Consider the following 60,000-nt stretch of genomic DNA (forward strand, 5'->3'; position numbering starts at 1 on the left):
CTCATTGAGTGCCGCGCTCCTTTCCAAAGTTTTAGTCAAGTGTACCGGCAAATTAGACCATATTTGACTTTTTATTTTAGAGCCATAGTGTATTCTATATTATTGCCACCAACACATACTGTGGCTCATTTGAAAGGTTTAACTTTATCCTTCAAATGGCCACAAACCGTTTGTTTCTACGTGCCTCCGTTCCTGAGAAAAGTCAAGCTAAACATGGCTGGGTTTCACCAAAATCCCTCCTTTTTTTCTAGAAAAGGAGATAGAGCGTCTTTTATGAAAGCTGCTCTGTTTGTGTCTGTCGCTCTTCTCACACTCGCATTTCTGGATCAAAGGGCTCGTATAAGATAAATATACACAACAATTGTTGTTCTATTCACAAAACCACCATCGGGGGCGGGGGGGGCGCCACTAAACAACAATAACACAGACGCACCGTGCCGTGTCACAGCCTCTCGCCGCGGAACGTGAGGCTCTGCCGGCCACAGCGGCTCGCGAACACCGGTCCCGCCGGTGGTCGCGGTCCGTCTGTGGTACGGGTCGGTGGTGCCGGTCTGCTTTGGCCCAGAGACCATCAGATTTTACCGCGGGAGGACTTTGGGGAGGACACGGTGTTGCTCCAGATGAAGACCGGGCGGGACAGTGGGCTGAGAGCTTCCTGGTTCAGCTCCCAGCTGCTGCAGCCTCGCGGGTGAGAGCGGAGCAGCAGCGGAGCAGCTGCGCTGCATCCACATGCAGAACTCCGTTTGCAGAAGCTGAGTTATGATAAAAAACTTCCAGATCATGAGCTGTCATGTGACTTTGATCGTCATCTATTTCAGTTCTCCTCGTCGTAGAGTCCCCAAATTTACATATAATGTGTATTAAAGTGTCTATTTTCATAATTTAAAAAAAAAGCAAAAAACGAAAAATTTCGTTTTTGGCACTCAACGCATGGGAACGAAAAACGAGAAATTACGTGGTTGGCACTCAATGAGTTAAAAAAAAAAAAAAAAAAAAACTACCTTTATACTGTATGGAGCAATACAAACATCTACCTTTAGACTTTCACAGTATTAATATAGAACCTAAAGCTGCTTTATCATCACTGTAGAAAAAACAAAAAACATTGAAATGTCACTTTATCCAAATGGGACCTTTAAGCTCAACGTTTTGATGTAGTTTTTAATTTTCAAACATGAAAAACAAAGTTAGATGTATGAAACCTCCAACAGCTGGTTTCAGTAGTGATCTATTTGTTGATTGGTGCTGTGAAAGAAAACATTTCTTTGAGAAAGAGATTTCTGAATGTGTACAATTGTGCTGCCACTTCATTTGGAACTTCATTTGGGTGTTCTGGAGATAACGCTAACCATCAAGTTGGACAAATGATGGCTAAATACTGTATGTTAATTTAAAAAAAATCTATGGTAAAATCAAATCAACGCCATTGCTCCTCCGAGCCATGCTGGGATTATCACATTTAACATTACCTATGTTAAATGTGTTAAGTTATACATGACTGAAACATAAACTGGCTGCAGACACCATTCAATACACAGGTTTGGTTATGTTTTGGAGGTTGTTGATAGCCTACAATGCTTACTTCTTCCGTTTGTTAACATATCATTAAGCATGGTAGAAGTGAGAGAGAGAGAGGTGAAAGATAGTACATCTTGGATGAATAAATATGACGACTATGTCATCCACCTATTTTTGATTAGCAAACTGCACAAAACTGCCTTTTATTTCCAAGAACTGCAGTCATATTTATGTATTATTACATTATCGGCACCAGTTATTACATTGTCAAAGGTTTTTTTAATACTAGGCCAATAACGTAATAACCAGCCAATAATGTAATAACTTATTACATTATTGGCAAAAAGTTATTACGTTATTGGCTCAAAAGTTTTATTACATTATTGGCATGTTATTACATTATTGGCTTTATTACATTCAAAATGGCCAAAATTATTACGTTATTGGCTGTTATTACGTTTTTGGTTGCTACAGATGTCTAAATGGTGGGATGTCGGAATGGCAGCATGTAACTGTCTTAAAGCAGAAGTAAGGTGAATGTTTGTGTTAATCTAAGTCTTAAATAGTTATATCTTCCGACAGCAATCACTTCTATAGAGTGTTTGGTCTGAAACACGGGTCTGTCAGTCACTCTGCTCTGCTCTGAGCCCAGGAGAAAACTTTCCTTGTATCCTACAACCTTTATCCAATGAGGAGAGAGAACGGCATAAAGGGGCAGTCCTCTCTGTGTGTGCAGCCAAGGGATGCGCGTGAATGTGGTGACGTAGGGACGAGGGCGGGGACTGCTAACTCCATCTGCTGACAGGAAGTTAGACAAAACCACCGGATCGCTGACTTCTGCTTTAATGTGGGTGTGAGGGACCAACAATCTCTGACCTGACACACCTCATAGTGTGTGTGTGGTATAAAGTTGCAGCTGGACTGAACCCTATAGAAACACATGCAGCAGGCTACTGTGCTTCAGATATTTAGATTCTTCTCCATTAAACCCAACAACACCATCCCAGAGGCCTCTGATCTGATCAACACATTTATTCTGCAGCACGACAATGACCCAAAAATGTATTGACTAGAAGAACATTCTCACCGTACTAGACACAGCAATAATCTTACTTTATATTTACCCTTTACCCGCACATCACACCATCAGTTTACTGTAATATGTCCTATAGAGGTCCTATGTTTTGGAATGGACTACCTCCTTCGCTAAGATCCATTTCTTCCTATCCACTTTTTAAAAAGCAGCTAAAAATACATCTCAACTTCTCTTGAATTTCCCGCTCTCTCCATATCCCACATCCTTACTCTGTCTTTTAATGATTTCAATTAATGAATTTTTTGCACCTTATTTCTATTGTCTGTATTTGTTACTGATCACTTTGTTCTTTATCTCTCCATTTTTTCTCATTTCTGTTCATTTTGCTCATATAACATTGATTATCTATGCACTTTATCTCCTTTTTTTTCTATGTTTATTTGTTAGCCATAGAAATGTGTCTTGTTGTAATTTGTTATAGGGGTGGAACTTATGTACGAGCCAATCGGCTTCGTTCCCTCCGTGCACCATTGAATATAAATGTGTGCTAAATAAATAAACCTAAACCTAAACAGTGAGTCCTGCCGCAGCTGTGTGTCTATGACAAACCTGTACATGAGTCAGTCTGTCTGTTGCTTTCTGTGCTAAGCTAAGCTACGATCACCAGCTATCTTCAATTCCACTTATTGCACCAAGGAGAAATGTTCCTATGTGATGCAACGCTTTTTATCTGTTCCACTTATTCAGCAGCGTCATGCACACCTGCAGGCGTGGCTTTTTGTTTCATGCTTTTCTGCAGATTATCACCGAGGTGGAGAAGGAAACTGATACAAATGAACACGGACGTCAACGGTTCACAGTTATAAATGTTTAACATGACCAGAAACAGAACCTCCCACCTCTCGTGCAATAAGCCTGTAGTAGTGTTCTTTTGTACTTTATATCTCTCATATTTAATGCATTTATTGTCATTCATCGTCCTTGTTGATTAGCGGTTGTGTCTCTACGTATGGCTCATCTCTGCATCTCTGTATCTACTGTACTTGTGTATATTTCATTTTATGAGTCTGTTCCTGTCTTGCTGCAAAACTAATTGCCCCTTGGGACATAAATAATAAAGTTGAAGTTGGAGTTTGAGTTGTTTACCTAGTTTTTTCAAAATGTTTCCAAAGTCAAACGTGTTTTTTTTCTGTCCACAGATAGAAGAATAAGTCCAGGCAGAGATTTAGAGTCAAAGTACATCACAGAGGTAGAATACAGTGTTTGTTTGTTTTTAAACCTGTATAAAAAGCAGATCAGTGTAATCTGAAATACAACAACCTGATTACTGAATAAACTGAACATGCACTGCAAAAACTCAACATCTTTACAAGAATATTTGTCTTATTTCTTGTCAAAATGTCTCATTTCTAGTCAAAACTAAACTCTTTCTACTTAAAATAAGACTCATCACCTAAAAATTAACTTGTTTTTAGATCATTTTCACTTGTTTCAAACAAATTTTCAATTGCAATAAGTAGAAAAATCTGCCAGTGAAAGCAGGTTTTTTGTGCTTGTAATAAGAAAGAAAAACTTGCTCCACTATCAGATTTTTCTACTTATTTCAAGTGAAAATCTGCTTGAAAGAAGTAAAAAGTGTCTAAAAACAAGCTACTTTTTATGTGTATGTTCTTATTTTTAGTATAATTAGATTTGTTTTTGACTAGAAATGACATTTTAACTAGAAATAAGACAAATATTCTTGGTAAGATTTTGAGTTTTTGCAGTGTGACCCGTTTATAATACGTTGTTGTCTCAGAGGAACTACTTTTCTTCCACTGGTTCCTGTCTGTGTGGACTGTAAAAGCAGGATTCTGTGTCTTCATGCTAATTTCTGACAGTAACAGTGAGTGGACTTTGTTATTGATGAAAGAGGAAGTGGAGACAGAGTCCGTTAACTGTCCAGGCTGCTCGCACTGCAGGCATCGTGATAAAATAACAGTAGAATAAAGTTGAATCTCTTTGTTCCTTTCGTATTTCTGTTTTCTCTAGTTCTGTTTTCTGACTCGACCCCAACACCCGGACCGTGTGTCCTTTTTTTAATCTGAGATTTACTCATCTTCATCTAAGTTCCTCTTCTGACATCAGTTCCTCCTCTGTCAGTGTGTCCTCGCTCCTCCGTCCGTCCCACTTCCCTTTCTAAAGCAGAAGCTCGGCCTCGGTGAAGCCTTTAAAAACGCCTCGGTCCCCGCGTCGCCCTCAGTCTGTGGTCGGAGCGACAGCGAACGCCAACACCATGGATCTGAAGGTGGGAGACAGAAACACACTGCAAAAACTCAAAATCTTTCCAAGAATATTTGTCTTATTTCTTGTAAAAATGTCTCATTTCTAGTCAAAACTAATCTCTATAGGACTCGTCACCTAAAAATGAACTTGTTTTTAGATCATTTTCACTTGTTTCAAACTAATTTTCACTTGAAATAAGTAGAAAAATCTGCCAGTGAAAGCAAGTTTTTTGTGCTTGTAATAAGGAAGAAAAACTTGCTCCACTATCAGATTTTTCTACTTATTTCAAGTGAAAATCTGCTTGAAAGAAGTAAAAAGTGTCTAAAAACAAGCTACTTTTAATGTGACGAGTCTTATTTTAAGGATAATGAGTTGGTTTCGACTAGAAATGAGACATTTTGACTAGAAATAAGACAAATATTCTTGGAAAGATTTTGAGTTTTTGCAGTGCACAGGGACATGTTAGAAGATGATGTGTGTTTGTGTGTGTTTGTCAGCTGATTGAAGTTGTTGTTTTGTTTTGTTTTGTGTGTTTGTTGTCCAGGCGTCCACGGTCCAGGGCGGCGTCCTCATCGTCCACCAGCTCCACGAGGGAAAGCACCGGTACGAAGTGGGAAACGTGGTCAAGTACAAAAAGATGACCGGAGAGAAAATGTTTGTCAGGTAAAAAAAAGTCAAAATCATTTATAAAGCAAAAAAATAATCTTCTTCCAAGTTATAATTCAAAAATTATTTAATGAGAGGGAAGGTTGTACAAGATATGACTTAAGAGGAAAACTCACATTGTAACAACAAAGTGTAAGATAGACTCTTAAAAGTATGTGTACACTGCAAAAACTCAAAATCTTACCAAGAATATTTTTCTTATTTCTAGTCAAAATGTCATTTCTAGTCATAACAAATCTCATTATACCTAAAATAAGTATATTTATACATACTGTACAGTTATACGTGAAAAGGTAGCTTGCTTTAAGACAATTTTTTACTTATTTCAAGCCTATTTTCACTTGAAATAAGTAGAAAAATCTGATAGTGGAGCAAGTTTTTCTTTCTTATTACAAGCACAAAAAACTTCCTTTCACTGGCAGATTTTTCTACTTATTTCAAGTGAAAATTAGTTTGAAACAAGTGAAAATGATCTAAAAATAAGTTAATTTTTAGGTGATGAGTCTTATTTAAGTGGAAAGAGATTAGTTTTGGCCAGAAATTAGACATTTTGACAAGAAATAAGACAAATATTCTCGGAAAGATTCAAGAAGTTTTTAAGTCGGAGGGGTTATTCTATGGAATAGTTTAAATGTAAGGTTAAACTCAGTAAAAATGTTAATCAATTTAAAAGGAAGTTTAGAAAAGGAGTGTTTGAAATGTATAAGAGGAGAGATACATGATGTAGACTGATGAGAGCGACCTTGTGTTTTGGTTGTATTATATTAATGTTGTATGTGTGTTGTCTGGGGTTGGGAATATATAAACTTTGCTTCTTCCATCCCCTTTTCAAACCGTGTTTGTTGTTGTTAGTGTTTGTTCCTGTTCGATATATGGTTATATGGTGTCCTGTGGATTTTCTTGTTATGTTGTACGTGAGATATCATTTTGTTTGGTTTGAAATAAATATTATCTAATCTAATCTAAAACATTTTTTTAGTTTTCTCTCTGAATAACACTTTTATTCAAACCTTGGGAAATATTTATTGTGTTGCACTAAAATAAAAATCAAGAATAAGAATCATATGATTTATTTAACCGCGCCCCCAAAAGGAAAGTAAAAATGTTGAAAAAGAATTCATTAACCAACACAAATCCTAAAAAAAAAAAAAAGCTTTTAGGAAATAACAGAAAGGACTTAAAAACAAGAATCTGTAAAAGTTAATTTTAAAAATCTGCCAGTGAAAGCAAGTTTTTTGTGTTTGTTATAAGAAAGAAAAACTTGCTCCACTATCAGATTTTTCTACTTATTTCAAGTGAATCAAGTTTTTCTGTGATGAGTCTTATTAAGTATAATGAGATTTGTTTTGACTAGAAATGACATTTTTGACTGGAAATGAGACAAATATTCTTGGTAAGATTTTGAGTTTTTGCAGTGTGGGACTTTCTGACTTGTGTATTTATATAAAATGAGGCCTGATGGAACCGACCTTTAATGTTGTCGTGTAAAATCTCGTGTAAAAACGTTGCAGGAGAGGAGACAAACTGCTGCAGATCAACGGCGTCGACCTGCAGCTTCTCACACCCGAGGAGTTGGCCCAGATGTTGGCCGACGGGAATCCAATGCTGGTGAGTTCAAGAGCTTCACACACTCATCACAGTTTCTATTTAAAGGGATAGTTCAACATTTTGTCAAATTGTCCCATCACCATAATCCCTATAGTCATAGTAGTAGGTTTGTTACCTTTAATTGTCGGTGCAAGCTATTTTTAGAACGGCGGAGCAGAGCCGTGAGCTGTTCAGAGCTACGCTACGGAGGCTCATTATGGGATTTCTTGGTTTCCCTCATCAAACTCATCAAATACACAATCCAACAACTCCACAACGCTCTGGTGGACAAGTTGTGAGCTGCACATTCACCACGCTATGAGATAATAACACAACGTTACCACACAGAGTTGTTTTAGAGGGAAATTCATGCAAAACCACTGATGCACGTTGCCTTCAGGGACAGTTTTTCATCAACAGTCTCTGTATTTCCCTCTAAAACAACTCGATAACAACGATAATAACAGAACATTACGAAACGGAGCCGTTTTCAAGGTAAATACAGGGTAAATACTGATTCTGCTTGCTGAAAAACTGTCCCTGAAGGCAACGTGCATCAGCGGTTTTGCATGAATTTCCCTCTAAAACAACTCTGTGTGGTAACGTTGTGTTATTATCTCATAGCGTGGTGAATGTGCAGCTCACAACTTGTCCACCAGAGCGTTGTGGAGTTGTTGGATTGTGTATTTGATGAGTTTAATGAGGGAAACCAAGAAATCCCATAATGAGCCTCCGTAGCTCTGAGCAGCTCTAAGCTCTCGTTCTAAAAATAGCTTGTACCGACAATTAAAGGTAACAAACCTACTGCTATGACTATAGGGATTATGGCAATGGGCCAATTTGCCAAAAATGTTGAACTATCCCTTTAAGACTCTATTTTAATTCACTGTGTCAGTCTGAGTAGCTGATTGATTAAAACAGTCAGTTCCCTGTAGTTGTGTTGTTTTGTTGTCATTATAATGTCATATATAACATACACCAAAGGGAGGTCTCTTACTTACATACATGTGTATTTTATGTCATTTTAGTGTTGTGTTATATCTTTGACAGTTGTGTGACAGTTGTAGTATAATTTTATTGTTATAGTGTAAAGAACTTTGGTGTTAGATCTGGAGGTTTAAAGTGTATTTATATGAAATGCTGTGACATCACAGAGGAAGTACACTGCAAAAACTCAAAATCTTACAAAGAATATTTGTCTTATTTCTAGTCAAAATGTCATTTCTTGTCAAAACAAATCTACTGTAATTCTACTTAATATATAATATAATAAAATAAGACTCATCACATAAAAAGCAGCTTGTTTTTGACACTTTTCTACCTTTTTCAAGCAGATTTTCACTTGAAATAAGTAGAAAAATCTGATAGTGGAGCAAGTTTTTCTTCCTTATTACAAACACAAAAAACCTGCTTTCACTGGCAGATTTTTCTACTTATTTCAATTGAAAATTAGTTTGAAACAAGTGAAAATGATCTAAAAACAAGTAAATTTTTAGGTGATGAGTCTTATTTTAAGTGGAAGTAGATTAGTTTTGACTAAAATTGAGACATTTTGACAAGAAATAAGACAAATATTCTTGGAAAGATGTTGAGTTTTTGCAATGGATGCACTTTGTCCAAATGTTTCACTGGTTCTGGACAAACTTCACCAAACTCAGTCTGAGCCGACACACTGACCCTATTGTTTGTCTTCTTCTTGTTGTTCTTCTTGTTCTTCTCGTCTCTTCAGAAGGTGCACAAGGCGAGCAGGATGAAGGAGCCCTACGAGCCGCCGTCACCAGGCGAGGACACGCTGCATCCGGTCTCCAAAGAGTCCACGAGTCTCAGCTTCAGCATGGAGATGCAGCGGGAGGAGGAGGAGGGAGAAGGAGAGGGAGAGGGAGGAGGAGAAGGAGAAGGAGAGGGAGGAGGAGAAGGAGGAGGAGGAGAGGATGAAGGTCTGCTAGAGGACGTGTGTAAAGGAGAACAGGACGTGGATGGAGAGGATAAAGATCTGCTGGTCGTCACCATGAAGAAGACCAGCGTGTCGGTGGTGAGGGGGAGAGCCTGCAGCCCCAACAGCCCCTGTCAGGGCTGCAACGGCGTGGGATGCATGTACAACGACGTCGTCATGGTGACCGAGTCCAGCACCGTGACGCTCGGTGAGAAAGTTCACCTCCTCTTTTCTGCTAATTTTTAATTCATTCATATGTTATGTCAAACCTCAACAGGCCGACGGTCTTTACACTGCAAAAACTCAAACTCTTACCAAGAATATTTGTCCTATTTCTAGTCAAAATGTCATTCCTAGTCAAAACAAAACTAATTATACCTAAAATAAGACTCATCACATAAAAAGTAGCTTGTTTTTAGACACCTTTTACTTCTTTCAAGCATATATTCACTTTAAATAAGTAGAAAAATCTGATAGTGGATCAAGTTTTTCTTTCTTATTATAAGGACAAAAAGCTTGCTTTCACTGGCAGATTTTTCTACTTAGGCTATTTCAAGTGAAAATTAGTTTGAAACAAGTGAAAATGATCTAAAAGCAAGTGCATTTTTAGATGGTGAGTGGAAAGAGATTAGTTTTGACTAGAAATGAGACATTTTGACAAGAAATAAGACAAATATTCTTGGAAAGATTTTGAGGTTTTGCAGTGTATTAATGTCAATGTATTTTATAGATACAGTCAGTTTTAAGTGAAATATCTTTATACTTCATTTCAACTTTTACCCCAAAGTAAAAGCATCAACGGCTGATAAAGTGTATAATCATATAAACAACGAGTCCACGAAGCGCTCCTTTGTTTGAAGATTTTTTAAACTGTATAATCAGCTGAATGTACTTCATATCCTCTGATCTCTGCTTCCAGTTGCTTCAGTGAAACCGTCTGTTTGTTTGGAGAAGTTTTCTGTTTTTGGTGGAACTGAGACATTTGAAACGAAGGATCAGAAACTTGGCAAAAAGTCAACAAAGTTTCACCTGCAGCAAAACGACACTTTTTAACTCTCACAATCGACTCCTTCTTCTGACAACTCAGTTCAGTTCAGACAGTCAAGTCAAGCTTCAGGCTGAAGAAAGGCAGAGCTACGCAAACACAGAAACAAAAAGCCAAGACTCGGTCATCTGGTCAAAAGACACAGAAGCTATCAGAGAATTTCAAAATAAAATAGGAAATGCCTGACCCAGCAGCAGCACACTGCACAAAATCAAAATCTTACCAAGAACATTTGTCTTATTTCTAGTCAAAATGTCATTTCTAGTCAAAATAAATCTCATTCTACTTAAAATAAGACTCATCACATTAAAAAGCAGCTTGTTTTTAGACACTTTTTACTTTTTTCAAGCAGATTTTCACTTGAAATAAGTAGAAAAATCTGACAGTGGAGCAAGTTTTTCTTTCTTATTACAAGCACAAAAAACTTGCTTTCACTGGCAGATTTTTCTACTTATTTCAAGTGAAAATTAGTTTGAAACAAGTGAAAATTATAATTATTAGTGAATTTTTAGGTGATGAGTCTTATTTTCAGTGGAAAGAGATTAGTTTTGACTAGAAATGAGACATTTTGACAAGAAACAAGACAAAAATTTTTGGAAAGATTTTGAGTTTTTGCAGTGCAGCAGCAGCTTTGGTGTTACCAGTATGAATGAGCTCCATCATGACCCCCTGTGTCTCCTTCAGTTTCCAGAGGAAGCACGTACAAGAAGACGAAGGTGGAGCAGGTGAACGTCTCGGTGGAGCACGTGGCCTCTCACCAGTACCTGAGGAGTCTGTGCTCACAGAAATCCCTCTACGCCTCGCCCAACCCCGGTCAGTGAGTCGGTCTGAGCTGCACACTGCAAAAACTCAAAATCTTTCCAAGAATATTTGTCTTATTTCTTGTCAAAATGTCTAAATTTTAGTCAAAACTAATCCCTTTCCACTTAAAATAAGACTCATCACCTAAAAATCAACTTGTTTTAGATAATTTTCACTTGTTTCAAACTAATTTTCAATTGTAATAAGTAGAAAAATCTGCCAGTGAAAGCAAGTTTTTTATGCTTGTAATAAGAAAGAAAAACTTGCTCCACTGTCAGATTTTTCTACCTATTTAAAGTGGAAAATTAGCTTGAAAGAAGTAAAAGGTGTCTAAAAACAAGCTTGAGTCTTATTTTAAGTAATTAGATTTATTTTGATTAGAAATAAGACAAATATTCTTGGTAAGATTTTGAATTTTTGCAGTGCAGCCGCTTCACCTCCTTCAGTGAAACAGTTATTGACAGATTGATCTCAGATTGATTCCTGCGTTTTGATCATTTATCTAGTGTGTGTGTGTGTGTGTGTGTGTCTCCAGAGAACATCACCATCTACCACTACAAGTCCACCATCATTGGGAGGTCATTCAAAGGAGTTCCTGTGGTGCTGAACTTCACCAACTCCAACTGCTTCCTCAGGTGCTGCTGTGAAGACGGGAGGGTCTTCCTACGGGTGGAGGTAACAACTAGCTACAACTACAACAATAATACTACTACTACTAATAATAAACTTTATTCATAGAGTTAAACGAATATACCAAGTGTTTAACAGAGAAAATTAGAATAACGGTTAAAACAATAATGATAAAACACACAGGATGAAAAATTAGAAAGACAATTAAAGACAAACAGGGAAATGACAAAACCTGCAACTCAGCTAAAACCAGTAACGAAGGAAATATGTTTTAAAGGGATACGCCAACATTTTTTTTCTGTGTCTTGCCTCACTCCCGAGTCCATGACCAGCAGATAGACACCATCCTTTTGACTGTGTGTGCAGTAACAAGGGAGATAGAGCCGTATCGCCCGTAATTAGCTTAGCTCAAACACTGGAAGTGTATAGGTAGTGTTAGCCTGCCTCTACCTAAAGTCGCTAATTAGCTTAGCTCAAACACTGGAAGTGTATAGGTAGTGTTAGCCTGCCTCCACCTAAAGTAGCTAATTAGCTTAGCTCAAACACTGGAAGTGTATGGGTAGTGTTAGCCTGCCTCCACCTAAAGTTGCTAATTAGCTTAGCTCAAACACTGGAAGTGTATAGGTAGTGTTAGCCTGCCTCCACCTAAAGTAGCTAATTAGCTTAGCTCAAACACTGGAAGTGTATGGGTAGTGTTAGCCTGCCTCCACCTAAAGTCGCTAATTAGCTTAGCTCAAACACTGGAAGTGTATAGGCAAAGACGGTTTATAAACCAAGACCTTTAATGACGAGTCAGCTTCCTGTATGATGTCACTAGGCTTCTGCACGGCCACGCCCCTTTAGAGAGACCAGAGGCAGCCAGGAGTGTATTGATTCCTATGGGACAATTTAATGTGAACACCGATTATGGTCGGGTCTTTCTCCCCACGGTCACTGAAGCAAATTTTGGACTCATTTTTCACAAGCCACATCTCTTCTGAACAGTTTGACACCAAAATGGTAATTTTCATACGGAGAGATCCGGAGAAAATCCACTTTGTTCCAGACCTGTCTCTGTCTCTACGACACACTCTCACGAGATTTGGCACCGATCTCCTAGGCAACGCCAAACAAACCGCCGCGATTTAAATTATTTTTGCCATGCTAAATATTACTGTTAGTAGTGTAAATATTTAATGTTATCATAAGAAAATATAAATACCTCACTTTCATCTACCTACAAATTGTATAAATCCACACACACGTTCACAGACGAGTTGGTGACGGTTGGCCACGCCCATTTAGAGAGACAGGAAGTGTATACCATTTCATATCATTGGAGCAGCCGCTCATGGAGTATCTTTCCATTTATTGAATATCTTTGGTATAGGTAGTGTTAGCCTGCCTCCACCTAAAGTAGCTAATTAGCTTAGCTCAAACACTGGAAGTGTATGGGTAGTGTTAGCCTGCCTCCACCTAAAGTAGCTAATTAGCTTAGCTCAAACACTGGAAGTGTATGGGTAGTGTTAGCCTGCCTCCACCTAAAGTAGCTAATTAGCTTAGCTCAAACACTGGAAGTGTATGGGTAGTGTTAGCCTGCCTCCACCTAAAGTCATCAGAGAAACTCTTCAGCAACTCTAAAGGGAAACCGGCGGGCCGATCTTCGTCTCAGAGCTGACAAAACTCTCCGGTAAGGCATCTTGAGCGGTCAAATGCCGCTAACGGGACGAGATCGGTCAAAACGGAGGGTTCAAGCAAAGACGGTTTATTTTGGTTCAAGCTAGCTACATCGAGGGTAGGTTAGCTTCCTATTTCAAAGTAAAAGCACTAATTCTATCGTCATGGTTTTCTGTATGTAAAGGGCAACGGGTGTTTTATTTTGTGAAAGTAACCAGAAGTGCGTTGGTCACAACGGCTAGCTTGAATAGCGCCAAATTCGTCCCAACAAAATTGTAAACAGCTGGTATTTAGACAAATTAACGACACACTGCTGATCTAAACGGCTACTTTCTCACCTAAACATGTTTGAAATGTGGATAAAGTGAAATATTTACAGAGTTTAGAGCTAAAATGAAATCAGCTTCTGACTGCTGATTTCAGCTCGGGTAGGAGGCAGGCTAACACTACCCATACACTTCCAGTGTTTGAGCTAAGCTAATTAGCGACTTTAGGTGGAGGCAGGCTAACACTACCTATACACTTCTAGTGTTTGAGCTAAGCTAATTAGCGACTTTAGGTGGAGGCAGGCTAACACTACCCATACACTTCCAGTGTTTGAGCTAAGCTAATTAGCGACTTTAGGTGGAGGCAGGCTAACACTACCTATACACTTCTAGTGTTTGAGCTAAGCTAATTAGCGACTTTAGGTGGAGGCAGGCTAACACTACCCATACACTTCCAGTGTTTGAGCTAAGCTAATTAGTGACTTTAGGTGGAGGCAGGCTAACACTACCTATACACTTCCAGTGTTTGGGCTAAGCTAATTACGGGCGATACGGCTCTATCTCCCTTGTTACTGCACGCACAGTGGAAAGGATGGTGTCCGCCTCTGACTGTGTTTCTGTTGTCGTGGTTGCAGACGTGTGAGAAGCAGAGGCTGAAGCAGATCTCCAAGGACGACAAGAGCACGCTCTCCTTCGTCTTCTACATGAAGAAAGCCCAGGCCCGTCACATGACGTTTGAGTCGGCGCTGCACCGCGGCTGGTTCATCCAGATCCTCAACACCACTCAGACCGAGGTGAGGATCGAGCAGCCGGAGCAGCAGGACGAGCACTCCTTCCTCTTCGTCATCCAGAAGTGACCGAGTCGCTTTAACGCACAAAAAACATTTTCCTGTGAGTTTTATTTGGGACTTGGAGGCGACGGCGCTGAACTGAAGGAAAAACACCAAAGCTTCTTCGGAGATCGAAGGTCGAATTCTGCTATTGCAGAAGTGCGTAGATATGTATCATACAACTATGTCTAAACATTTGTGTGTGTGTTTTTATGAACCTTTTGTTACATTTATCTATTTATTTGACACTTTCTGATGAACATTATTATGGGATGTGAGCAAAGTTGTGATATAAATCATGTCCATGAATCCAGTTAACACAAACTTTAATATGAAACTTGTAATTACTGCCTTTGATTGCATAACGTCAACACGTACAGATGTGATACTGATGTGTAAATGCAGCAAAAATGTACATTAACATGTTATAAACCATAAATGAAACTGTTAGTTTAATATAACTTAGCACTGACTACATGTAGCAGATTAATACTTTGTTTTCCGTCTTTTTATTTTCCTGCTTGTGAAATTAATAAAGAAGCAAAGGTGTTAAATATTATATAATAAATGAAATGAAAAAACATGAACAACAACATACTTTTGATGAACCATCATTAATTTGAGTCGTACAACACTGATAATTTCTGAATATCTACAACATATTTATTACAATATACAACTACTTTCTGGTTAATATTAAACATTGTGTGTGTAAAAAATATATTGTGATTATTTAAACTATACCAAATTTTACACTTAATGGAAACATGTGACTTTTCTCTGCTACTGAAAGTCGCTTGTTTCCTGTGTTTATAAAACAGGAAGTGATGAGTTAGGGTTAGTTACTTTTTTTCTATATTTGTACAAACAGATTTTCATGTTCAATGCTGGTTTTGTAGCTGCAGGAAAAACATATAGCACCTTTAAATTTGTGTTATCCTTGGTTGTTATTGCATATATCCTATTATATTTTTTTCTTAATGCAGACATTTATGAAATGCAACTTACAGTAAAGTATTATATTTTCATTTGTATTTTTGCACTTTATTCAATTTATATTAAAAGCCATTTAAAAGACATTAGATACACTATATATGAACTACATGGTAAGAAAAAAAAGTTCACTATTTCTATAAAAAATCTTAATAATAATAATTAATTGCACGTATTGATGCATCAAACTAGAACAGCACAATAACCTCCAGTGTATGTTGAGCTGAGCTCCTCATAAAACCTCATGTGTAGAGAAATACTACGTGTATTTTTACAGGAATATTCATCACTGTACAATAAGGGTAAAAATGAATAATTTTACACATTTACACATTTAGTGGTGTTGATGTTTTGCTCTTATAATATCTGATGACACTGACGACTCCTTCCCTCTGGTTCCTCTGGATCAGAAGCCGGTGTGTTCGTCGTCGCTGTCCTCGAAGGCTTTGTTGGTCTGTGCTTCGATGGACAGATCGTACGGATTCTCCCCAACTGGCTTCTTTGCTTTCCTACAAACACAGAGAGGAAGAGAAATTGTCTCACATATACAGTATATACTATATATATAATCGTCATAGTATCTGCAGGAGAGGAGGCTCAACCTCATCCTCAACACTGCTTTCTTGTGGCGTCCCTCAGGGCTCTATCCTTGGACCAATCTGTTTTGTGTGTGTTTACTTCCCCTTGGCCTGTCCCAGTTCTCCCCCTAGCCCTAAATATTTGCCCTAACCCTATATTTTGCACGTTCACGTGTAGGGGTAGGGTGTCCCATTACTCCAGGGAGCAAAGGGGAGTGCGATTTTGCCCTCAAAATGTAGTGAGATCCGATGCGGGCTTAAAACGAAGTGGAAGATGAAATTACCCGTTGTCACGATCGATCACCGTTTAGACACATCTGAAATGCTTGAAGAAACATTACTATTTCTCTGTGTGTGTGTGTTTTGTGTCGCTATGTGTGGTATTTATTGGGGGAATCGCGGCAAAGCTAACGGCAGCAGCAAAGCTAACGGTGGTAGCATCAGGACGTCAGCTGTTAAAACCCTCCCGTTGTGGGACACGACATGAAACTACTCCAGTTAGCTCAGTCATGTTGGAACTCAGATATCCGCTGGAGAAAATATTTTTTGAGTCACTGAGTTATTAAAGTTAAACAGGTAGCTAACCATTAGCCCGGCTAATCTATGATAACCATGACTAATTACAAAAATTGTTTGGACTGAGATAAACAAACACAGCCAACGCAACAGGCAACACAACAACGGAACTGCCGGCATTTTTCCTGAATGAAACTAGTAGCACGCTCCACCGGTAGAATTGTAAACATGTGACGTATGTTATCACGTTCGCTACGTTCACTACACTAGTGGTGTCCCATTTCCATAGGGAAAGATTTTCTGCCACTTTCCCTCAACGAGGGGAATTTACGGTTGAGAGCACTCAAAACCAAGTGGAAGTTTTAAGGGGGGGAAATGGGACAGGGCCTTAATCTCATGACTGATGTTTATTCTTTCAACCTCACCTGTGAGCCTCCAGCCTCTCCTCCTCCATCTCCTCCATCTCCTCCTCCTCTACCTCCTCCAGCCTCTTCTCCTCCATCTCCTCCAGCAGGGGGGTAAGTCCAAGTAATTTGACATACTTGAGCAATTTATTTAAAAAATAAAGCTACTTTTCCTGGTAATGAGTACTTACTTTTATAATGTAATAACTCAGTTACTTTTGGGGTAAAGTAATGTGAAACAAACCCCCAGCTTTGCTTTTATTTTATGCTCTTATTGTTGTCCATTCATTTAATTGCTTCTAAGCCAGGAACACACCGGGTCTCGTCGGACAGTGTGGAGTGTTCATCTGTGTCGGAAGCTGTCGGTCTCGTCGGACAGCGTTGGGTCTCGTCGGGTCTCGTCGGGCCCGATTCATTATTATTTATTAACCCTTATTTATACAGGCAAAATCTCATTGAGACCCAGGGTCTCATTTACAAGAGAGACCTGTTCCGGGTCGGCAGCAGCAGCAAAACACAAAGTTACAGACTAACGGAACATACAGGAGACACAACACAGAGCACAAACATTAAAGTAGTTAGTGCAAACTACAAAGTGCAAGAAAAATAGGACTGGTTAAAGGGACAACGAGGAGTTTTGGAAAAGCGAAGTGTTTCCACACTACATTTATGAGCCTCCGCACCGTGAAATTCTTTGACCGGCGCAAGACAGACTCATGTTTTCATTCATCAAGAATTAAAGTCAGAGGTTGGAAGACGATCACATACCGTCCTAGTTCCCACCATAAACGGAGATTCGGCGGCGTTATTCTCATGACTCGCCACGAAACCGAAAGTAAAGAAACGCTGGTCGGCTCGCCCAGCATTTCCACCACCACTAATAATAACAAAATAACCATAGAGACAAAACCATAGATTTATCTAAAATGGAGCCATTAACAAGTGGTATCGTAGATTCATCCACATTAATATGAGACTTTTTTACAACCAAATAGAAACTCCTCGTTGACCCTTTAAGTACATGTGCAGACCCCCACAGACTGTCTCATCAGCCTTCCTATAAGCTCAGTCGGGACCCGTCAGCCGTCGGGAGAGTAGACTATATGGCGATTCTGATTGGCGGTGCCCTAAGCGAATCAGCGCGGTGTGTGGGAGGGGCGGAAGTGACCACAGTAAACAAACGGTGTCCTAGCCTGGCCTACAGTAAAAATGGCACATAAAATAGAAAGAGGAGTAAAGCAATATATTAAGCGGCAATATATATTTAAGCATCAAAGATGTTCAATCAAACCCACATAGTTTGAAACAACGTTCAAAACACACACAGCCAGTGTCACAACTAAGCATATAAAGTCCGCTAGCTTAATGCTAACGTATAATGTAAAACACCATAGACAGAAATTAGCATCGCTATCGCCATTTCACGGCAACCGACAGCTGCTAAAAACTGTTTTTCTGGATTTTAGCGCTGTCAACACGTCACAGTTTAATCCAGAGTCTGTGGTCAGTTTATAACGCTAGGAAATTTGCTCCAATGTTTGTTTTGGGAGAAGTGCAGAGTCTGTGTGAGCCCCGACCGGGGACCAGGGCAGCGACTGTCACAAGGGCAGCAGCCGCTCTGCTGAGCTGATCTGCCAGGGCCGATCTCCGTCCTCATCCCGGGGGGATCCCGCATGCTTTTAGAGGTTTACCGCTGGCTGGTTAAATTGTTTTTAGGAGATTAATGTTGGTCTCATTGATGAAATTGAACAACTGTGGCAGTGGCATTAGTTTGTTTGAATGAAAAGTGAGCAGGGCTGCCTCTGAGCTACGTACCGAAATCACTACATTTACGTAAACAAATAAATGTTTTACAATGAACCGATCAGTCTAATACATTTTATTTTGTTAAGTCAACATGGTTACTGTACATGGCAAAGATTATTACCACTTTATGGCTTAAAATTGGTCTGTATTTCTATGGGAGTCCTATCACCACTCTGTTATATCAATCGCTCTGGTCGGCAGTAGTCGGGGCGGCGTGTTTCAATGCTTCCTTTCTCCCGACTGTGGCCGACGAGAGGCGACAGACTCGTCGGACAAGAGGCCGTCGGCGGTGTGTGGGGGCCTTTACAGTATATGCTGTGTTTTTATATTTGACTTAATGTTGATTTTAATTTATTTCACCTCTGTTGAAAAGCACTTGGTTGTTTTTAAATGTGCTCTGTTAATATAAACGGATTGGATTGGAAGATGGCGGTGATGATGTTGATGATGATGATGACTCACTGTTTGCGCTCTCTGATACCGGACACGACCAGGTAGACTCCCATCAGCACCACGAGGCCCATGACCACTCCGAACACGACGAGCCACACCTCCACCGGCTGCTCCACGGGCGGCGCCAGAGTCACCGGGACGCCCACGAACTCCAGCGTCCCGTCGTCCAGCTGGAAGGCGTCGTTGATACGACCGCGACTCAACCTGAGATCAGTGAGGAAACAGGTAAACGTTATCACTGACACAGCAGGAAACAACTCAACATCAATGCTGCTAACTTCATTTTAGGATTATTTCCTCCACGCCCCTTGAGAAGAGTTTTTCCATTATTACCCAGAAATAAACATAGAAATTAACATTTTTTTTACCATGTCACAAATCTTCCAAACATATTTTATTATCCGAAATGGGTAACACTTTACTTGAATAGGTATTCATAAGATTGACATAAAACTGTCATAACCATGACATAACAGCTGTCATAAACATCAATGAATACTTATGACAGCTGTCGTTAAGTGTCATTGGGTAAGTTATGTCACTTTTGATGCAAAGTTGACATTATTTGAGATGTCCTTGTTATGAGAACTTGAAATAATTTATAAAGTTTGGCCATTAGGTCTGCTATGACAGTTTAAATTGTCTTTATGTCAAGTTGTCAGAACAAAAACATCTCAAACAATGTCAACTTTGCATTAAAAGTGTCATAACTTACCGAATGACACTTAACGACAGCTGTCATAAGTATTCATTGATGTTTATGACAGCTGTTATGTCATGGTTATGACAGTGTTATCTCAATCTTATGAATACCTATTCAAGTAAAGTGTTACCAAGAAATGTTATTCATGAGCTGCTTCTGCCTCAGGAACAAACTCTGTCCTTAAACATTCTTTACGTATTAATAATATAGACTGATATGATCTTGTACTGTATAGTGTTGGTCAGAAGCTGCAAAATCTGGCACAGATTCAAAATACAACGTCTTCTGTATCGAGGATCTTTGTGTTGAACGTGTTCATTGTCTCAGTTTATCGCAGAGAACGACAGTTTTACAGCTGTTTGGTCATAAACCGAAGAAATGAACAAAGAGTTTTAACCTTGAGTTCAGTGCAAAGAGCAAAGTTGAGTCATGAACAAAGTTATTAGGATTCAATTATTGCATAAAAGTAATTAATATGACTAACTCGTCCTTAATAAGTAAACTAAAGACATTTCTTTGCAAGTTTTTATTTAGCTTTAGGCACATTGAGTCCGCGCCTGTCATATGAAATGTGCTGCAGCTATATAAATAAAATTACTTATTTATTTAACTCTGTAGGCTATAACAGATTAAAGGGATAGTATCATTTTTTTTAGAGTGGGGTTGTATGATCTCCAAATAGCCCCTAAGTACTTTAATTGCAGTAGAAGACTCTCTGCACTCCTCCCGTTAGCAACGCCAGCCCATAATAGCCCTGCCCAGAGATTTACAACATACAGTGTTGTGAACAGACCCAAAGAAACGGCCTATTTTCACGGCCTAAAAGAGGTTTTACCTGAAAAAAAATACACAGTTCCATTGTTCACTATAATATAATTTTTTCCAGCCCTTCAAAGTGCAGGAAAAACACAGTTTTTATTTGGACCTAACCAACTCACGTATCCCTCCGCTCAGGGTTAGCGCCCACCGATCAGCAAATCTCTGGGCAGGGCTATTATGGGCTGGCGTTGCTAACGGGAGGAGTGCAGAGAGTCTTCTACTGCAATTAAAGTACTTAGGGGCTATTTGTAGATCATACAACCCCACTTTTAAAAAATGCTACTATCCCTTTAAATCAATAACAAGCTTCAGTGTTTGGGATATTGTGTAGCAGTGGATTTGTGTGGTTCTTACTTGATGGCGTCCTCCAGGTCGCTCTTTGGGATGTAGGTAGTGTTATCCTTTGGGTAGGTGCAGACGATGTAGAAGGAGACTCTGGGAGATTCGTCATAGGCGTGGACGTCTTCTGCCCTGCAGGAGAAAACAGCAACAAAATCACGTCAGAAAAAAAGCAAAGGTGATGAGTATTTTCCTGTTTTGATGTTGATGCAGTGGACACTGACGTGAATTCGAGGGTCTGGTTCTTCTGGCTGTAGAACTGCCTCAGAGCGTACGCCACGCTGGCCCTGAACAGGTACAGCTCGTTCTTGTTCCACTCATACTGAAAAACATCGACATATATTAATATTCAGTATCAAACAAGCTGCAGTTCAGATAATACTGTAGTTACACTGTAAAAACTCAATCTTTCCAAGAATATTTATCTCATTTCTTGTCAAAATGTTTCAATTTTAGTCAAAACTAATCTCTTTCCTCTTAAAATAAGACTTGTCACTTAAAAATTAACTTGTTTTTAGACAGTTTTCACTTGTTTCAAACAAATTTTCAATTGAAATAAATAGAAAAATCTGCCAGTGAAAGCAAGTTTTTTGTGCTTGTAATAAGAAAGAAAAACTTTTTCTACTTATTTCAAGTGGAAATATGCTTGAAAAAAGTAAAAAAGTGTCTAAAAAACAAGCTACTTTTTATGTGATGAGTCTTATTTTAAGATTTGTTTTGACTAGAAATCACATTTTAACTAGAAATAAGACAAATATTCTTGGTAAGATTTTGAGTTTTTGCAGTGTAACCATAATAGTAACATCTGTAACACTCACAGCGTTGTCGCCCATCGCCGCCTTCAGGCTCAGTCTCACTTTGATGGCATACTTTGAATCTGTAAATGAATCACATCATTTGATTGTGTAAAATATTTGATATAAAAACGTCAGTGACTTCAAACTGTGTAGGTTTTTTCCACTCCCTTAAAAAAAATAAAAAGTCCTCAGGGAAATTTTGACAGAAACCGCAAAGTTTTCCTGAGTCACAGTTGTTGCGTAATAACGGGAGAGTTGTCGTTTGTCCTGTCGCAGATTACACAGCGCTCAGCTGACTGTCTTTAGTTTGGATTTAAAAAGCAACACTGCAAAAACTCAACATCTTTCCAAGAATATTTGTCTTATTTCTTGTCAAAATGTCTCAATTTTAGTCAAAACTAATCTCTTTCCACTTAAAATAAGGTTCATCACCTTAAAAATTAACTTGTTTTTTGACAGTTTTCACTTGTTTCAAACTAATTTTCAATTGAAATAAGTTGAAAAATCTGCCAGTCAAAGCAAAATCTTTTTGTGCTTGTAATAAGAAAGAAAAACTTGCTCCACTATCAGATTTTTCAACTTATTTCAAGTGAAAAATGTTTTGAAAAAAGTAACAAAGTGTCTAAAAACAAGCTACTTTTTAAATGTAATGAGTCTTATTTTAAGTATAATTAGATTTGTTTTGACTAGAAATGACATTTTGACTAGAAATAAGACAAATATTCTTGGTAAGATTTTGAGTTTTTGCAGTGAAGACAACATGAGGAGATCAGCTCTAGAGGGTTAACGCAGCACAGTGACTGTAAACAGGAGGAAACAGCTGACCCATAAAAACACAACAATATTCAATAAATCATTAATCTTAGTGATAATAACTCACGTGGGCCTATGTCTGTCCTCCAGCCGACTTTCCTGTTGTTCTTCTGGTTGTCCTCCCTCAGCCAGTCGTGGAGCTTTTGGAAATAGTCGAGCAGCGGTCGAGCGTTCATGTTGGTCTGGCCGGCGATGGTGTCCAGAGCCCGAGTCCAGGACTGGGACCGGCCCAGCTCCAACATGTTCCTGTTCAAAACATCCACGACAATGACGAGGATGAAGATGGTTTCATAAGAATAACAAGAATAAGAATAAGAATAAGAATGACTTTATTAATCCTCACACTGCAAAAACTCAAAATCTTAGCAAGAATATTTGTCTTATCTCTAGTCAAAATGTCATTTCTAGTCAAAACAAATCTAATTATACATAAAATAAGACTCATCACATTAAAAAGTAGCTTGTTTTTGGACATTTTTAAAAAAACTTCTTTCAAGCATATCTTCACTTGAAATAAGTAGAAAAATCTGACAGTGGAGCAAGTTTTTCTTTCTTATTACAAGCACAAAAAACTTGCCTTCACTGGCAGATTTTTCTACTTATTTCAAGTGAAAATGATCTGAAAACAAGTTAAATTTTAGGTGATGAGTCTTATTTAAAGTGGAAAGAGATTAATTTTGACTAGAAATGAGACATTTTGACAAGAAATAAGACAGATATTATTGGAAAGATTTTGAGTTTTTGCAGTGCAAAGGGAAATTCATTTGCCTTTCTGCTCATCTATCGTTTGCAGAAGAATTTAAAAAAAAAAAAAAAAGGAAAAAGAATTGAAACAGATTCATGTGGGAGGAACATGAACGTTCATACATACTATGTATTATGTAATAACAAAAACAAGGAAACAGAGGAACAGGAAGTTTTTCTCACCTCAGTTTGGTTCCTGCTTCTTTTGAGCCTGTGATGTCACACGTCGCCAACGACCCCGTGTGATTGGCTGCGTCGCACAGAGCTTTCTGGAACTGGAACTGGTAGATGGTTCTCGTGAAGTACCTGCAACACACACACACACAGGTTGGTTGGACTGTTTTACACTAAGCGCCTCTCACATACAACACTGTAACAAATTTACTGCAGTTTCTACAGTAAAATAATTTGTTGTTCTGTCATTTTACACTGTTTGACTGTGTTGATCCCTGGAGGGAAGTTCTTCTGATACAGATATGTATATAGAAAATGAAAAAATAATGAAAATGTAATATACATCAGAGTTAAAAGGAACAAAGATAGATTTTTAAAAGAAATTTCAAATAAAATAGAAAATAGAAACAAATAAACATCATGGGACTAAAACAATCACAGTAGCTGACTTCTGCTTATTAGCTGTGTTCTGTTGAGTTTTATAGTTAAATACTGTAATAATAATACTGAGGTAGTGTAGTACGACGGAGTATTAGGGCCACATTGAGAAAAAAAAAAACAGACTTCGAGAAAAGTCATAAATTTACAAGAAGAAAGTCGTACATTTCCTACGAGAAAAAGTCGTAAATCTACGAGAATAAAGTCGTAAATTTACGAGAATACATTTGTACATTTCCTACGAGAAAAAGTCGGAAGTTTACGAGAATAAAGTCTCAAATTTCCTACGAGAAAAAAGTCATAACATTACAAGAATAAAGTCGTAAATTTATGACTTTATTCTCGAAGTTTGTGATCTTTTTATTTGTCAATGTGGCCCTAATACTCCGTCGTAATGTAGTGTCCCCCGTGTGGCAGTTTTTATAGAGTGAAAGTGAAAATCATCTGTAAAATAGTTGCATGAATGTGTCCAGTTTATACAGTGATGATGTGTTAGATTAAGAAAAGTGAAGGAAAAAAACATTTACAACCAAAATATTAACAGACTTTTTTTTACAGTGCAAAAATAAAAGAAACTACAACACTTTAACACAAGAGCAGATTATTTTTAACCCACAGTTGCACCTTGATCTGGATCAATACACTGGATCAATGCACCTTTATGATAGTGTTGAATTGAAGTCTGAAGACATCCCATAATAAGCGGCTGCAGCCTCACTGTACCTGATGAAGGAGTAGTCTCCAGACACGTGGAACAGAGCGGGGGGGTCGCAGTAGGTCTCGTCCCTGGGCATCGGCTCGAACACGCCCACCAGCTCCCTCCTGTTACCATGGAGACAGAGACTCAGTGATGCTGCTGCTGCACGTTTATCTACAGTTCGTTTGTTTGAGCAGAGATGGACAGAGGACTCGACTCCAGTACTTGAGTAAGAGTACAAATACTACTGGTCAAAATTTACTCCGTTACAAGTAAAAGTAGCTCAGTCAACATGTTACTCCAGTAAGAGTAAAAAAGTAGCTACTTGCTTTTAAAGGTACTTAAGTATCCAAAAGTACATGCTTTTAAATTTACTTTAAAGCAGAAGTAAGAGTCAGAGTAAATGTCTTATTCTTCACATCAATGAATGACTCTAATAGTTTGTAAATGAATGTAAGGAGCTTTTAACTCTTGTTAGTGAGAATGAACTCTTTGCTGCTCAGCTGCACTGATGTGCTGCTTTTAGGGGTTAGGGTTTCCTTCACAGACAAACACAGCTTGTGTCCAATAGGATTTTAGAAAAAGACCTGAAAGTAACCAGTACTTTTCAGCCTTAACTTGAGTAAAAGTAAAAATATTTGTCTTGGAAATGTATTCAAGAGTAATAAGTACCAAAGAAATCTAATACTCAAGTAAAGTACAAATCCTCTGGATATGTACTTAAAGGACAATTCCAGGCAAATTCAACTGGGGGCTGTATTTTCCTATCATTTTAGGTCTAAAAGAAGGAATCTGAAGATTTTCAGTTTAATGTCTCCTGTTTTGCGGTAGTTGTGTCTGTCCCCGCATCGCCACGGCAGCAATGAATGGGAGTGGATGTAAGTTCTGCTGTTTAGGCTGTTTCCAGCCCTCAAAGCCACAGACAGCGTCAGATGGAGACTCAAACATGCAGCCAGAAGTTTATTTACTTCAAGCAAGCCGACATGTTTGTAAAACTAGATCTAATTCAAAGTCTCCCAGAGTCTCGCGCGAGACCCAGTTGCCGTGCTCGGTGTGTTCAGGTGCAGTGGGAAAAGCTACCGTTTGTGTCATAAACACAGGAATATCAACTCTTTACTTGCTTCAAGTGTACATTTTTTTCCACAGACAGCGTCAGGTGGCGACTCAAACATGCGCCGAGAAGTTTCTTTTACTTGAAGCAAGTAAAGAGTTGATATTCCTGTGTTTATGACACAAACGGTAGCTTTTCCCACTGCACCTGAACACACCGAGCACGGCAACTGGGTCTCGCGCGAGACTCCGGGAGACTTTGAATTAGATCGACTTTTACAAACATGTCGGCTTGCTTGAAGTAAATAAACTTCTGGGTGCATGTTTGAGTCTCCATCTGACGCTGTCTGTGGCTTTGAGGGATGGAAACAGCCTAAACAGCAGAACTTACATCCACTCCCATTCATTGCTGCCGTGGCGACGCAGGGACAGACACAACTACCGCAAAACAGGAGACATTAAACTGAACATCTTCAGATTCCTTCTTTTAGACCTAAAATGATAGGAAAATACACCCCCGAGTTGAATTTGCCTGGAATTGTCCTTTAAGTAGCTACAGTACTCAAGTAACTTTACTCCATTACTTCTCCACCACTGTGTGTGAACGAGGTGGCCGTCCTGCTCTTACTTCATCTCCCACCACTGCTTCATCCACTCGTCCTTGGTGATGTTCCCAGCGAACACCTGCCACCTCCACTCCTCCAGCATGTAGGTGAACGGCAGCGTGGCCACGATGGTCAGCGCCTGCTTCAGCAGGAAGTTGATCTCCGTATCTAAGCAACAACAACAACAACAACAACAACAAATAATCAACATTACACTGCAAAAACTCAAAATCTTTCCAAGACTATTTGTCTTATTTCTTGTCAAAATATCTCATTTCTTTCCATTTAAAATAAGACTCATCACCTAAAAAATTACTTGTTTTTAGATCATTTTCACTTGTTTCAAACAAATTTTCACTTGAAATAAATAGAAAAATCTGCCAGTGAAAGCAAGTTTTTTGTGCTTGTAACAAGGAAGAAAAATTTGCTCCACTATCAGATTTTTCTACTTATTTCAAGTGAAAATCTGCTTGAAAGAAGTAAAAAGTGTCTAAAAACAAGCTGCTTTTTAATGTGATGAGTCTTATTTGAAGTAGATTGAGATTTGTTTTGACTAGAAATGACATTTTGACTAGAAATAGGACAAATATTCTTGGAAAGATTTTGAGTTTTTGCAGTGTGCAGAAGGTTTCTGTCACTAATGAACCATTATTCTTTTTATTAATAAACCTACAGATTTTAGCAGCATGAAGTCATGTTTTGCAGAACTAACACTCCTGTGGGTTTTTACCGTTGTCGTATTTGAAGTCGTCGGCCAGCAGCCCGAGGCTCTGCAGGTGTTTGGGCGTGGCGGCGGACAGCGACATGATCTCGCCCACGGCCTCGTGGAAACCCTCGTTGGCGCCGTCCCTCAGCGGGTAGGACAGGTTGCGATACGCCATCTGGTACTGGTTGTGTCCCATCTCGTGGTGCACGGTGAGGAAGTTGTCCATGTTGACCTCGGTGCACATTTTGATCCTGAAGAACACATGGCAGAGAGGAGGAGAGAGAGAAGTGTTGCTGTCAGCAGGTACACGATGTGATACGGGTGTGTCGAGGTGGCCGAGGAGATACCGTATCTGATCAACTGTACCAATAAAAAGCCTCGAATCTGATGAGTCAACGTGACTCTGAAGTTTAATAAAAATGAATTCAGTCCGAGGACTCAGTCTGGAGATCGGTGGAGTTTCATGGTTTCATACTGTACGTGGAAAGTTTCATTCAGTCATTTTAACCCTCTGGACTTTTACTTTCTTTCTTTTTTTTTTACAATTTTATCTGTGTTAATGCAGATTGAATAACATTTCTCAGGGGTCTGGGTTTTTCAATTTTCAATTTTACACTTCAGCTCTTTAAATATACCAATAATATACTGTAAACTACTGTACTGTACTCCAGTTGTACACGGTGGCTCCATCGAGGCCAATTAAAACTATATATTCTGAATTCCTTGTTGTTTACAGTATTAAATCATACAATTCAGGCCAAATGTCCTTCATTCCAAACTCAACACTTGTTTCTACAAAATGATACAGTATATCATCTGCCCATTTTTGGCCAAACGAGCAATTTCATGTAATATTCTTAGTTGCATTGGTGGCTCACTGCACTGCAATGGAGCAATTGAATGACATAATGTTGATGTAGATGTGTTATCATAAAAACAATAATAATGATAATAATACAGAAAATTGTCTCTTTTTGAGGTCGTTTCGGAGCACTGTGAAAAAAATAAAAAAATGAATGGATATTTTACATTTTTATGACAAGAAGTGATGTTAGGTTTAATAAAAATGAATTCAGTCCGAGGACTTGAGGAGGCCGGTGGAGTTACATGGTTTCATATGTGGAAAGTTTCATTCAGTCATTTTAACCCTCTGGACTTTTACTTTCTTTCTTTTTTTTACCATTTTATCTGTGTTAATGCAGATTGAATAACATTTCTCAGGGGTCTGGGTTTTTCAATTTTCAATTTTACACTTCATCTCTTTAAATATACCAATAATATACTGTAAACCTCCAGTTGTACACGTTGGCTCCATCGAGGCCAATTAAAACTATATATTTTGAATTCCTTGTAATTACCAGTATTAAATCATACAATTCAGACCAAATGTCCTTCATTCAAAACCCAACACTTCTAAATTGTACTTTTCAATGTTTTCTACAAAATGATATATCATCTGCCCATTTTTGGCCAAACGAGCAATTTCATGTAATATTCTTAGTCTCCAATAGGGGGCGTACGATGGCTCACTGCACTGCAATGGCACAACTGAATGACATAATGTTGATGTAGGTGTGTTATCATGAAAATAATAATAATAATGATGATACTATAGAAAATGGTCTCTTTTTGAGGTCGTTTCGGAGCATTGTGCAAACAAACTGGCATTTGGAGGGTTAAAAAATTAAAAAATTAATGGATATTTTACATTTTTATGACCAGAAGTGATGTTAGGTAAAAACTTTATGCAGTAAAATCACCAAATAACATAGGAATTCTAGTGAGTGTGAACGAAGCCAGAGGATTAACCCAAACCTGACTTCTGGATTTGGACAAACTTTACGACTGCAGACACTAAAACCCTCTGATTAATATTTGACAGCATTAAGACCTTGTTGTTTATCTTTATCAGCAGGACAGAATGACTCAGAGATTAATGAGCAGTAGCGTTGTTCCAGCACGTTCTGATTTATGGCTCCCGTTGTACTGATCTAGGGTCAGATTACTTGCATGTGCTCAGCAGGAAAACACACGCAGCAACTCAAACAGCTGCAAAAGTCAAAGAGACAAAGAGCAGCTCGGGTTTAAGTTTTAAAGTTTTTCCTGTTAATCAGTCTTTGTGCAATAAATCTAATAAAAAGGTTATCATGAATATTAGTATGTGGAGGATTTATTGTCCTCATGACAAGTCAAAGGCCAATAACCTTACACTACACTGCAAAAACTCTAAATCTTACCAAGAATATTTGTCTTATTTCTAGTCAAAATGTCATTTCTGGTCAAAACAAATGTCATTATACCTAAAATAAGTATATTTATACACATAACATGATTGTTGTGCGTGTGCCTGGAGTATTTATCTGTCTATTTTTATATTGTGTATTTGCTTTTTTATTGTTGTGTGCTGCTGGGACAAACAAATTTCCCTCCTTCGGGATTAATAAAGTTAATTCAATTCAATTCAAATTCAAAAAGTAGCTAGTTTTTAGACACTTATTATTTATTTCAAGTATATTTTCACTTGAAATAAGTAGAAAAATCTGATAGTGGAGCAAGTTTTTCTTTCTTATTACAAGCACAAAAAACTTGCTGGCAGATTTTTCTACTTATTTCAAGTGAAAATTAGTTTGAAACAAGTGAAAATGATCTAAAAACAAGTTAATTTTTAGGTGATGAGTCTTATTTAAAGTGGAAAGAGTTTAGTTTTGACTAGAAATGAGACATTTTGACAAGAAATAAGACAAATATTCTTGGAAAGATTTTGAGTTTTTGCAGTGTATAACAATCGGACTTCTTCATACTGATAATAAATATAAATGAGCATAATGTGATAGTGAACGTGAGTTGTGTTGTTTTACCTGAAGTCCTCTCTGTTGCCCATGTCCCAGGCCGTGGGGTGACACACCACCTTCCGTCCGTCGTCGGGCTTCACCAACATGGAGTCGTTCCAGAAGTTGGGGAACATCTCGTAGAGGCCGACGGACATGAAGAACTTCTCTGCTTCTTCAAAAAAATGACGCTCGGTCCAGCCCTGAAGGTTGAAGTTCCACAAGTTTCACATTTCAGTTCCAGGTTTAAAGTGTTTGGTAACACTTTACTTGAATAGGTATTCATAAGATTGACATAACACTGTCATAACCATGACATAACAGCTGTCATAAACATCAATGAATACTTCTGACAGCTGTGGTTAAGTGTCATTCGGTAAGTTATGTCACTTTTGATGCAAAGTTGACATTATTTGAGATGTTTTTGTTCTGACAACTTGACATAATTTTGACAAAGTTTGGCAATTAGGTCTGCTATGACAGTTTAAATTGTCTTTATGTCAAGTTGTCAGAACAAAAACATCTCAAACAATGTCAACTTTGCATCAAAAGTGACATAACTTACCGAATCACACTTAACCACAGCTGTCACACTGCAAAAACTCAAAATCTTTCCAAGAATATTTGTCTTATTTCTTGTCAAAATGTCTAATTTCTAGTCAAAACTAATCTCTTTCCACTTAAAATAACTTGTTTTTAGATCATTTTCACTTGTTTCAAACAAATTTTCACTTGAAATAAGTACTGTAGAAAAATCTGCCAGTGAAAGCAAGTTTTCTGTGCTCGTAATAAGAAAGAAAAACTTGCTCCATTGTCAGATTTTTCTACTTATTCCAAGTGAAAATCTGCTTGAAAGAGGTAAAAAGTGTCTAAAAACAAGCACATTTTTATGTGACAAGTCTTATTTTGAGTATAATTTGATTTGTTTGGACTAGAAATGACATTTTGACTAGAAATAAGACAAATATTCTTGGTAAGATTTTGAGTTTTTGCAGTGCATAAGTATTCATTGATGTTTATGTCATGGTTATGACAGTTTTATGTCAATCTTATGAATACCTATTCAAGTAAAGTGTTACCAAGTGTTTTTTTTTTATGTTTCATTTGTCTCATGTGTTAGTTAGTTCATATTATAAAACAGAACCACGCTGAACGGTTTCTACCTGCTCCACCATCGTTTTGGTGACATCGATGTCTGGTTTGTCGGGGTAGGGGACGGACAGAGGGTACAGGTTGGTCCAGAATCGGCCCCACATGTCACCTGATCAATCACAACAACAGGGTTTTATTTTCCACTCACATGTTTTTACAAAATCTAAAGGAGGATATCACACATTGTGTTGCACTGGTTTTGCCCCTGTAACAGTCTGTACCTGTGTTGTGGCCTTTAAACAACCAAATTACTAAATGATATTTACCCCGAGGTCAGAAACACATCTTTACCATATTTTAATATTTCTATAATCTGAACAATTTTACATCTTAAAAGTTCATATTTAACTGTAATATGATCAAAGTTGTAGTGATGAGATGTCGACAGCAGAGGGAGACAAAGTTCAACTTCAACAAGCTTTAAAGTTTACAGTAAGAACATGTATATTTCATAACTACAGGACTTTAAATGCTATGTAAGAACATATTCTAATATAATTTATGATGATGTTAAACTACTCTTTCAGACTGGTGTGAATTAGATTTGGATTATGTGATGAGACTTTTCTCATTAAGTGATTCTCTCTGTTTTTACTCTCTATTTTATGTATATGTGTCTATGTATATTTGGTCTTTAACCTTTAATGAAAACCATTTTATTGAATAACCTGGAAGTGAGAGAAGGTTTAGATCCAGATAGAGTAGCAGGATCAGTGATATCAGCCGTGTTAATTATTAATGGTTCAGATTGATGCATGTGATCGATAATAAACCTGGTCCACGCACCGAGCAGGTGAGCAGGCAGCGGTCCTTCTGGATCGATGTGTCCTGGATAAACCTCCATGAGTTTGGCTCTGACGTAGGCGTGTAGCTCCTTGTACAACGGCATGATCTGAGGGGAAAACACAATAAACACAATAAACCTCAGCTTTAATCACTGACTTTATGGTTGTTTCTGAACTTTTAAAGCTTCCGACTGAGAGTGTTTTACTGCAACACACAGGAATTATACATTAGAGATTCAGATAACAAAGATGTGCAGTTTATTTCTAGTAGGAAATAAAGGAAATCAATGAGAAACAGTCTGAGAATGTTGGATTGAACTAATGTATATAGAGTAATCAGTATGTGTTGCAATTGTTTGAATCTGGTAATAGTTAAAACATTGTTTTTATCATTTCTTCTTTTAAATATCAGTCGTCCAGTCTCAGTCCTCAGCTCAGAGTGAGAGAGAAGTGATGAATGAAGGTTAAATAGTTTCCAAAGGGAAGTGAGAGCGTTCAGCTAAAGCCATGCAGGTTGTGTTTTAGTAATAACATTTCTTATGTTTTTATATTTCAATAAACTTTATTGTCATTATACGGCACACACTGTGCAATGCCATTTGCTGTGACTTTCTCTTAAGGGAAAGAATAAAAAAGATAGAATAGAATAAACTGAATAAAACATATCCTCAAATTATATTAAAACATATGAGTAAATGATTTCATTATGTGTTGATTCCATTGCTGTGTGAATGTGTTATATGTGTGATGTTATGGGATGTGTTATAGGTCAGTATTATTGTATAGAAGTATTGTCTATTTGTCTTTGCAGCCATCGAGGCGTTTATGTTGCAGCTGACAAATTTCCCGCAGTGGGACAATAAAGTATATTATTGTGTTGTATTTTATTGTCTTGTAAAAACAGCAGTGATGTGTAAATACATTCAAGTCTTTGGTGCAGTTAGAGAAGTGAGTGTTGAGAGTTTTTTAAATGAGCCAAAGACAAGAGGAGAGGAGAGAGAAGAAGCTTCAGACGAACCTCTGTGTAAACGGAGCGGACGTCGTCCATCAGCTGGTCCCTCGTGTACTTGTACTTGTCGTCATCGATCGTCTCGTAGTTGTATCTCCAGTAGGAGCCGTAGTCTTCAAACCCTGAGAGCAACACAGACTCAGTCAGTTCACTCTTACAGCAGGTTCAGTGACAAATAATGAGAACTTCAGAAATATCTTTAAAAAAAACTGCTTTAAGCATCAGATTTTGTATTTGTGTTGGTTTTATGTCATTTGCACCATTTTTTAACAAAAGTCAGACTGAAGCCCCTGAAAATGTCAAATGGTGAAACCACGAAAGAATGATGAATATTAAAAAGTTGATCCACCTACACATGAGTTTAAGTGAACTCATAAAAAATATACTTTCTTCTGAAAACATTAAATTTAAATAGATTTTTTTGCTGTATTATTTCTATATTCAATGCATTTTGCCAACACTGAGCAGGACATACAGCATCTTAAAAACAAAAAGCTTTCCTTCTAAATAATGCGAGAAATTATGTAAAAATTTGTTAAGATAGTGTTGTTTTGTAAAAGTGAATTATGTTTATTCCACATTTGAGTCCAGATGTATTTTTCCTGTACTGTATATATAGTGAGATTTCACGTCACCGACCCTTTTACTGCGGTTTAAGTGTTTTCAATCAGCTGTGTGTTAACAAGAAGTTACTGAAGGGATCCGATCAGTCAATCCACATGCTACAGGACGACATCTGAACACTTTATTACGGCCGACTGTTTACGTCTTAAAACACATTTTCTCATGTTGATGAAATAAACTTTTTTCTTCTCACCGTTGAGTTTGGAAGCTTCGTTCTTCAGGTCGACGTAGTCTTCGTACAGCGGCCTCATCCTCTTCCCCGTCTCCCTCCTCCAGCCTTCCCACACGTGCAGCCGCTCGGCGTAGTTCTTGCTGGACGACATCACGCGTTCCAGACCTGCAGACACATGAAGGCGTCAGAGACAGAGACAGTATGGCAACAAGCCATTTTAACATTTAAAAGCCAGACTGGATATGTGTTGTAGATATCTGTAATTCAGTTTTGCCTCGTTGAAAAGAATATTTAAGATATCTGCAACTACATTCTTCCTATCCACAATTGTCATTTCGGATCCACAACTACGTTCTTCCTAGGACAAATGACGTCACTTTTGCCATTCATGTGTATGGGGTTTGTCGTTACAGATATCTACAGTTCAGTTGCAGATATCCACTATGTGAATTACAGATATCTGTAACTGAATTACGACTAGTACTAATTCCAGTTTGAGATATCTACAATTTGATTCTGACTAGTCATAATTCCAGTTCAAGATATCTTTAATTCACCTCAATTAAAGATATCTACATGTCCCTTTTCAGATATCTGTAATTAAGTTTTGACTAGTCGAAATGACGTTGTAGATATCTCAAACTGGAATTAGTACTAGTCGTAATTCAGTTACAGATATCTGTAATTCACATAGTGGATATCTGCAACTGAATTGTCTGTAATGACAAACCCCATACACATGAATGGCAAAAGTGACGTCATTTGTCCTAGGAAGAACGTAGTTGCGGATCTAAAATGTTCTTTTTGACTAGGAAAAACTGAATTACAGATATCTTGAATAAAAAATCCAACTATTCAAAACTTAGTTACGACTAGTCAGAAAGACGTTGTTGATATCTACAATGTTAATTCCGGAGAGTCAAACTTAGCTTTTAAATGTTAAATCCGCTTGCCATAGACAGAGACGGATGTGAGCCAAGATAAATGTTTATTTTGGTTTAGTTTATATTTAAAATAGTGAAGTTGAACGTTATGCAGGCGGTGGAAGCCATAAGAGGCTGATCCTGTATGTAAAAACAACAATGGTTGTCTCCAGAGTCAGAAAAGAAATGATAATACAGAAATTCACTGCATAAAAAAAGCAATTTACATAAAAAAAATGAAAGATAATGATTTACTGAAATAAATATTTGTGGTTTCATCAACTGTGGAATGAAATATCATAAAATAAAAACGCTGGGATGTCGTTCTGAACTTTTACTTCAATATTGTTATCAAGTATTTCTTTACATTTCACATTACAATCATTATGATCCTTTAAAAAAAGATCTTTATAAATAAAACAGCCCAACATGATGTAAATTTGATGAAATATTTGAAACTATAATGCAGCTTACATAATATTCTTACGTTTCTACTTTTTCAGGCCTCTCCTGAAGACGTGTGAGATGATTAAAACAAAGTTCTTCCTCATGAACCTGTATTTATTTATTTATTTATTTATTTGTGTATTTATTGGACATATCTGGACTTACTTTTTATTGTTTTATTATTTATTAGATGGTTTTACCTCTTTGGACTTTGAGAAGTTTAAAGTTTAAGTTTAAATGATCAGACAAATGTTGTGAAGATTGTATTTCAACACAATATTTCATGCACAAACGTGTAGTGGAGTAGAAGTTTAAATGGAAATACTCAAGTAAAAGGACCTGATGAAGTCAGTTTCAGTCTGAGTTTAAAGTTAAAAAGAGGAAACACTAAAGTTAACACAGGATCTTGTAAAAAACCGTTGTTCTAAAACCTGTTTTCCTTTCCTCCGTTTCCTTGTTAATTATAAACTGCTTTATCTGCTGTCGTCACGTGTTTCCTATTTATCTCCCTTGCACATTTCCCTTTGGAGCATCCTGGCAGAAGAATTTCCTTCGGGATGAATACAGTTATATCTATCTATCTATCTATCTATCTATCTATCTATCTATCTATCTATCTATCTATCTATCTATCTATCTATCTATCTATCTATCTATCTATCTATCTATCTATCTATCTATCTATCTATCTATCTATCTATCTATTATCACGATATTTATGTGAATCGATTTTTTCTTCCACCCCTACTATCTATCTATCTATCTATCTATCTATCTATCGGCTCCTCGTGAACAGATCGTACCTGGCTCCAAAGTCTGACAGTTGTCGGGGTCGTCCATCAGACACACGGTGGCTGTGCTGTAGATGGTGCTCATCTCACTCATGACTTTACTCAGCTGCAGGAACGACACGAGGAGAGTGGAAGAAGTATAGTGAGTCGTTGAGAAGGTGCAGCTTTTATAAACATTGATAAAATGTGCTTTAGATGCAACATGCACTGCAAAAACTCAATATCTTACCAAGAATATTTGTCTGATTTCTAGTCAAAACAAATCTCATTCTACTTAAAATGAGACTCATCACATAAAAAGTAGCTTGTTTTTAGACACTTTTTACTTCTTTCAAGCAGATTTTCACTTGAAATAAGTAGAAAAATCTGATAGTGGAGCAAGTTTTTCTTTCTTATTACAAGCACAAAGAACTTGCTTTCACTTTTTCACTTTTTCTACTTATTTCAAGTGAAAATTTGTTAGAAACAAGTGAAAATGAGATAAAAACAAGTAAATTTTTAGGTGATGAGTCTTATTTTAAGTGGAAAGAGATTAGTTTTGACTAGAAATGAGACATTTTGACAAGAAATAAGACAAATATTCTCTGGGAGATTTAGAGTTTTTGCAGTGTGGTGGTCTTACATGTGCAGCCTTGTCCGCGGACAGAGCTCCAGCTCCTTTGTCCTGCAGGGAGATGAGCTGCAGTTTGATTTCTGGATTCTTGATCTGGTCGATGGGGTATTTCCGGGACTCGTCCGACATCCTGGTGTAGAAATCGCCCCAAACTTTCCCCTCTGCCGACTGCAGATGAAACAAACAGACAAACAGATGAAGTAAATCGGTCATTTCAGTCACAACAAATCTGTTCTTTATTTATTTTTATTTTATGTTTATTTAAGGAGGACAATGCACATTAATGGACATAGTCCTCCTGGCAAGGTGCTAAAAAACACAAGGACATGACAACAGAATTCATAAAACAGGAAAAAAACACACATGTATCCAACAGAAACCAACAGACAAAAAAACTACAAAGGAAGACAATTAACATGACACTACTATGACAAAAGAAAAAACAAAAAAAGACTGTTTATGGATGGATAAGATGGATGAGGATGCAACAATGCAAAGACCAGGACAGGGTTTCTTGATGGAGTTGTGCTAGAATGGGTTGAGAACACAACGAAACCAAAATATAGTACAGTGTGATAGTGATAAAGTGCTACAGTGCTCAATAAACGCTATAAAGTTACTGGTTCAGGATCTACGCACCAGTTTGTCCGAGTTCTCCTGGGTGATGTTGGTGTTGTAGGCCCACGAAGCCAGAGAGTACTGGTACATAAGCCTGGTGGCATCCTCGTCGAACTTCTTCAGAAACGCCTCGGCCTGACTCTCCACGTCGGCCTGAGCAGAAACGGTGACGCCGGTGAGGGCGAGCAGCGCCACGAGGAACCTGAGAGACATGTTGACAACGACACACAACACCGACTGGACTGAGAGAAGGACGGACAACGGGCTCGGTTTTTACAGTTTCTACGAGCCGCTGCGCTGCCTTGGCCTTTGGACGGCAGAGCCATAACCGATGGGAGGGTCCGGCTTTACAGATAGAAGAGGCAACGTCACCCAGTCGCAGTTATTACACTCTGATTATCAAAAAGACAAAGGTTTACACTAAGGTTCACCACCAGTCAACATATCAATCCTTTACAGTTTTTCTCAATCGCTTTGGTGCTTTTCTCACATCACTATTACGTAACATTTGCACAACAGTTAGTGCAGTAGGTTGCGGTAACACACTACAGTACAGTAAAGCTGTGAGTCTAAATGTAAAATGTAAAATAAGTATGTAAAAAAAATGCTTGTCCCACTGTAGCTTACTGTAATGCCTGACACAATGACAGCAGTGCAGATTGTTTAATGCTGAATTACTGTCCAATACTACACATACTGTACCTGTTCTCCCTTACAGTAAATGTTTGAATAATTTACTTTACAGTGGTTCTCCCAACATTTAAAATTAGTTTGACAGATTTTGAAAACTAGTTCAACAATTTTGTATGTACTGACTCAAGCAATGAAATGAGGACTATTAGTTTTATAGGGAAGGACTATTCAGCATTGATAAGTATAGTTCATTTTGACTGACAGGACATAAGCAAATGATAATGTTGTAAAACAGCAGAGAATTGTATGAAATGTCCAAAAGCATTTGCAATTTGTTCAGAGGAAGGAGAAACTGCTACTATGATGTGGACAAATGACTACATGTTGTGGAGGTTGAACTAATAGTTATGAGAACTTTCATTCTGATCTGAGAAAAGCACCGAAGCGACTGAAAAAAACTGTAAAACAAAAAAAAAGTAAATAGAATCAATGAAACAAGATCAAACTATTAGAAAACGGTAAGATAAATGTGAGTGTCAAGAAAAGATAATAAAGCTGTTGTTTTTTACATGTAAAGGTGCAAAACTTGTGATAAAATACCATGATGGAAGATTAGGCAAGTCAAGGCAAAAAAAAAAGTCTCTACACAGCATCATAACAACATCCTCTGATCTTAGACCCTCAGCCAGGACAGAGATGTTGTTACAGACAAGAAAACTGTTTATAACAGAAGTTGCAAAACATTAGATTTCACTTCTTTGCTCATTGAAACTCATTCATTGTTATTTATACAGTAGTAAACTGCTGTTTTTCCTTTTACACCAACAGATTCTGATCTCTGACAACTCATTAGTCTTGAAGGAGTTCCCAGAGTTTCACCTTCACTCAATCGATCAATCAGGCTTTATTAGTACAGCACGTTTCATGCCCACGGCAGCTCAAAGTGCTTCACGTGATAAAAACAAGGAACATAGGGAGGAACAACACATATTGGGAGACACACATACATTCACATACACATCGAGGAAACGCTATCTTACACTCAGACTCAGTCATTTGCAATGTGGAAAACACTATAAAATGAAGTAAAATAGACAGGTGTAGTAGGATAAAATAGAATAAAAAAGATAATAATAAATAAATAATAAAATAAATTAAATTGAATGTTTTATAATGATAAAAATAATAAGAATCAGTTAAAAGCCAGGCTAAAAAGGTAGGTCTTCAGTTTGCTCAGACTCGTCCCAAACCACCTGAGCTGACAGAGAAAACACTTTGGTTGAACTCCTTCAACGCTGTTGGAAAACAAAAACCGTTCCAGGTGACGACCTCATGAAGCTGAGAGAAGCTGCCATCAAAGCAAAAGGTGTAAAAATCTAACATATAAAACATATTCTGCTTTGTTTAACACTGTTTTTGTGTTTACTACATAACTCCATACGTTTTCCTTCACAGTTTTGATGTCTTCAGTTTGAATTCAAATGTAGAAAGTGATAAAAATAAAGAAAACACATTGAATAAGAAGAAAACTTGCTGTTTCCTGCTGTGTGAATAACAATGGATGAGCTTCAATGAGCAAAGTGAAATCTAATCTTCCATCGTGGTATTTTACTAAAAGTTTTGCACCTTTACATGAAAAAAAACTAAATCTTATTATGAGCAATTTATTTTTAATCTTTTCTTGAAACTCACATTTATCTGCTCTTTCTCTAATTGTTTAATCCTGTTTCAGTGATTTTATTTTTATTTTATTTTTTGAAAGGTTGTGATATATTATGTAAATGAGGTTGTTACTGCCTGCCACTATATAATCTATAAGGGAAACTAGAAAACCAACAGAAGATAACCGTATCTAAATATAGTACTTGATGAGCCTCTGAACTTCTTATCTCGTTGCGAAGGATTTCCGAGCAACACACAAGATGCAAAGTCACGCAGCGCAGCGCTGATAAGAAATCAGCTGAGCAGGAAAGGTTTATTATTTTTATTCAGGTTTATTACCGTCCATCAGCCAGAGATTAGCCTGTACCCACTCCTGCTCTGACACAAGCCGATCAATAATCTACTGAAACATCAATAAAATAAGAGAACATAAAAGGAAATGTATCTGAATTGTCTTTGGATCAGCAGCAACAGTCATAAAAACTTCAGCACAGCGTGTTTTCACTCGCATCGTTTCCTCAAACTCATGTGTTTATTGGTGCTTCATCCTCACCTTCATCTTCATCATCATGTTTCCATCACAGCTGCTCATTCAGCTGCTTCACATCCATGAACATCCCTTTGATGCAACAGCGCCCTCCTGTGGAAATATAAGGAATAAAACTATCAGTCATTAAAGGAGAAGTTCCCTTTTTTTCCTACAAATCACTCTTTACTGTTAAAACAATAATTACAGGCTCATATTTACAATTCTCTTACATTATTCTCTGCACTAATTGTCGCTCTAGTTCACTTCCTAAAACCTTCCTATGTGCAAAGGATGTTTCATTGATGACTCTAATTAAATTAAATGAGTCTTATCCAAACTAATTGACCACATTCTCTCTTTTAATCACAACATTTCAATAATAAGCCTTCACTTGTTGCTAGTTCTCTCTATCTATCTCTATATATACAGTATGATGCTATTTTTGAGCAGCGATGTAAACTTCACCTGATGAAGGTGTGAGGACTGAAACATTGTGAGAAGAAAATAGTAGAATGGCAGTGTTTTTGTTTTTGTTTTACGGTCTAAAATGACAATGACTTTTTTTTTTTTTAAAGCTTGACTAAATCATGTCCAAAAATAAATGTAAATATTACATAAATGTAGTGGAGTGAGTCAGAGGTGAAATTCTGCCTTGGAAATGCATTAATGTGTGAAAATGAAGTAGCATCAAAACTCAAATAAAGAACAGGTACTTTAAAGGTGTACTTCAGCAGAGTACTTGAGTAAATGTACTCCACATCTCTGAGTAGATGAGGTATTTTTACATCGTCACTTTGGTTTAAAACCAGGACGCTGAGGAAAACGATCCAGAGCGACCAGTAAACAGAAACTAAAACATCTTGACCGGTCAGGCGCCCATCAGGCCTGGTGTGTTTAGGTTTAGGAGGTGCTGCGTGATGTTTCTGCTCCGTGTCCTCGGCTCAGTGTTTTTTAAATGATCTCTGTTGTGTGTTTTATTTGCTGCACACATGCACTGAGGCCCCTGACAGGTTCCTGTCAATCTGCAGCGCCTCAAATCTGCTGCAACAGCAAGTGCACCGCCGACACGTCTATATAGAGCCTCAGCCTGGAGGCTATAGGCTAATCACCGTGAATGAATGAGACAACAGCAGGCTTAGCGTTCTGGAAACTGACATTCAGCAAAAAAAAAAAAAAAAAATACAAGTGTACACTGGACATGGCTCAGCTACAGTAAAGGTCCCTGATGAGTTTACAGTCAAGAGCCATAATGATTATATCCTATAGGCTTCTCTCTGTCGCCTGGTTTGTCTTCAAATGTGTAAAGGAAACAGGTCATATGATCAGAGTGAACCGACACGTTTTACTTTGTCATTTTCATTTGAAACCAACATTTTGTCAAACTGGCCCATTGCCATAATCCCTATAGCAATAGGTTCGTTACCTTTCATTGTCGGTGCAAGCTATTTTTTAGAACGGTGGAGCAGAGCCGTGAGCTGCTCAGAGCTACGCTACGGAGGCTCATTATGGGATTTCTTGGTTTCCCTCATCAAACTCATCAAATACACAATCCAACAACTCCACAACGCTCTGGTGGACAAGTTGTGAGCTGCACATTCACCACGCTATGAGATAATAACACAACGTTACCACACAGAGTTGTTTTAGAGGGAAATACAGAGACTGTTTGATGAAAAACTGTCCCTGAAGGCAACGCGCATCAGCGGTTTTGCATGACTATCCCTTTAATCACCACTCTGCAATACGATTATCATCACCCACCACTTGTGTCTCAATACGATATTATTGTGATATTGAAAAATATGGCAACATGCTGCGATATATTTGCTTTTTTCAACTGCAAATGAAAACTTTGTTGACCTGTGTTTTTCTGACTCTAACTGGAGGCTTTTTGCCCCTAATATTTTAAAGAGTGCAGTAAATTTTTCATCTCCCTGCACATGTGCTACCAGTAAATTTCCCTTTTTGTTTTTTTAAACACTGATGAAAGTGGAAGAGGCAACTCAAAGAATCTGATATCTGTCATCACAGCTGTCTGGACTGGTCAGTGTGTGTGAAGAGTAACTAAATGTTAACGGACGCCCGTTAAGGCTCGTTAAAGCAGAAGTAAGTGGTCCGGTCGTTTTGGCTAATGCTGCGTTCCAGGCAGGCTTTTGAAATCGTAAATTACAGCTTCAAGTCACAACTTACGACTTTGTAGCGTTCCAGACAACCCACTTGTGTTTTTCCGACCTGTTTTACCGGTGAAAGTCACTATAACGGCCACTCGTAACTTCTGACCCGTGAACTCGTACCAGATCGAACTGGTACGACTTCACGGTCGGAAAAATACGAGTTTCCTTGAACGCACCATAACAGTCCTCGTCGCTACGTCGCCACATTCACGGCGTCCCTTGGCTGCACCAAAGACGGTTTATAAACCAAGACCTTTCATGACGAGTCAGCTTCCTGTATGATGTCACTAGGCTTCTGCACGGCCACGCCCCTTTAGAGAGACCAGAGGCAGCATGGAGTGTATTGATTCCTATGGGACAATTTAATGTGAACACCGATTATGATCGGGCCTTTCTCCCCACGGTCACTGAAGCAAATTTTGGACTCATTTTTCACAAGCCACATCTCTTCTGAACAGTTTGACACCAAAATGGTAATTTTCAGACGGAGAGATCCGGAGAAAATCCACTTTGTTCCAGACCTGTCTCTGTCTCTACGACACACTCTCGCGAGATTTGGCACCGATCTCCTAGGCAACGTCAAACAAATGGCCGCGAACTCCCGTGAAAATGATTTAAATTATTTTTGGCATGCTAAATATTACTGTTAGTAGTGTAAATATTTAATGTTATCATAAGAAAATATAAATATCTCACTTTCATCTACCTACAAATTGTATAAATCCACACACACGTTCACAGACGAGGTGGGGTGACGGTTGGCCACGCCCACTTAGAGAGACAGGAAGTGTATACCATTTCATATCATTGGAGCAGCCGCTCATGGAGTATCTTTCCATTTATTGAATATCTTTGGCTGCACACACAGCCCTGCATGCCGTTCTCTCTCCTCATTGGATAAAAACTGTAGGATACGATAAATGTTTTCTCCTGGGCTCAGAGCAGAGCAGAGTGACTGACAGACCCGTGTTTCAGACCAAACACTCTATGTAAGTGATTGCTGTCGGAAGATACAACTATTTAAGACTTATATTAACACAAATATATCACTTACTTCTGCTTTAACTGATTACCGTTTTAACCGTCGGTTGAAAAAACATTCAGAAAATGTATAATTTGTGCATCCATAATCCAGAGGTCATTCACTACATCATAAGCTACCATTTATAACCCTTCTCCGCATAAACAGGTCACTGAAAAACATTAAAAAAAGAAAAAAAGAAAAAAAAAATACATTAAAAAAACACCGGCTGAAACTACCAGGCTAACGGTTAGCCGTTGTTAGCACGGTCTGCTTTGTAGTTCGCATGATATAACGTTACGTTACACATGAAAAATTACACTATGACAGCATTTCCATATATATCTAACAATACTATGTATACGGCTGACTTATTGTGACAACAAATAGTAAAAAGTGGATTATTACAGGAGCTTTCTACTTACTGTTTACAGCTATGGTTTACAGCCGGGGCAGCAGCCATCTTTGAATGTCAACTCGGGGGACTTCCGAGTACAACTGGAACGCACCATGACGACCTGTAACCATGGCAGCAACGAGCAGACAGCACAGAAGGGACAACACGGCTGAGTTTACGCAGTTTGACAACAACGACGACTGGTTTCATTTCGGTGGGCGCCACTATCAGTTTGAGACCGAGTTCACTGAAGACTAAGCTGAAGGAAATGGAGGAGAAAAGTCAAAGAGCGAGAGCTGCGGTGGAGACTATGTGCTGGAAATGGAGGTGAAAAGTGAAAGAGGGAGAGCTGCGGTGGCGTCTATGTGCTGGACCTGGGGGAATCAAGTGGTCAGTGTGGTGGTCACTGCCTGTCGGTGGCCGCTGAAACCATAGAGGCTGAAACCAGATGTTTGTGCTGCCAGTCGGCCTTGGACGTGTGTTGTCAGTACCTGGACTCTATGTTGGACGTGGAAAGTTGCTGCATAGCGTATAACTGGAGCAGAGTGGGTGAGTTGTTTTGGTCTCTTTTCAATAGAAACCAGGCTAAGCTAACAGATGTTTGATGCCTCGTAAATATTATGGGCTGGGACCCCTTTTGTTACTGTTGATGACGCTTGGTGCTGTTCTGAGCATTATTTGTGGCTGTAAGTGGCTTTTTGGTCGGTTGTGCGTGGATAAATAGCTGTTTGTTACGGTGCGGTCTTTGCTGAAGTTGCTACTACAACTAGAGAAGCTAGCGGTTAGCAGACTTCAGGCCAATAGTTGGGTTTCCATCCAAGTTGTATCGAATTTAAAAGCGGATTTTGTGAAAATGCCATAAGAAAAGGTGGATGGAAACGCAACTAATGTCACAAGCTGTATCGATTTTTACCACATTGTTTACAATCATGTCGATTTTTACCACATTGTTTACAATCATGTCCCTTTGTGTCTTTGTGTCCTGAAGATGCTGTGACACATTTTGCCTTTATATTATGAAAAATATAATGCTTGTACTGTGATTTAGATGTTTGTTTGTTTTTGTTTTTTATTACTTTCTTTTTAATTTTCGTTTTGGGACAAATAACAAGTTCATCAAAGAAGTAACACAAACACACAGCCTTCTGCTGTCACATATCACAACATAGCCTACAACACAAGATAATACAACATAACAATAAAAAACCAAAAAGACAAACATATGTAAAGGACAAAAAAAAAAAAAATTATATTGATTCAGATGTTGACCTTGATCATATTTTTATTGATGAATTGTGATGAATTGTGCAGCTTCATTATGCATATGCACACTATGTGCAGGTCTGGGGTCTGCAGCAGACCAAACAAAACATTTAATCCTTTCAATTCTGGATTATTCAGGGTGCTAGAGTTGTTGTGATGATTCATCATTAGGTCTTAAAAACACCTTAGTTGAAGGTGTTGAAGGTGTTGGAGGTGTTGGGTCTCCTCCTGTGATGTTTTATCCAAGGAAGGAGCACTGATCCTGGACCAGTGTCTGATGATGAATCATGTGCAACAGTTTGATGTTGAACCTGGACATCCTTTAGTGTCACTGTGTCACAGAGAGGAGGAGGAAGAAGAGGAGGAGGTCTGTCAGCGTTTCCTCCTCCTGATGCTACTGACCCATGTCATGTCAGGTATCACTGTAAAGCTCTTTATCTTATGAAACATTGTTGTTTCCTCTGTATCTGCAACCAATTGTAAAAGTACGATTTACACAGTGTTGTTTTTGGCAGGCATTTTAGATTTAGTCTTAGTCTTTTTGATTTGATTTGATCAACTTTATTAATTCCAGAGGGCAATTCTGTTCAGCAGTCCACCAAGAACAATACAAGCTCATCCACAACAACACAACAATACAAACTCAACAATACAGACTCATCCACATTCGTACCTACAGTACATACATACGCACAGGTGCCAGTTTGTGTTTACAATGTCAGTGGAAGCAAAAGATGTCCACCTTTGTCTCCCGTTTGGCCTTCCAGTGTGTAAAAAAAAATCAAAAATCAAAATAAATAAATCAAAAAATCAAAAAACATTAGGCTACAAGTCTTTAAAGTTTTCTCAGAAAGAGTTTTTCAGACTCAGACTCTGAGCTAGAAATCTCCACTTCAGCAGCACTTACAGACACCAAACCTTCCACTTTGATCCCTTTCTATATTCTGAAGGTTTTTACAGAGGGGATTGTTGATATATCATTCACAGCCTCATTTATACAACGTTTTATTCCAAAAAAACAGGGAGGAATTAGATTTTTTTTTTAGGGCAGTATTTTCTCATTTACAGAGTGATAAAAAGAGATATCCAAAATCTTCCTCTGTAAAAACTTCTGACTCTAATATGTCAACAAAATAAAACAAGGATTTTGGGACACTGATGTCCAGGTCTCTTCCTGTCCTCAGGTGTCCACAGCTCCGGGTTTTGGTTTTACCTCGGTCTCCTCCTTCCTGTCTCATCCTCTGCTCAGAGCTCGATCAGGCCACAGACTCTGAGGCTGCGACCGAAATCCACAACAACACGACCGGAAACAAGAGAGCGGGTTAAGAAAATAAAAGTTTCCATGGGTGTGAAGGATCATCTGTGGAGTTAAGCCACAGCCACATGGAGATGTTCTATATTTTATTCTCTTAGGTTTTATCGCTGCCCCTCCCTCCGCTGCAGGTCTCGGGGTCTTATTTATATATTATTGTGAAAACTACATTATATATATATATTATTTTTTCAAAATATTTTTTGTTGAAAAATACAATAAGATACTTCCAATTACAGGGATACAGTTATCCTTTCATCACTTCTAAACGCCCTGACGAAGACCGTCTGGTTGAAACCGGTCGGCGTCTCATATTTTAATAAGAGATATGCCCTAATTAAAATAAAGGCTTTCTAAAGAAAATTCCTTGGCTCGTCGGAGTGCCTGAAGTAAGCTTTTTTGCTTTTGCTCTTTTTACTTTGGACTTTTCAACTTCATGAGCACCTGAACAAACTGCCTGGAGTCTACCCCTCACCTGTGAGCACTCGGTATCCTTTTATTTTATTTTTTTTATACATATATATGCATATGTAAACAGTCACATATACACATACACAAACGAAGATGAACAAAAACACACTCAGATAAAATTGTAGAGGAAAAATAATTAAATTAAATTACAGAGTGCAGTGTAAAAAAACAAACACTAAAAAAAATCATCACGACCGACATAGCCTACTGGTTATTTATGCAATATAAAATGTACAACAATAGGCAGAAATTCAATCAGGTAGCCTAGTAGTTACAAAGAGAGACAACTGTACCAGTGTCTCCAGAACAGAGATTGATACCTGATGGAACTACAGTTGATGTGGGTCAGACTGTTGATTCTCTGGTTTTCTGAGGCATCAAGCCCACACATAAATCTATACATCAGGTTTCTGAGTACAGCAATTAAAGGTGTTGACACGTGCATTTACAAACATTTCACTCGCACTTAACCATCGAGGTCTTTTAAAGATTCTTAATGCATCATTATACGCAACCTGTAACTTTATCATGCTTGCTTTCTTGTAGTTAAAGCAGAAGTAAGCGATCCGGTGGTTTTGGCTATTTTATGCCGTTCTCTCTCCTCATTGGATAAAGCTTGTAGGATACAAGGAAAGTTTTCTCCTGGGCTCAGAGCAGAGCAGAGTGACTGACAGACCCGTGTTTCAGACCAAACACTCTATAGAAGTGATTGCTGTCGGAAGATATAACTATTTAAGACTTAGATTAACACAGATATTCCGCTTACTTCTGCTTTAAATTAAATTACAGAGTACAGTGTAAAAAAAACTAAAACTAAAAAAAAAAATCATCACGACCAACATAGCTACTGGTTATTTATGCAATAGCCTATAAAATGTACAACAACAGGCAGAAATTCAATCAGTGAGTAGGCTACCTCTAAATTAGTGAAATAGGAAATAATAAAGGGTTTGGGGGTGTTTTATTTTGAAAGGGCAGCGCCGTGCTTCCTGCTGGTCGCGGCTGCTTTGACGCAGCAGCAGCAGCAGCAGCAGCAGCAGCTTCATCCATGATCACAGCAGAGACTCAACACGCATCCATCCATCCGTCCTCACGCCGCTGCCGCCGCTGACCTGAGCCGAGCTGCCTGCCTGCCTGTGTGTGTGTGTGTGTGTGTGTCCTCCTGCATGTGTGTGCATGCATGTGTGTGCGTGTGTGTGAGCGGGAGTGTGAGTGACCCCCCTCCCCTCCTCCTCCTCCTCCCTTACCCCCCCCACCACCACCACCCCCCTCCAGAAAGCAGCAGCAGCAGCAGCAGCAGCAGGATGGAGGAGCTCAAGGAGAAGCGGGGAACTTTGGATTGACGCCCGCGGGATGTAGCAGCAGCAGCGGCCTCAACCTCCTCTTCCTCTTCCTCTCCATCATCACCACCACCGCCGTCGTCGGGTTTCTCGTGGATTTACACATTTGGATGTTGTCTGTTTCTCTTCTTCCTCCTCTTCTTCCTCCTCTTCCTCTTCTTCCTCCTCTTCTTCTTCATCATCATCGAGGCAGTGGGATTTTACCTTTACACTTGGCTTATTATTATTATTTCAACAACAACTCGTGTTATTTGCGGCGAGCAGCAGCAATAATAATACTCCTAATACTAAGATGCCGTTCGCCAAGCGGATTGTGGAGCCGCAGCTGCTGTGCCGGCACCAGACCCCCGGCGACGAGGGTCTGCTGCTGCTGGAGGAGGAGGACCTGTGTGCCATCAGCAACGTGGTCCTGTCGCGGACGCTGCGGCAGCTCTCGGACCTGGCGCGGCACGCCTGCTCCCTGTTCCAGGAGCTGGAGAACGACATCGGCAGCACCAACCAGCGCGTCTGGCTGCTGCACAGCCGCTTAGGCCACATCCAGCACAGCGCCGGAGCCCTGGACCCCAAGAAGGAGGCAGTGCGTAAGTACAGAGAGAGAGAGACTAGAGAGACTAGAGACCCCCATCACTGTCTGCAGCAAAGAAAATATAGATATGTAGCCTACTATATATCCAGATAGCTACACTTGGGTTAGGAAAAAATATATATATGTATGTAGGCTACTATATATATACACACACATGGGCACGGCGAAGCTTCAGCCGTCCAGACCATAGGATACATGTGTGTGTGTGTGTGTGTGTGTGTGTGTGAGGCAGTGCGTAAGTACAGAGAGAGCGAGAGAGAGAGAGACCCCCACCACACACACACACACACACCACCACCGTCTGCAGCTCAACCCCCCCGCAAAGAAAATATATATATATCTAGCTATAGCCTATATATATACACATGGGCACGGCGAGGCTTCAGCCGTCCAGACCATAGGATACATGTGTGTGTGTGTGTGTGTGTGTGTGTGTGTGTGTGTGTGTGAAGCCTCGAAGGGCGCCCACCTCTACATTATTTTCACCCCCCCCCCCCCCCCCCCCCTCTCTACATTGAAATGTGTCACACGGCTGCGTTTGCACATCGGAGCATCGAGCAGCGTCCATGCAGGCGCAGCGTGTTGATGAGGATGATGATGATGATGAAGAAGCTCGTTCATTTGGCGGTTCAGACTGTGTGTGTGTGTGTGTGTGTGTGTGTGTGTGTGTGTGTGTGTGTGTGTGTGTGTGTGTGTGTGTGTTGCCGCTGCATTGAGCATCGCAGCATCTCGTTACTGCGGCGGGTAGCGAGCGAGCGAGCGGCGCGCGGGCGGCGGCGGCGGCAACACCTGAAGCTCGCGGAGGAAGAGGAGGAGGAGGCCGCGTGCGTTTCATTTCACATCAAGTTCAGGGTCGCGTGTCTTTAAACGGTGGTTTCACGTGCGTGTGACTGTGTGTGTGTGTGTGTGTTTACGCGTCTGTGTGTGTGTGTTGGGGTTTTCACAGGCGACTCCCCGTGCGCCAAACCCACCCTCTCTCTCTCTCTCTCTCTCTCTCTCTCTCTCTCTACCCCCCCTTTCCTTCTCTCTCCTCTCCTCTCCTCTCCTCTCCTCTCCTCTCCTCTCCTCTCTCCTCCTCTTCTCCTCTCCTCCTCTTCCCTCTCCTCTCCTCCTCTTTCCTCCTCCCCTCTTTCCTCTCCTCCTCTTTCCTCTTCTCCTCTCCTCCTCTCTCTCCTCCTCTCTCCTCTTTCCTCTCTTCTCCTCTCCTCTCCTCCTCTTTCCTCCTCTCTCCTCTTCTCCTCTCCTCTTTCCTCCTCTCTCCTCTCCTCCTCTTTCCTCCTCTCTCCTCTCCTCCTCTTTCCTCCTCTCTCCTCCCCTCTCCTCCTCTTTCCTCTCCTCTCCTCTCCTCCTCTTTCCTTCTCTCCTCTTTCCTCTCCTCCTCTTTTCTCCCCTCTTCTCCTCTTTCCTTCTCTCTCCTCCTCTCTCCTCTTTCCTTCTCTCTCCTCTCCTCCTCTTTCCTTCTCTCTCCTCTCCTCCTCTTTCCTCCTCTCTCCTCTCCTCCTCTTCTCCTCTCCTCTTTCCTTCTCTCTCCTCTCCTCCTCTTTCCTCCTCTCTCCTCTTCTCCTCTCCTCTCTCCTCCTCTTCTCCTCTCCTCTTTCCTCCTCTTCTTCTCTCCTCTCCTCTCCTCCTCTTTCCTCCTCTTCTCCTCTCCTCCTCTTTCCTCTTTCCTCCTCTCTCCTCCTCTCCTCTCCTCCTCTCTTCTCCTCCTCTTCCCCCCCTCTCCCTCCACATGCAGCGGCACCAACACAGCATCAATAATGAATCCAGATGTCCGTGTTTCCGTGTTGCAGCCTCAACACGATCAGACCAGGACGAGATGTTCAGGTGTCGCTGGCCATGGCTGCATGGGCTGCACGCGGCGGCCGCGGCCCTGAACGCACCATCACATCAGATTATAAATAACTACCGTACTCATATAATATAAAATAAAATAAAATCCTGTTGAGAGTAAAGCAGCAACAGCAGCTTCGTATTATTTATGTCCTCTGCAGTCCCGACACCGGCACCGGTACCGAGCTCAGTGCTGTGGATGTGGATGAATGAGGCTCTGGTGTCGAAGAATGTGTGTGTCTATGTGTGTGTGTGTGTCTAAGTGTGTGTGTGTGTGTGTGGGGGGGGGTCTCTTGGATTTAAATAGTGTGAGAAAGTGTGCATCGTGTTGTCTAATACACACACACACACACACACAACAGTATAGGCTACCTTGACATCACACCATGCTGAACTCCTCGAACCTGTCTCTGTGTGTGTGTGTGTGTGTGTGTGTGTGTGTGTTTCACCTGTTGTGTTCAGAAAAAGCCTGAAATATTGATCTGTAGAGTGGATGAGTGGTGAGTGTGTATCTCTCTCTGCAGCCGGTCAACACACACACACACACACACACACAGAGAGAGAGAGAAGATAAGCAGGACTTCACACAGACTGAGCTTCTTCTTTCACGGTCCGACAACATCACAGTGATCATCATGTGATCAATTAAGACTCGTTATAACTGAGCACCTGAGTCTGGATCCATACGGAGGCTCAGCAGATCAACTCAGAGGGTTCCCCTGGAATAAAACCAGATAAAACCAGATGCATCAAGTTTAGTTTTCAGATTTGTCTCTGCTTTTCACGTCTCTGTTTTCAAACTCAACTCATTCTGTCCCTGGATCAAACTGATCGATACTGTAGATTGTTGATCTAACTTTAGCATGTTGCTACGGCTACGTATCCATCACAATCGCCTTTTTAAAAACATGAAGTCACAGTCTTTACGATGACACCGAGTCGACTGTAGGAGCTGGATTCACCTCATGACCCTCAGACACTGTGACCAACACTGTAGCTGCGTCTCAATTAGGGACGGGAAACCATTTCCCAATATTCAAAATAAAAATTCATTAAAGCCCCAGTGTGTAACTTATTTGGGTTTTTATTATCAAAAATCAAACCTGTCTTTCTTAAATCCGTATTTGACTGAAGGTGAATCACAGCTGCATCCAAAGTAAAGCTTTCTGGTTCCTTAGAATGAGTTGTTACAAGTCGTTACAAATACAGAAGTGGGCGACGCACCGAACCGAGGCGGCCATGTTGCATCGTGACCGTAGGTAACCACGGAAACGGCCTGTTAAAACTGTCACCACTGTGTAGTGTGAGGAAGGACGGAGGCACCGGTGTTGCATTCAGGTGCAGTCAGGCAGACGGCCGTCGGCAAACCAACCGGATGTCATTTTACTCCACCAGAGAAAGACGGTAAAACAATACCACATCACCATGACAACATGTTGTCACTTGTTTACATGTATCATCGGATGTATGAATGTGTGTGAATGATTAGTTTCCAAAGCCTGTCTGTGAACAAGGCTGTATGAATGTGTGTGTGAAAGGGTGAATGCGACATTTACATAGACGCTTGTTTATCCTGTTACATGCAGCATCTGTTGTCTGTCTGACGTCTGCCCCATTTCACCTGAATGCAACATCAAGAATAAGTTCCGATATACAACCGCACCGCTAGATGGGGGGGATTCCTACACATTATACCTTTAAATTATTTTTAAAAATCGAATAGTTGATGAGACTATCGTCTTGTCTAGAAAAACATGTAAAAGTTCCCTTGGTGCATGAAAACACAACTGCAGCCATCAGAAAGTTCGTGTGGAACTATTTAAAATACAAAACAAATGAAACTGAGCTACAGCGCAAATCTCTGATGAGAAGTGGAACCAGGGAATATTATTCATGTGGTTTTACTCCGGGAGAGGAGACTTCAGCCCTGTTGAGATGTTCTCTCCTTCCAGGATTTTTTTTAAGGAGTGGCGGACTAACGGCACCTTCGAACTCACTAATTTTAAAAACACACCGGCAACAGCGACCACTGATCTGTACTGAGACTGTTGTTGTTCTGTCACCTGAGTTAAATGATGCTGTGGAAAAACACGCTGTGGTCCGTCATCAAGGTGCAAAGAGTAGATACTAAGCAAGACAGTTATCTGTAGTTTACCTTAGTAGCTACTCGCGAGTATCCGACCCAGTGCAGGACTCTGCTGTGAAGGTGGAAACATACGGCGGTGCTGTATTTGCGACAATAAAAAGACATCTGAAGGAGCGGCGGCTAGGATTTAGGAATGGCAGCCCGCCACTCCTAAATGAATGTAGAGGAAACACTGGACTTCATTGAACGGTGCCGCTGTGATGAGAAGTGGTGCTGTATTCCCTGGTACTGCGGGATTATTGAATAGTTCTTTAGCTTGAAATGCCCATCCTTAGTCTCAGTTCAGTCGATTTGAAGGCGTCACAACAAGGCTAGTCCTCTAGATCCGGCCTTCTCTCACCTGTTGTAGGAGGACACATCATCCTTCCTGCCTCCTAGTGCTGCACCGGATCACAGCTGATCCGTGATCTGTTCAGGGATCGCTCTCCACGGATCGGCACGCAACTGGTCCGTGAATCGGCAATTTAAAAAAACCTCTGCTGGTATATTATTTAAAGCTGCAGCTCTACGTCGCGTTTGTTTTATCAACATGTTTCCTTTTCTGGAGGCGTGGTGGTGGCCGGCTGATCAGAGCTCTGCTGAGCCGAGGAGCCGAGGAGCTGTTGGAACTTGTGTCAAAAAGCTGCCAAAAGCCATGTTCGGACGCTATCACACTGCAAAAACTCAAAATCTTTCCAAGAATATTTGTCTTATTTCTTGTCAAAATGTCTCATTTCTAGTCAAAACAAATCCCTTTCCACTTAAAATAAGACTCATCACCTAAAAATCAACTTGTTTTTAGATCATTTTCACTTGTTTCAAACACATTTTCACTTGAAATAAGTAGAAAAATCTGCCAGTGAAAGCAAGTTTTTTGTGCTTGTAATAAGGAAGAAAAACTTGCTCCACTATCAGATTATTAAGTGACAATCTGCTTGAAAGAAGTAAAAAGTGTCTAAAAACAAGCTGTTTTTTAATGTGATGAGTCTTATTCTAAGTATAATGAGATTTGTTTCGACTAGAAATGACATTTTGACTAAAAATAAGACAAATATTCTTGGTAAGATATTAGATTTTTTGCAGTGCAGATAATGTTTCAGAAGGCTGGACCGTCACATTTACCAACGGTTGAGGGGGGGGCCTCCTCCGAAGCCGTTGCCTCCCTAGATGGATGGTAGTAGTGTGTAGTACTAGTAGTAGTAGTAGTAGTAGTAGTCGTGTCTTTAACAGAGGGGACAGAGTTTCTAGACGTGCCTGTGCCTCCATTCATTGTTTAGATGTGAATCTGGGATCTTTATTCTGTGTTTGGTGTTTGAAGTGTTTCATTCAAAATCACTGACAAACCTGAGAAAATAAATAAATAGTGGTCTGGCCTTGTGGGACTGCAGGCTGGACTCCTCTGCAGGCCCGACTTGGACGTCCACCAAAAGTTTTGCTATTTTTATTCAGTTTTCAAAAAAGCACTATTATCTTCTCTCTCCGTCTCCCAAAAGGCAACAATAACCCAGAGGAGCTGAATATCTCTGTGTACACACACACACACACACACACACACACACACACACACACAGACACAGATTCAGTATCAGTGACAATAGAGTTTCCTCATCCGACTGCAGCCAGCATGGTGCTAACTTGGAGCGGTGGCGAGCGTGGCAGTCGGCGGCGGCGGAGCTCAGATGGTCCAGACCGTCTGAGTCTGTCACAGTCCCACTCAACCATATGTTGTGTGGGACGTTCATCAATGGAGAAGAAGTCGGTCACATGTTGGTGAGCATCAGCAGGAGCTACATGTACCTACAGACAAATCACAACATCCACTAGAGTTTCAATCCATCGGCCGTTTCTCAGCGGACGACTGTTTGAATCTCAACCAGAGATCGTTTGCATTTTATAGCACAACACAACACTGCCAAAACAAGTTCTCTGGAGATAAAAACCCAGTGGGTTTTGCACGATTATTGGCACCAATAATAATTATTGGCCAAAAAATGATCAGCCAAAAATACAAAGATAGGTCTGATAATGAAATGTTTTGGCTGATTACTAAAGGCAGTTATGATAAACATTGATTTAGCTCATTTTCAGTCCATTTTCCCCTGAGTTGACTGGAAACAATAATAACGGATGTTTTTAATAGAGTCATAACTGTCGGTTTCATTAGTTTGTTAAGTCAGAGGCGGAGCGATAATGTTAAATTCATCTTTACTCACTCCATCTTAGCCTTTCTTAACCTCAGGTGTGAATATAAACTATTAAAAATGTTATCGGCTATCAGTTATTGGTGGAAAAGTTATTGTGCGTCCCTAATTCCCAGATATAGACAAACAACAAAACTGTTTCAACACACATTTACATGCAGTCTAAACTATACAGTAAATGTATTTAATTTTTTTTTTTAATTTAACCTTTATTTAACCAGATAAAAGCCCATTGAGATCAGGATCTCTTTCGCAAGGGTGACCTGGCCAAAAATGGTCAGCAGCACGCGGTACAGCAGCAATACATGTCAACACAGAAATGCAAAGAATAACAATTAGAAAATATACAGAGTTTTACAACTTCAGATACAACAATTGGAACAACAAAATAAATAATTTAAGATTTGAAGCACAGGCACTGCTGGGTGAATTTCTGCTGCCTATCTTTCAAAATAGAGCGAAAGGCTCCAAGTGGGATTAGTTTAGCGAGTTTCAGCTCTTTCTGTAAAGTGTTCCATGCCGAAGGGGCGGCGGAGCTGAATGCTCTTTTCCCAAATTCAGTCCTTACCCGGGGAACAGATAAAACAAGGGTTGAACAAGAGCGCAAAACATAACTATGCTTGTTTTCTTGCTGTAATATGCACAAATACGAAGGCATCAAGCTAAAAGAGCCTTATAAATTAAGGTCAACCAATGTACATATCTGCGTGCACTAAGGGGGGGGCAGATTTGATTTTGAGTACAGCTCACAATGATGGGTGAGACGACTACACCCTGTGACAAATCTCAATGCCGTATGAAAAACAGTGTCTAGAGGCTGGAGACATTTAGATGACACGTTCAAATAAAGTACATCACCGTAGTCAAGAATAGGCAAGAAGGTTGTTGTCACTAATTTTTTTTTAACCTTGAGGGAGAAACAGGTTCTATTTCTGAACAAAAACCCAAGTTTCACCCTAAGATTAGTGACCAGCTTGTTTAAGTGGGCTTTAATAGAGCTCCTGGTCTAAGGTAAAGCCCAGATACTTATAGTTCAAGACCCGCTCTATAGGTTTTCCTTTGTTTGTTAAGATATTTGTAATATTCTGTGGTTAGCACCTTTGCAAGAGAGAACACCATGATCTTTGTTTTATCTGTGTTTAAAACCAATTTAAGATAATCTAAACGCGACTGGATGACACTAAAAGCAACTTGCAAATACTCAAGTGCCTGAGTGGAGAGAGGTTGAACAGCAATAAACAAATGGTATTCGTCTGCATACAAATGATACATTGAATTTGACAAGTTATTACACAGAATATTGATATAAATTGAGAAACAAAATGGGTCCCAACACAGAACCTTGGGGGCACCCCTTTGGTGATGTCCAAAAAAGAGGAGGTAGATCCAGCTACCTGAAACACATTGTGTTCTATTAGATAAGTAGTTGGAAAACCAGGCAGCTGCATGCTTTTGATAAAACCAATGTGATGTAGAGTTTGTATCAGCAGGTTGTGGTCTAACTGTATCGAATGCTTTGGATAAATCGATAAACAGAGCAACACAGTATTTTTTGCTGTCCATTGCCTCAATCAAATCATTAAAACCTTCAGCGTAGCTGTAGTAGTGCTCTGTGCCGTTTTCTAAAACCAGACTGGAGAGGAGATAAAATATTATTTGATTCTAAAAAATCTTTTAGTTGGTCACTGATATCCTCTCAAACAATTTAGCTAAAATACACAATTTAGAAATTGGTCTATAATTGTTGACATTTGTGGGTTCACCCCCTTTTAACAGGGGGGGTAACAAAGGCCGACTTCCAGATTTTGGGGATATTTTTTTGCTGATAAGACTCAGGTTAAGAATATATGCGAGAGGGGATCAGCAATAAAATCTGCGGCCAGTTTTAGAAAAAACGGCTTCTACTTGATCAGGTCTGCTGTTTTACTTGTATCCAGTCTCTTTTAGCGCATTAAGTACTTCAGAGACAGCTACAGACCTAAATTCAATATGGGCAAGTGATGGGATCACTCAAAGGTGTGATAACACTGGCCAGCCAGCGTTCGTCAGATCAGGATTTAGCGACTCAAACAAGGATCCAGCAGAAATAAAATTGATCATTAAAGCAATTTAGTATAGCCGATTATCAGACAAAGTACCTGATTGAGTGTTTAAAGAGCTCGGCAAGTTATTGGTTGTCACATGATTTAAAGAAGATTTTATGACTTGCCAAAACTTTTTTGGATCATTGATATTTTTTATGGATTCATTTAAGTAGAAGTTAGATTTTGCACTCTTAATAAGGGAGGTGCATTTGTTTCTGAGTTGGCGAAAGCTAAGCCAATCTGCCTCTGCCTTTGATTTCCGGGCCCTGGCCCAGGCAGTGTCCCTCTCTTTGGGAGGATCCCAATCTCGGAGGAAAACCAAGGATTATTTCGGCCCTTCACCCTGAATTTTCGAAAAAGGAGCATGTTTGTTGACTATACGTGAAATTCATCATAAAAAATATTCGAGAGCCAACTCTACACAATCGTCAAACAAAGCAACTCTACTCCACTCAACGGTTGCTAGATCATGCATAAATGCTGAGTGGCAAAAGTTTTTAACATCTCTTTTGCAAATAACATTGGGCTTTGGTTTTGGAAGCTTGGAGTTTCTTATAGTAGCAATGGTGCAATGATCACTCAGATCGTTTGGCGAAAACACCTACGTCCGATTGTACTTATGAGGAGCATTTGTTAGGATAAGGTCAAGTAGGGAAGATTTTGATGGATTTTTAACGTTGGGTCGAGTGATGAATTTATCAATTGAGTTAGATTAAGTGAAATTCACACACAGTTTTAAGGTTATCAGATGAGCAGTCAACAATCAAGATTTAAATCACCGACTAGAAGAAGCTCTTTGGAACTAAACCCAGACAATATAAGAAGCAAGGGAGGCAAGAGCTTCTTGAACACAGAGGCAGAGGGAGGTCGATAACAACCTATATTTGTTAGAGATTGACCATGAGAGAAATCAAAGCTTCAGAGCAAGGAGTTCAAATTGTTTAACAATGGAAAGTGAGGATAACAATGGTAACATGAAATCTACTTTTAAATATATAATAGCCACTCCTCCACCTTTTCGAGGGCGATCACACCGGAAGATATTATACCCATTGATAGCAATGTCCTTGTCGGAAACTGATTTATTTAACCAAGTTTCTGATAAAATAAGGATGTCTGCATTTGTTGACTCTACCCAGATTTTGACAGCATCAAGTTTTGGGAGCAGACTCCTGATGTTTAAATGAATTAATCCTAGGCCTGATCTCCCTCTGAATACCTCAGGAGTGCTAACGTTATTTAACACAGGACCTGGATTGGGCTGTACATTACCAGATAGCAAGAGTAAAAGCAAAATAAAAATTCTTCGTTTCATATTATGTAGCTGGACCATGATGCACTGCTTCTTGTCCTGTCAAAGAAAACGTCACGTTGATTTATCAGAAAAAAAAAGAAAAGAAAAGAAAACATCTGTCAGGACAAAATAAAATAAAAACTAGCCTCAAACTAACAAAGAAAACAGGAAGTTCTGGCGAAGGGTTCACGTGCGCTGCAGATGCTCTGGTGTTTGTTTATGCGACAGAGATAATAAATATGAATATTTAACATCCAAGTAGAGTCTGAAACGCATCAACTGCTGTCTGCACCTTTACCCCAGAGAGTCCTCAGTGTAACAGACACCTACAGCCTGAGTGAATGAGTGAGTAAGCGCCTGTAGTTCCCTGTCTGGGTCTGTTAACATCCAACCAGTCCAAAGTCCAACAACACTCAGACCATTATCAGAACAAGCTGTAATGATTATTGTATCTTAAGTGAACTGATCAGAAATAAATATAAGAGCTGGTTGAACGGTTAGTCCGTCTGAAGCCACAACAACTAAAATAAGTCTCACACACATTGAGGTTCAGAGATGCTGCATCTTTACAGCTCCACAGATCGATATGTTTTGATTAAACATTGAATCAAATGACTGTGTGATGTGAGAGAAGCTGCTGTCGGGCAGCTCTGCAGCTCTGCAGCGTTTCTGCCTCTTCCTGCTCATATCATGTTGTAGTGAAACAAAACGAAATACAAGCCACTGATGCCGGTCAAAGCCTGTGTGCTTCCACCGGTTAGCACCTGCTGAGTAATCACCTGTTCTTCTATTTAACAAATTCCCGCAGTGCAGAGCGCCACCTACTGAGGCCCACAGGTATTACATGATAATAAACATAAATGCACATAAACCCAAAAATGGCTCTAACATTGGTTTTGATCTTGCACGGCTTGCCATGGTAATCGATCATGAAGTTTGTTTGTTTCCTTTTTGACACCGGTTCTCATCTGCAATTGTTACATTGAAATTGAGTAGGCTACTTGGCATCCTGGAAATCTGCCTGATAAGTTTTGGAGACATGCAGTTTTTGTTTGCCATACCTGACCTTTTGTCCGACCTTTTTAAAGGGACAACGAGGAGTTTCTATTTGGTTATAAAAAAGTCTCACGTTAATGTGGATGAATCTACGCTACCCACACCTGTTAATAATTTTGTGAAAGTTTAAAAGATATTTCCCCTCCGTGTGTCTTTGCCCCGATAATCATGAGTTTGGTTTTGTCCCTATTCAACTGTAGAAAATGATTGGACATCCAACTATTAATATCATTCATACATTCTACAAGGGTTTCTATAGGACTCAGGGTATAAGGAAATATACAACTGTGTGTCGTCAGCATAATGTTGTTGCGACATCCCACCACTCCGACATACCGCTATTCCTACATGCCCATCGTCCCACCTGTCTGACAAGGCTTTCAATATAAGGAAATGTGCGTTACTCAATAGGTGACTCCCTCCTATTTATCTGGACTCTCTCTCTCTATCTGGCCTGTCTAGCCTCTACCTGGTCTTTTTTACTAAACTTAACCAACTCCTTTCATCATTGCCAACCAGTGCAAAATCTTTGGGGGAATAAATACCCTATTATAGGAATTGTCGGAAAGGCAGGATGTTTAAAACAAGATAAAATAGCGCCATTCCGACTGTAGGAGGCAAGAATTGTCGGAATGATGGGATGTTTGATAGAAAAAAAGTGTTGGATTTAGACAAGAAAAATGCCGGCGGTTCCAGCTGTTGTGTTGCCTGTTGCGTTGGTTTGTTTATCTCCGTCTAAACAATTTTTGTAATTAGTCATGGTTATCATAGATTAGCCGGGCTAACGGTTAGCTACCTGTTTAACTTTAATAACTCAGTGACTCAATAAACGCCCCATGAAAAAATATTTTCTCCAGCGGATATCTGAGTTCCAACATGACTGAGCTAACTGGAGTAGTTTCATGTCGTGTCCCACAACGGGAGGGTTTTAACAGCTGACGTCCTGCTGTTAGCTTAGCTACCGCCGTTAGCTTAGCTGCTGCCGTTAGCTTAGCCTTAGCTACTGCCGTTAGCTTAGCTGCTGTTAGCTTAGCTACCGCCGTTAGCTTAGCTACCGTTAGCTTAGCTACCGTTAGCTGTCCCTGTCAGCTGAGCCACTGATGCTTTCTAGACACCGTGATTCCCCCAAACTGAATAAATCCAACACATAGCAACACAAAACACACACACAGAAATAGTAATGTTTCTTCAA

General features: G+C 39.5%; 3 protein-coding genes across 3 annotated transcripts in view; 2 read left to right on the forward strand and 1 right to left on the reverse strand.

Moving 5' to 3' along the window:
• Window positions 1-4,750: 4,750 nt before the first annotated feature.
• On the forward strand, window positions 4,751-14,444 carry LOC146989411 (uncharacterized). The gene is made up of 7 exons (XM_085773064.1): window positions 4,751-4,841; window positions 5,364-5,482; window positions 6,997-7,093; window positions 8,802-9,213; window positions 10,735-10,863; window positions 11,387-11,526; window positions 14,039-14,444. Exons 1-7 carry the CDS (start codon window positions 4,830-4,832, stop codon window positions 14,258-14,260), a joined length of 1,131 nt encoding a protein of 376 aa, XP_085629190.1. The 5' UTR covers window positions 4,751-4,829; the 3' UTR covers window positions 14,261-14,444.
• Window positions 14,445-15,426: 982 nt separating this feature from the next.
• On the reverse strand, window positions 15,427-37,069 carry ace2 (angiotensin I converting enzyme 2). The gene is made up of 18 exons (XM_085805053.1): window positions 36,852-37,069; window positions 36,222-36,380; window positions 35,612-35,705; window positions 33,460-33,603; window positions 32,652-32,764; window positions 31,635-31,740; window positions 30,860-30,957; window positions 29,727-29,899; window positions 26,893-27,119; window positions 26,186-26,330; window positions 24,534-24,632; window positions 23,382-23,504; window positions 22,522-22,700; window positions 21,663-21,721; window positions 21,069-21,166; window positions 20,860-20,976; window positions 18,993-19,187; window positions 15,427-15,735 (listed from the first exon to the last, which is right to left on the reverse strand). Exons 1-18 carry the CDS (start codon window positions 37,041-37,043, stop codon window positions 15,633-15,635), a joined length of 2,424 nt encoding a protein of 807 aa, XP_085661179.1. The 5' UTR covers window positions 37,044-37,069; the 3' UTR covers window positions 15,427-15,632.
• Window positions 37,070-47,924: 10,855 nt separating this feature from the next.
• nhsb (Nance-Horan syndrome b (congenital cataracts and dental anomalies)) overlaps window positions 47,925-60,000 on the forward strand; it is a 102,698-nt gene continuing 90,622 nt past the window's right edge. Inside the window, exon 1 of the mRNA XM_085805091.1 lies at window positions 47,925-48,213. Coding sequence (XP_085661217.1) covers window positions 47,925-48,213 — 289 coding nt within the window. The remainder of the gene's footprint in view (window positions 48,214-60,000) is intronic.

The sequence above is a fragment of the Trachurus japonicus genome, chromosome 3 (genome assembly GCF_045865225.1).
Source record: "Trachurus japonicus isolate A0001 chromosome 3, Traja_1.0".
NCBI lineage: Eukaryota > Metazoa > Chordata > Actinopteri > Carangiformes > Carangidae > Trachurus > Trachurus japonicus.

Excerpts from the sequence above, each read along its gene's own strand:
- ace2 (XM_085805053.1), bottom strand. The coding sequence starts at position 37,043 with ATGTCTCTCAGGTTCCTCGTGGCGCTGCTCGCCCTCACCGGCGTCACC. Across the intron at positions 31,741-32,651 it reads TCCGCTCCGTTTACACAGAG|ATCATGCCGTTGTACAAGGA; the intron begins GTTCGTCTGAAG and ends TTTTCCCCTCAG. Across the intron at positions 22,701-23,381 it reads GAAGCAGGAACCAAACTGAG|GAACATGTTGGAGCTGGGCC; the intron begins GTGAGAAAAACT and ends TGTTTTGAACAG.
- LOC146989411 (XM_085773064.1), top strand. Across the intron at positions 5,483-6,996 it reads GGAGAGAAAATGTTTGTCAG|GAGAGGAGACAAACTGCTGC; the intron begins GTAAAAAAAAGT and ends AAAACGTTGCAG. Across the intron at positions 11,527-14,038 it reads GGGTCTTCCTACGGGTGGAG|ACGTGTGAGAAGCAGAGGCT; the intron begins GTAACAACTAGC and ends TCGTGGTTGCAG.